This window comes from Triticum aestivum, chromosome 7B (genome assembly GCF_018294505.1).
Source record: "Triticum aestivum cultivar Chinese Spring chromosome 7B, IWGSC CS RefSeq v2.1, whole genome shotgun sequence".
Classification (NCBI taxonomy): domain Eukaryota; kingdom Viridiplantae; phylum Streptophyta; class Magnoliopsida; order Poales; family Poaceae; genus Triticum; species Triticum aestivum.
Window position 1 is genome coordinate 755,051,478 of NC_057813.1, and position 72,089 is coordinate 755,123,566.

A 72,089-nucleotide genomic window follows, 5' to 3' on the forward strand; every position below is an offset into this window, starting at 1 on the left:
AACTTTCATCTTTGACGAGAGGCTTCCCTTACTCGTATCTTTGTATCTGCACCTCCAAGAAATCATAATGTGCATCGTCAGGCAAGTAATCTGCAGGATTGCCATAACTGGGCACCATCCTCGGATCGACGATGTCGCTAGCAGGCACCTTGAGCGGGGGGCACGATTGCTTCGCTTGTTCGCCGAGCTGGGCAATTTGTTTCCCAGCTCGTCGTTCTTTCATCCTTTGATCACTTTTAGTACTTCCCGACCTCTCCGCTTCGACAAATGCCTTTCCAATAATATGCTCATAGTTGCCTTTCGGCGGAGACTTGGGTGGTTTTGTTAGGGCAACCAGAGTGCGCTTCGCTTTCACCGGATCTACCTTCTCCTCTGGAGGTGGATGTCTTTTTGCTTTCAACCCTTGAAACCAGTCATCCACTTCGGTCTGCGCGATCTTCGCATTTTCCTCCTCGCTCCTCTAGTACGGTAACTTCTCTGGAGTCTTCAGAGAAGGACCGAATCTGTATCTCCTCCCGCCTTTGGCTGTACTGCTAGACGCCGGCAGAGCAGACGGAGCGGATGTCTTCTTTCCTTGCTTATGAGGCGGAGGAGAACGACTACGACGCGCCGGAGTAGCCGGAGCGGCGGCCGGTCTCTTCCGCCCTTGCTGACGAGGCGGAGAAGGAGGAGGCTGGCTGCTCGGACGCGCCAGCGCAGGTGGAGAAGGAAGCGGAGTGCCGCCGCGCGCCGGAGAAGGAGCCGGCCGAGTGCCCTGATCGTCACTCGCCGGAGGAGGAGGCGGTGGAGGAGGCGGAGTGCCCTGACTCGCCGGAGGAGGAGGAGGAGGCGGAGGCGTCCAGTTCGGAAGATTGATGAGATCCTTCCGCCATAGGCATGGAGTCTTTAGAGCAGAACCCAGCCGATACTCCCCTTCACCGGTAGGGTGGTCAAGCCGGAGGTCCTCAAATTCCTCCGTTATTTCATCTACCATCACCTTAGCATATCCTTCTGGAATCGGCCGGCAGTGAAAAGTTGAGTCGGCTTTAGTAGGATAAACAGAGCCAACAGCCGCCTTGACCTTCAAATTGCTCTATTCCGCCATAAGGTGGCAATTTTGAGACTCCGTGATAGCATCCACGGGATAGCTGGCAGGAGCCGTCAAGGCATGCTCCGGCTGAAGCAGCTCGGTGGAAGCCATGCTGCTTCTCCGCTGAGATGGCGGGGTAGCTTCGGGGGAAGCTTCGGCAGGTCGTTTGCTGTGATCTGCTTCTCGTTCCTCTAGCCCCATTACCCTTTCATGCAGCGCCTGCAGTTGGCTCTGCTCCAGTTTCTTCCTTCTCCTGGGTTTTGTAACCCCCTGCGTCTGGAAATCCAGCCTTCCACGAAACGGAGACTGGCGTGCCTCGTGTCCGTCCAGGGTGCTCAGGATTCCCGAGGGCCATTGTGAGCTCGTCCTTCTCCCTGTCTGGAACGAACGTCCCTTGCTGCGCTGCTTCGATATATTGCTGAAGCCTCTTGACTGGTATGTCCAATTGTTCGTCCGTCCAAATGCACATCCCTGTTATAGGGTCCAAGGTTCCGCCGGCCACGAAGAACCAAGTCCGGCAACGGTCTGGCCAGTTCATTGTCTCTGGTTCGATCCCTTTATCAAGCAGATAATTCTCAGCCTTGGCCCACTTAGGCCGGCCTACGAGGTAGCCACCTGACCCCGTGCGATGGTGAAGCTTCTTCTTCGCAGCATTTCTCTTGTTTGTCGCTGACATCTTTTTACTCTTTTCCGATGTCTTGTGGGCCACAAATACGGGCCAGTCATCTCTGATCTTCTCATATTTGCCCTTGAATTCTGGTGTCTCATTTTTATCGACATACCTATTGAGGTCTTTCTTCCAATTCCTGAATAGGTCTGCCATCTTCTTCAGAGCAAAAGACTTGATTAATGGCTCTATAACTGGCTTCTCCGGATCATCCTCTGGTGGTTGGGTGAAATTTGACTTCAGCTCAGTCCAAAGATCATTTTTCTGCATATCATTGACATAAGACACCTCAGGGTCTTCGTTCTTAGGCTCATACCATTGGTGGATGCTGATCGGGATCTTGTCCCTAACCAGAACCCCACACTGAGCAACAAATGCCTTCTTTGTCCGGTAGGGTTCAACCAGTTGTCCGTCGCATGCGATTTCTATGATCTCAAACTTTTCATCCGAGCTCAACTTTTTCTTCGGGCCTCGTCTCTTTACCGAAGTTGTGCTCGATCCGGAGGGCTAGAAAAAAGAACAAAGACGAGAGTTAATTAATATGTGTACATACCAAAACAATGAATGCATCAATTAGCTAGTCAGCACAAGCTTAACTAATATATATACCTGGCCGGACTCGGTTTGGTGATCACTGGAGCCGTCCTCACGGTCTACTTCTTCACCCTCTCCTTCTTGCACCGGCATTGGGTCATCGGAGCCATGTAAATAATAGCCAGCTGCTTCTTCACCCTCTCCTTCTAGACCATCGTTGTCGTTGAGAAACATCAACGAGCAGACGGCATCACTTCCTTGTGCGATTATGTCCCTCAACAATGCTTTTTGTGCTTCGTCTCGTGGCTGGGTGTCCATAGTTTCTACAAATATTTACAACATGGCAATTATTATTCAAACATGACAGATATGGATATATTAGTGGCAAACGTAGAACTAGCTAGCTAATCACAATAAGGAATCATATTAATTAGTGGCCTCGACGCTGCTTCTCTAGGGTTTCGGGTGGCCTCGACAACGCTTCAAGGGTTAGGGGGTGGCCTCGAGAACGCTTCAAGGAGGGGGTGGCCACATGTATCTCACACCGACGATACTTGCTATTTAATTAGGGTTTCCTCTACCGGTCGGCGACCCTCGACGACCCTCGTTCCCGATAAAAAAAAGAGGAAGAAGAAGAAAAAAAAAGAGGAGAAGAAAGAATAGAGGAGAAGAACTCCTCTATTCTTTCTTCTCCTCTTTTTTTTTTCTTCTTCCTCTTCTTTTTTTTATCAAGGGGTCGAGGATCGCCGAGGGGTCGAGGGTCAAGGGGTCGAGGATCACCGAGCGGTCGAGGGTCAAGGGGTCGAGGATCGCCAAGGGGTCGGGAGGTTGCCTAGTGTCAAAGGATTCAACAAAACCATGTCTTCATCATTAGGAGAAAGTAACAGGTGCATGATGGTACGAAGCTCTCCAAAGTTATTTTGGAACGGAGTCCCAGATAGGATAATTCGCTTTTTGGTACAAAGTTCAGCAAGAACCTTCCGAATATCGTTATTTGGAAGGCGTTTGTTGAAATTCATACAAAAAGGCAAATTATCCTATCCGGGACTCCATTCCAGAATAACTTTGGAGGACTTCGTACCATCATGCCCTGGTTACTTCCGGCTAATGATGAAGCCATGGATTTCTTCACTACTTTGACACTAGGAAACCTCTCTCGACCCCTCGAACCCTCGATGACCCTGGAACCCTCGACCCCTAGACGACCATGGTACCCTCGACCCTCGATCCCTCGACCCTATAGAACCCTCGAACCCTCGACCCTGAAACCCTCGACCCTTGACCCCTTAACGACCCTCGACCCTCTGCCCTAGTTCCCGACCCTCGACCCCTCGGCGATCCTCGACACCCTCGTTCCTGATAAAAATTAAGAAGAAGAAGAAGAAGAAAAAAGAGGAGGAGAAGAAAGGAATAGCTAGAGGAGAAGATCGAAGAAAAAAAAAGAAAAAAAGAGGAGAAGAAGAAGGGAATAGTGGAGAAGAAGAGAAAATAGAATATTCTATTTTCTCTTCCTCTCCACTATTCCTTTCTTCTTCTCCTCTCTTTTTCTTCTATTTTCTTCTTCTTACTTATTTCTCCTCTTCTTTTCCTCTCATCTTCTTCTTTCTTTCCTCTTCTTATACTTTCTTCTTTCCTATCCTTCTTTTTCTAAAATTGTAACTTTTGCATATATAAAACTTTTCTAAAATTGTAACTTTCTATATATGAACAAAAAACTTTCTATGAAGCAAAAAAACATCACATACATCAGATACACATATACATTATAGCCACATACACATATACATCACATATGAATAAAAAAAATAAACTAATAAAAAAAAACATATTGCAACATATGAACAAAAACATATAGCCACATACATACACATACATTATATATATATATGAAAAAAAAATTAAACAAAAAAAAACAGGGGCGTGGTGGCAGCGGTGGCGCCGGCGGGGCAGGGCAGGGCAGGGTAGGGGCGCGGGCAGGGCAGGGCAGGTGCTCACAGGGGGGCGGCGGGGCACGGCGGGCGGCGGTGGGGCGCGGGGAGCGGCGCCGGCGTCGGGGTAGATTGTGTCGAGGGCGGCGATGGCGCCGGGGCGGGGCGGGACGGCGTCGGGGCGTGGCGCAGGGGCGCGGCCGGCAACGGCGTGGGCTCGAGGGCGGCTGACGGCGTCGGCGTGGGCTCGGGGGCACGGGCGACGGCGACGGCGGCGGGGCAGCCTGGCGGCGTCGAGGAGGTCTGCGACGTCGTCGGGGGGCAAATGCGCGATGAAACTGAAAATTTTCACAAGTGTTGCTCATATACACTGAGCATTGGTCCCAGTTCGTGGCACAAACCGGGACTAATACCTTCCTTTAGTCCCGGTTGGTGCCACCAACCGGGACCAAAGGCCAATTTTCAGCAGCCCAAAGGGCGGGAAGCGGCGGCCTTTGGTCCCGGTTGGTGGCACCAACCGGGACTAAAGGGGGGCATTAGTCCCTGTTGGTGCCACGAACCGGTACCAATGCCCCCTTTAGTCCTGGTTGGTGCCACCAACCGGGACCAAAGGCCTTGTGCTCCCCCGCTCCCAAAGTTTAGTCCCACCTTGCTAGTTGAGAGGGAGCCACACCTGTTTATAAGGTGCGGTGCGCCTTCCCTCTCGAGCTCCTCTCTAAAGCAGGCTTTCAGGCCTAACCGTCCAATCTGTGCTGTGGGCCTACTGGGCCTCCCGCGGGACTGAATCTTGGCCCATGGTAGGGTTTCTAGTCGTATTCAGGCCGTGGGGGCCCAGTAGGTGGCACTTTTTTGTTTTTTGCTTTATTTTTTATTTAGTTTTTGCTTTTAGTTTTAGAAAAATTATAAACTTTCTGTTAGTGCCATTAGTTTTCAAATTTGAAAACACTTTTTTTGTTTTCTTTGTTGCTTTATTCATTTTATTTTGTTTCTACTTACGACAAAATACTTATTGTTGCTATTTTTTATTTTTTTTTCCAGTTTTTTTGTTTTGTTTTCTTCATTATTTATTTTCTTTTGGTTTTTTGCTTTATTTTTTAATTCCTTTTGCTTTTAGTTTTAGAAAAAATATAAACTTTCTGTTAGTGCCATTAGTTTTCAAATTTGAAAACACTTTTTTTGTTTTCTTTGTTGTTTATTTATTTTATTTTGTTTCTACTTACAACAAAACACTTATTGTTGCTATTTTTATTTTTTTTCAAGTTTTTTTGTTTTGTTTTCTGCATTATTTATTTTCTTTTGGTTTTTTGCTTTATTTTTTAGTTCTTTTTGCTTTTAGTTTTGGAAAAAATATAAACTTTTTGTTAGTGCCATTAGTTTTCAAATTTGAAAACACTTTTTTTGTTTTCTTTGTTGCTTTATTTATTTTATTTTGTTTCTACTTACAACAAAATACTTATTGTTGCTATTTTTATTTTTTTCAAGTTTTTTTGTTTTGTTTTCTGCATTATTTATTTTCTTTTGGTTTTTTGCTTTATTTTTTAATTCTTTTTGCTTTTAGGTCAGCAAAATTATAAACTTTCTGTTTGTGTCATTAGTTTTCAAATTTGAATTCTTTGAAATTTGTGTGAATCACAAGTTTGTGAGCTCAACAAGGCGTAGAGGGACGGGCTTATAAACCGGTGTGAGCGCCCTTCGATTGGCGAGGTTTTCAAATTCATAGTTTTCAAACGAACTCTGAAAAAGTTGGCATAGCATGTGCCTGTACAAAACGGACAATGGTGTCATACTCGTCTGTTACACAGTTGGCATGGTATCATCATAATAGTTGCGGGAGAAAGTCTTCACTTTTTCTTCGCTTGTGTCGTTTGCTTACTGCGCCGTAACCATGGATAATCTTCATCGTTTATCAAGATGCTTGGGTCAGCCTTGACTTTGAAGGGGGGATTTCATGAAACTTTTTATACTCTTCAGACATGTCTGTCTTGCCCTCCACTCCCAGGATGTCCCTTTTTCCTGAAAGAACTATGTGGCGCTTTGGCTCATTGTATGATGTATTCGCTTCCTTATCTTTTCTTTTCCTCGGTCTGGTAGACATGTCCTTCACATAGATAACCTGTGCCACATCATTGGCTAGGACGAACGGTTCGTCAGTGTACCCAAGATTTTTCAGATCCACTGTTTTCATTCCGTACTGTGGGTCTACCTGTCCCCCGCCTCCTGATAGATTGACCCACTTGCACTTAAACAAAGGGACCTTAAAATCTAGTCTGTAGTCAAGTTCCCATATGTCTACTATGTAACAATAATATGTGTCCTTTCCCTTGTCGCTTGCTGCATCAAAGTGGACACCGCTGTTTTGGTTGGTGCTCTTTTCATCTTGGTCAATCGTGTAAAATGTATTCCCATTTATCTCGTATCCTTTCCAAATCATTACAGTCGAAGATGGTCCCCTGGACAACAAGTACAGCTCATCACAAACAGTGCTGTCACCTCTGAGACGTGTTTCCAACCAACTGCTGAAAGTCCTGATGTGTTCACATGTAATCCAGTCGTCGCACTGCTCCGGGTGTTTGGAGTGCAGACTGTTCTTGTGTTCATCGATATACGGGGTCACCAAGATAGAGTTCTATAGAACTGTGTAGTGTGCTTGAGACCAAGAATATCCATCCCTGCATATTATTGAGTCCCTTCCAAGCGTGCCTTTTCCAGTCAGTCTCCCCTCATACCGCGATTTAGGGAGACCTATCTTCTTAAGGCTAGGAATGAAGTTAACACAAAACCCGATGACATCCTCCCATGGAGATGCTTCCTTCTGGCCTAGCGCGGTTACGAACATATTTCTTTAGGACTCCCATGAAACTCTCAAAGGGGTACATATTGTGTAGAAATACGGGCCCCAGAATAACAATCTCGTCGACTAGATGAACTAGGACGTGCGTCATGATATTGAAGAAGGATGGTGGGAACACCAGCTCGAAACTGACAAGACATTGCGCCACATCACTCCTTAGCGTTGGTACGATTTCTGGATCGATCACCTTCTGAGATATTGCATTAAGGAAAGCACATAGCTTCACAATGGCTAATCGGACGTTTTCCGGTAGAAGCCCCCTCAATGCAACCGGAAGCAGTTGCGTCATAATCACGTGGCAGTCATGAGACTTTAGGTTCTGAAACTTTTTCTCTGGCATATTTATTATTCCCTTTATATTCGACGAGAAGCCAGTCGGGACCTTCATACTGAGCAGGCATTGAAAGAATATTTCTTTCTCTTCTTTCGTAAGAGCGTAGCTGGCAGGACCTTCATACTGCTTCGGAGGCATTGCCCTCTTTTTCGTGCAAGCGTTGCAGGTCCTCTCGTGCCTCAGGTGTATCTTTTGTCTTCCCATACACGCCCAATAAGCCTAGCAGGTTCACGCAAAGGTTCTTCGTCACGTGCATCACGTCGATCGAAGAGCGGACCTCTAGGTCTTTCCAGTAGGGTAGGTCCCAAAATATAGATTTCTTCTTCCACATGGGTGCGTGATTCTCAGCGTCATTCGGAACAGCTAGTCCGCCGGGACCCTTTCCAAAGATTACGTGTAAATCATTGACCATAGCAAGTATGTGATCACCGGTACGCATGGCGGGCTTCTTCCGGCGATCTGCCTCGCCTTTGAAATGCTTGCCTTTCTTTTGACATTGATGGTTGGTCAGAAGAAATCGACAATGGCCCAGGTACACATTCTTCCTGCAGCTTCCCAGGTATATACTATCGGTGTCAAGTAAATAGTGCGTGCATGCGTGGTATCCCTTGTTTGTCTGTCCTGAAAGGTTACTGAGAGCGGGCCAATCGTTGATGGTCACGAACTGCAACGCCTTTAGGTCAAATTCCTCCTTTTTGTGCTCATCCCACCTACGTACACCGTTTCCATTCCACAGCTGTAAAAGTTCTTCAACTAATGGCCTTAGGTACACATCAATGTCGTTGCCGGGTTGCTTAGGGCCTTGGATGAGAACTGGCATCATAATGAACTTCCGCTTCATGCACATCCAAGGAGGAAGGTTATACATACATAGAGTCACGGGCCAGGTGCTGTGATTGCTGCTCTGCTCCCCGAAAGGATTAATGCCATCCGCGCTTAAAGCAAACTATACGTTCCTTGGGTCCTTTGCAAACTCACCCCAGTACTCTCTCTCGATTTTTCTCCACTGCGACCCGTCAGCGGGTGCTCTCAACTTCTCGTCTTTCTTACGGTCCTCACTGTGCCATCGCATCAACTTGGCATGCTCTCCGTTTCTGAACAGACGTTTCAACCGTGGTATTATAGGAGCATACCACATCACCTTCGCAGGAACCCTCTTCCTGGGAGGCTCGCCGTCAACATCACCAGGGTCATCTCGTCTGATCTTATACCGTAATGCACCGCATACCGGGCATGCGTTCAGATCCTTGTAGGCACAGCGGTAGAGGATGCAGTCATTAGGGCATGCATGTATCTTCTCCACCTTCAATCCTAGAGGGCATACGACCTTCTTTGCTCCGTATGTACTGTCGGGCAATTCGTTATCCTTTGGAAGCTTCTTCTTCATTATTTTCAGTAGCTTCTCAAATCCTTTATTAGGCACAGCATTCTCTGCCTTCCACTGCAGCAATTCGAGTACGGTACCGAGCTTTGTGTTGCCATCTTCGCAATTGGGGTACAACCCTTTTTTGTGATCCTCTAACATGCGATCGAACTTCAGCTTCTCCTTTTGACTTTCGCATTGTGTCCTTGCATCGACAATGACCCGGGAGAGATCATCATCATCGGGCACATCGTCTGGTTCCTCTTGATCTTCAGCAGCTTCACCCGTTGCAGCACCATCGTGCACATCGTCTGGTGCATCTTGATGTTCAGTAGCATCACCATATTCAGGGGGCACATAGTTGTCATCGTACTCTTCTTCCTCGCCGTCTTCCATCATAACCCCTATTTCTCCGTGCCTCGTCCAAACATTATAGTGTGGCATGAAACCCTTGTAAAGCAGGTGGGTGTGAAGGATTTTCCGGTCAGAGTAAGACTTCGTATTCCCTCATATAGGGCATGGACAACACATAAAACTATTCTACTTGTTTGCCTCAGCCACTTCGAGAAAATCATGCACGCCCTTAATGTACTCGGAGGTGTGTCTGTCACCGTACATCCATTGCCGGTTCATCTGCGTGCATTATATATAATTAAGTGTGTCAAAAATCATTACAGAACATCATGAATAGATAATTAAGTGACCAAATTAATAGAAGTTCATCATCACATAAAAACCAAAGTACATACATAGTTCTCATCTAACAACATAAAGCTCTGCAGAGCATCTAAATTAATTAAACCATACATTGAAATTATGTAAAACATTTCAATGCGAAAACAAATGCGATCATAATCGCAACCAAGGTAACAACTGATCCAATGGCATAATGATACCAAGCCTCGGTATGAATGGCATATTTTCTAATCTTTCTCATCTTCAAGCGCATTGCATCCATCTTGATCTTGTGATCATCGACGACATCCGCAACATGCAACTCCAATATCATCTTCTCCTCCTCAAGTTTTTTTATTTTTTCCTTCAAGAAATTGTTTTCTTCTTCAACTAAATTTAACCTCTCGACAATAGGGTCGGTTGGAATTTCTGGTTCAACAACCTCCTAGATAAATAAAATCTATGTCACGTTGGTCGGCATAATTTTCATAAACAATAAATGAACCAATAGTTATGAAAAGATAATATATACCACATCCGAATCATAGACAGGACGAGGGCCGACGGGGGCGGATACCAAAACCATCGCACTATATAAGTTGCAATAATAAAAGTAAGAAAATAATACAAGTATTTATCTAATCATACAAGTAAGAATATTTTTCCTTTCAGAAAAAAGATAAGAACAAGAGGCTCACCACGGTGGTGCCGGCGATGAGATCGGCGCGGGTGATCGACGGCGGTGAAGACGGGGACGGGGCGTGACGGACCGCTAAACCTAGATAAATATTGAGGAAAATGGAGCTTGGCGGTCGAGCTTGGAGAGGAGAAACCTTAAGTAGTGTGGCTCGGGCATTCCATCGAACACCTTGTGTGCATAGGAGGTGAGCTAGAGCACCACCAAGCCCTCTCCCCGTCGGCCAGAAAAAACAGAGCAGTGTGCTCTGCTCTTGCGCGAGGAGGTATATATAGGCACCATCATTGGTCCCGGTTGGTGGCATGAACCGGGAGTAAAGGGAAGCCTTTGGTCCCGGTTCATGCCACCAACCGCGACCAATAGTGATGGGCCAGGAGCCAGGCCCATTGGTCCCGGTTCGTCCCACCAACCAGGACCAAAAGGTCGGGACAAACCGGGACCAATGGCCCACGTGGCCCGGCCGGCCACTGGGCTCACGAACCGGGACAAATACCTCCATTTGTCCCGGTTCGTGGCAGAACCGGGACTAATAGGTTGAACCGGCCTGGGCCATTGCCCCCTTTTCTACTAGTGCTAGGGCAGTTGCCATGTACACTGCAAAACACATGGCAACTAGCAGTTTGGGTGTGGGAGAGGAGATGGACGTGTGGGCGAGATGGCAAATGCCCACACATCAGCCCTTGTGCGCGATTGGGCGAACTGCTAAACGCCCACACACCGACCCCTCCGTGTGGTGAAACGAACGTGTGGGTGACTGGATGAATGCCCACACACCAGCCTAGTCCTACGTGGCACCATAAACATGCCAAGATTCATGCACCCGCAAACGGACGCGGATCCACGCGTGTGGGCGAGACGTACGAAGAAACGGAACGCATTTTCTCAACAACAAAAAAACGGAACGCAGACGTAAAAATCAGACGTACTAAAAAAGGTAACACGCGTGCTTGCAACGCACGTATCGTGCATGGATTATAGTACAGGACAACAATTTGACTTGACCGACGGTGCAATTAATCGACAAAACCCGATTCTCGGTAGCTATTTCTTCTATCTATTTAAAGAGAAGGGAAAGAGAAGAGAAAAGAAGAGAAAATACATAGCCATTGATTGATTTCATTGTTACCCGTAGCTAGGTAGCTAACGCCATGGGGTTCCTTACATACCTGGAAGCGAGCGATGCAGCAAACGAAGCATCAAAGGCCGGCGCCAGGTGCGACGAGAGGCTCGTCATGCATCGCGTCACCGACGGCGGGTGCTTGGACGACTTTAGCAAGGCGAGGAAAGTGTGCCGCGGCAGCTACAGTCCCGAAGCGTCCGAGCGCGACATTCGGCGAGGTGACGCCAAGCGCGTCGTGGACGTGGAGGCTTGCGTCAAGGCCACAGCGGCGCTGCGCGAGTGCTTCGCCAGCAACCCCAAGCTTTTCAAGCACCAGTACCTCCGCCGCATCGACGAGGGCCTCGACCAGGACACCAAGCCGTCGGGGCGGCAGATTTATGAAGATAAACAAGCCATCTTCAGGTGGTGGACTGACCTGAGGAGAAGCTAAGCCAAGCTATCCTATGCATGCATGCATCGCCTATATATACTCTTGGACACATAGATGGGTTAGATCGATTATTATATTAGCATACTACTTGCTGGGATATGATAGGCACAAGCTATTTCGGTGTTAAATTATCTTTTCCGTTTAGTTGTTGAGTTTTTGGGTATAGACGAATTAGATTAGATATATATAATATTAGCGATGAAGTTAGTATCGATATAATAGGCAAAAGTTAGTTCTGTGTTTCATTATGTTTCTCGCTATATGCATGATACTTATACTTAGTTCATTGTTTCCTCACCACTAGTAAAAAATCTTTCGGCCAACAGCATAAGCGAGCGGTTCATCAAACCAGTCGCTATGCATATGCATTGCAACTGAGGGCGATAGATCTTATAGAGTATAGACATTGTCAACTAAACGTTGGGGTTATGTATGTGTTGAACTATGTTTTTCTTTCAATGTATGTGCACGATATTCATTGTTCCCTGACAATTAGTACAAAATCTTCCGGCCAAAACAGCATAACAGAGGCGGTTCAACAAACCCTTTGGTGTGCATATGCATCGCAAGTGATGCTGACAGACTTACACAAATACTCCTAGACTAGGGCAGTTAAACGTTGGAGTTTAATTTTATGTGCATGTATGCATGACTTACACTACTCCCTCCGGTTTTAACTGTTGGACAGTGTATTTTTGGGCAGACGAACTATAAAATTGGATATCATACACTGAAATTATCTTTGTCATTTGTGTTTTTCTAAAGATAACTATAAGTATATGGAGGGAACATTCACTCGCTAGACGTTACACACGACGTCCTTGTGGCCTTTCAGTCACAAAATAAGCTGCAGGCATGTATTGATATAGAAAAAGTGGCAAGAGTAAAAATGTTTTGTACACTATCTTTCCACGACCCCGACATGCCACTCCTCCCATGATGGAGCGTTTGTGTGGTCACCCGAGTGAGGTTCATCTTACCATGTCTTGTCAACTAACTAATGACATTAGGGCATGTACATTAGTTTAAACACCTGCAGTCTGTAAAAGTCCTCTACATCATCTATAGACAGCAGGGTAAACACCATGTACAATAGCCTGTATTTTTGCTATACCCGAAAATTAGGAACCGAAGTGAAAAACATCCCACGTTCGCCAATCCATTCGGTTCGTGGGGCATGGAAAAGACGGTTTCGACGGGAAACAGAAAAACTATAGAAGCCTCGGCGTACAACGGGGAAAAGGATGTTGATGAGAGCATCTCCAGCCGTTCGGCCCCCCAAGGGTGTTTTTCCAGGGGAAATAGCGCCTCTTGGGGTGTCGCCGTCGGATTTTTTGGCATGGGGGAGAGAGGGGGGGGGGTGCCGATTCCTAGCTGCGAACGCATCGGCAGAAACGTTAAAAAAACGCCCAAACTCGGCGAAATTCAGTCAATTTGGAAGAAATATAGGCGATTTCATTGATATTTTGGTGAATTGAAAAAATACATAAAAACAGAAAATACTACGCCTAGTTCATGCCGAGGAGGTTGTAGAAGACGGTGTAGTCATCACCGCCGCCGTCGTCGTTGCCGTCACGCGGCGGGCCGTCCTTCGGGGCGGCCTGGCTGCTGCTATGCTTGGATCGTTGCTGCGGGGTGCAATGCTCGCGGGTGTACGTAGAACAACTACACTCACTTTGGGTTGTGCTGTATATTTCTACAAGTGTGGCTAATCGCACACTAACTCACTACTGTAAAACTCGTGGTCACCATGCTAATATTGGAGCATAGACAAACATTAGCACATACAGTACATGACTTGGTGATCATGGCAAATTAGATCTTTTCTGAGTTTTGCCAGTACCATGGCTAATTAGCCATCCATGGTCGATTAGCCATGTAAACAACGTTTGCCATGACTTTTTAAATTCTAACATGGAAAATTTATATAGAAGACATATGGCAAATTTACAGTTTTTCACACACATTTTCATTATTTTAGTACTACATGTATATAATAGCCGTGGCAACTTCAATGTGTCTTTTGCCATGAGACCTTGTGTCTTTTGTTAGATAGCCCTTCACTACACTGCAAATTACGAACATGGCAATTTCATAAAGCGGCACTGCAAATTTTGGCAAACCACATGGCATAAGTGTTTATAGCTTTTGCCATGTCACCAACATAACTATCGTCATGTGACCAATACAACTTTTGCCATGCCACAATCACATTTTTTGCCAGGACAAAATTTTTGAACTTTTTTGCTGTGGCAAAAAGCTAAAGCTGTTGCCATGCAAACCTACATGATTTTTTGTAAAATCATTTTTGTCATGATTTTGTTCTCATTGGCACATGGCAAATTCATAACATTTTTTTCTAATAAAGATGACAAATTTAGGACTTTCAAAACTTTTCTATTTCCAAAACATGTCAAATTGTTTTTTAGTAATGCTCTTATGGAAACTATAAGATTTTTGTGTCAGATACATGGAAACTTTTAAATTTCTTTCTTACGGTCACATGTCACAAAAATTTATTTTTGGTTACATGGAAATTTTTAAAAAAATTGAAGCACACAAAGTTTGGGTGAATAGAACCATTGTAAGTTCTTTTTTATTTTATAATTTCTTTTTTTTGTTATTAGTTTTTGAATATTTTTTAGTGTAACACTTGGCAACTGGGTTGTGCCTGGCCTTTTTTCGGTTTCGGCTGGCTGGATCGGTGCCGGATGGGCCAGCAGAAATACTCGCTAGGGACTGGTTTGTAACCTCTCAAAAAAAAAAAAGGTCCATATTTAGGGGCATTCGTTGCACGGCAAGTCTCGGATGTGCAGGCACGTACGTTTTTTTTCTTGAGAATCTGCAGGTACATACGTATATATACGGTACCACATAAGTAACATCCGATTGATCGAGGTAAGATTAAACCTAAAACATAACATACCGCCGGCGGTTCATGGGGATCGAGTGCGACTTCAACGTGGTCTGGCACCACGTGGAGAACGGCGGGTGCCGCCAGAAGTTCATCAAAGCGACGAACGAGTGCGACCCCTTGGACAACGACGATGGACGTCCAGGCGTCGAGGCGTGCATCAAGGCGACCGCGGCGCTGCGCAAGTGCTTCGGCCGCAACCGCCGGTGGTTCAAGCACCAGTACATCAACCGCATGGACTACCTTCTTGACGAGGACGTCAAGCATAATTTTAAATAGCCGGCTATAGCTTCGCTATATTCCGCTATAGCCTTTTCAGTAGGATGCCGCTAAATGGTCGCCTTCATAAAAACTCGTTGTAGCCTGCTATACCTTCGCTATAGCCTGCTATAGTTTCGGTATAGCTGATTTGAAGGCTTGCCGCTAATTTCCATAGCTTGCTATTTAAAACATCGTAAAGCCGTCGCCAGAGGAGGTGCAGGAGGAGGAAAGTAGCCGGTACAGGTGGTGGACCCGCGTGAGGAGAAGCTAGCTAGCTTGTAGTAATTGCATGCTGGTTTGATAGTACTTGCATCGGATAGGATGGATCCATCGTTGATACCAGCAGAGTAGATAGTTCATATAATATAATCGGAGGCTTTAATTCGTCTATTTAGTTTTTGTATGATCCATATTTTAGTGTAGGGCGTGCTGGATAGGCTGTAACCCTGTTGTTGCTGCTCCACCCTGAAGCTTGTTTTGATCTCATGAATTATGAAGCGCTTTGTCTTTGTCTGGTATAGACAGTATTATACTATATGCAACCTTTAGTACTACTAGTAGCCAATGATGGGTACGAGTAGCTATTTAAAGTGACATACACAAGGATCGATCGATTTAGTAGTTACGCTTAGCGATGGAGCTCTTGACCACAACGATAGCACTCGATGCATCAGGCGAAGCATCACAGTGCCCCGAATACCTCAAGAAGACGTCGTCGTGTATTACGTGACCAGCGGTCTGTGGTTCGTCGACTTTAAGAAGGCGATGAACAGTGACGTGCCCGCTACAGTCCCCAAGCGTCAGAACGCGACATTCGGTGAGGCGTGCGGCGCTGCGTGAGTGCTTCACCGGCGACCCCGCGGTGTTCAAGCACCACCTGCGCATAGATTAGAGCATCTCCAACCGTTGGCCCCTCAGGAGGGACTAAAAATCGCCCCCTGAGAGGCACCGGCGCTAACCTGCGCGCTGGGGGCATGATGCCCCCCAGTCGCCGCGCCCATGTTTTTTTGAAAAATGTAAACACGGCTCAAAAACGGCGCAAATTCGTTGCAAACGTCGGCGAGTTCGTTCAAACTTAAACATATTTTACAAAAAAAAGAAAAAAACTACTAGGGGCCGCCACTCGCCGTCTCCATCGCCGCTCCTCGCGGTCCGCCTCGCCGCTCCTCGCAGTTCTACATGCCGAGTAGGCTGTAGAACCGCGTGTAGTCGCCGCCGCCGCCGTCGTCGTCGTCGTCGTCGTCGTCATCGTCATTGTCGTCGTCGTCGCCTCCTCCGCCGCCGCCGTCCCTGCTGCATCCCTCCCCCGGTTGGCGCGCCGGGTTGGACGGTCCGGGGGCGGCCTCCTCGTCGTCGGCGAGAGGAGGAAAAGGGAGAAGTGGGCGCGTCGGAGGTGTAGTGTGCGTGCGTATCTCCGGCGCGCTGGTCCTCGGCTTATATAGGCGGAAGCGCCGCGCGGTAGGCTGGTCGGCGCGTTACGCGTGGCGGGAGACGTGGCGGCCGAGGGGACGCGCGTCGCCCGGACTTCACTGCGCCGCCCGTGAGGCATCAATGGAGGCTGACCGGCGCGGCAGCGCGCGCAGCTTTGGCATTGATTTGCCGCGGGAAACGAGGCGATGAGGACGACGAAGCGGCGAGAGGGGAGCCGAGTCGCTGACGCGGCTGGCCCACGGCGCTTTCGCGCCATAAAAGATTCGCCCGGCGCCCCCGAGCGAACCCCAGCGCGCCGGGTTCGGGTTGGGTCCACCGGCGCCAATTTCGGCCCGAGCCGGCGAAAAATGGGCCCCTGGGGGCGCGACTGGGCCAATTTTTTGGCGCCGGCGACCGAAAAGTCGCCTGGGGGGCCTTATTGGGGGCGCTGCTGGAGATGCTCTTAAAGCCTCGACCAGGACATGAAGCGTTGCCGCATGGTATTTAGGGAGATGAACAAGCCATATTCAGGGTTTTTTTAAGAAAAGGAGGATGACCCCCGACCTCTGCATCTGGGCGATGCATACGGCCATTTTATTAATTATTTTCACAAAATCAATACAACGGTAAGGCTAAAGCCGCCGTCTAAGCAACAAACTTTCGCTACAGCTATCCAGTTGATGAAGGGGCACAGATAGCCTGGACCGAATACCAAATAGACATCGCTGCCAAGCCTAACATCTAAGACCTGAGACCCCAACCTAGCCACTTGCCTGGTCTGGGGCACACACTGGTCCGGCGTGCTCTCAGAGGACGCCGTCGCCAACTGCCACCGCTCCATCTTCAGAATTGTACTGATGCATCAACCTTACTCGTTCCAGCTATCGTCGACGCCACTACGACGCCCAACGGCACCTCCTCCCTGCGCGCAAACAACTGAACACGTCGCGTTCGCCACTGATACACCTCAGCGCCATGCTGCCAAGTATCACCAGCAGACACAACTTGAAGTCCATGGAGGATCTGTCGTGCGTAGCACCTGCCGACAAGGCATGACCAAGCGTAGCACCTGTCGGTCAGGCATGACTTGACATCTCCACCGAAGCTCCGTGCAAGACGAAGCCGCTCCACCTCCTGCCTCTGACTTTCAGCGCTGCTCCACAAACAATGCTCCCAAGAGATAAACGACACCGCAGTGCCGTCATCGTCCAATCTGGAACACCAGATCCTAGGGTTTCCCCCGGAGCACCACGAGTGGGTCGACAGTAGTTACACGACGGTGCCTTCATCAAGGTAACGACGTAGAACGCCGCCATCGCCTACCGTCGGCTCGATTTTCACCGACAACCATGTCTCCCCAACTCGCAGCCGGGACTAGATGATGGATCTCGAGATCCAACCACCAAGCTTCTGGCTTGGCCACCGCCGATGAAGAAGATGACCACCACCACTGGCTACACCAGCCAGAACAGATCTGCCATGGGTGCCGCCAAGCAGTCCGCCAGACCCTCGACGCCCCCGCCGATCTAAAGCCTGATGACATGCCGCCGAAGACCGCATCGCGCCGCCGCCCGATCCTGGCCAGCCGCCGCAGCAGCCGCCCGTGGCTCGAGGCAGGGCTGACCGCCGCCGCCGTCGAAGCCAACGCCGTCGCTTCTAGATCGGCCGCACCTCCACGCATGTTGGGGTCCCGCCACCCCTGAGACGCGGGAGGGAGGAAGAGCCCCCGTCACCGCCATCGGCCTCCGGGCGCAAGCCAGCGGCGTCCTTCGGCGGCGGCGGGAGGAGGGGATGAGGATGGGCTAGAGATGAACAAGCCATATTCAAGTGGTCGACCGGCATGAGGAGGAGCAAAGCTATGTTATGCATGCCCTATGCTCGTATAAACGGCTTAGATCGATTATTTTCGACGAAGACAGTATACTGGATATAATAAGCACAAGTTATGTCTGTGTTGACTAATCATTCTCTTTTAGTTCTGGAGTTTCCCTATATGTGCACGATATTCATTGTTTCCACTTTGTTCCCTTCCGTGACAACTAGTACAAAATCTTTCGGTCACAACATACTTAGTTCATTGTTCTCACTTCGTTCGTATTCCCCACAACTAGTGCAAAATCTTTCGGTGAAAACATACTTAGTCCATTGTTCTCACTTCATTCCTGTTCCCCTACTACTAGTACAAAATCTTTCGGCGCATCACAAGTGATTGTGATAGATCTTATACAAATACTCCTGAGTAATGCTACATCAGCGGAGGGTTTATTACGGAAGTTCACAGACTGGTTGACGTGGACCACTAGAATTAAAGATCACAGGAGGAAGGGACCGCAACCCCTGAAAATTAGGGGGCAGAGAACTTAATTTTGCAAATTTTTGTAGGTAGCTTTAAAACTTAACTTAGAAGGGAGCCCTGTAAAACGTCCATAGTTGTCCGTGAGTCTAGCATTATTCAATACTCCTAGACCAGGACAACTAAACATTGGGTTTTATTTTCGTGCTTGTATGCACGCATGACATATACTATTCCCTCCGGATAATCTAGTATGCATTGTATTTTAGGACGGCTAAAAAATATAAAATTGGATATCATACACTGAATTTGTCTTAACTATGAGTTTTCTCTCTTTAACTGTTTAACACTTTTCTTCTTACTAATAAAAGATAACTTTCAGTATATAGAGGGAACGTTCACTCACTAGACGTTAGACTCAACATACTTGTGGCCTTTCCACTGCATGCATCTGTTTGGTATAAAAGAGGTTTTTGCTAAAGCACATGTAAATGTGCGCTGAATAGACCCATAGAAAAAATAGCAAGAGGGAAATTCTTTTGCACACAAAACCATCCGCTCAATTCACGATTTGTTTTCATAGATTGTGTTTAACATTGAGGTCTTCTCAACTACTCTCTCCGTACAGAAATATAAGAGCGTTTAGACCACTACTTTAGTGATCTAAACACTCTTATATATCTTTACAGAGGGAGTAGATATCACCTGGGTATCTTCAGACAAACTATTTTGGACAAAAAAGTTGCCACCCGATGATAAATGAATGCTGAAATTGCCATTTTGTCGGTAGCAAAGTGGCCACTTGGGTACAATACCATGGCCATTCCATTACTCACTAGGTGGCTTCATGTAAGGTGGATTTTTCTTCCCGTTGAAACATAGACATATCTTCTCTGATATAGAGCTCTCATTGAGATAAATTAAGCCGTGAGGATGAATCCTAAATCGAATATAATGTCTGGGAGTTAACACAATTTCAAGTTTTGAAAGTAACTTTTGTTGAATTGATGTCATTGGTTTTTTTCTGGTTCTCACATACATGCATGGTTGCATGTCAGTTGTTGCGCTGGGACTCCCATTGAGGGAACGCCGGCCGCTGCTTCCAGGCTCTAGATGCCTTGTCCCGCACAAAACTCTGCGGCTAGAGACTAGAGCTCCTAGGCACAGCTTTGCTCGGCTGTGCCCTTTGGAGGCGGCGATGGAGGAGGGAGAGGTGGATGGAGTGACCAGGCTGGCAGCAGCTTTGTTTTCACTCCCGGTTGCACACGGGGGCGACAGGGAGGGGATAGCTGGGGCGAACACCTTTCCATAGAACAAAGCCTATTTTCAAGATATTGTATGTTTTTGTGTCCTGCTCCAACTGTATTGTGTATTGCCTATAGTTACAAATACATGACACGGTAGAATGTGTGCAGCCCCCCCCCCCCCCCCCCACCAACTTGAAGTCACAATAAAAGTTCATTTTTATTTCCTCCAAAGAAAGAGAAGGCGACTAGCTGCTGCCCTCCGACGGTTCCCCTCAGCCGGCGACTTCGGTAATCGGTGGTGAGGTGGGTCGCCAAATCCACGCGTGTGGATCATTTTTAGACTCTCATAGTTTAGATTTTTTGGTTGTTCATCGTCGTGGCTTCTTCTGCGGCAATGGTGGTACTGAATAAAGATTCTTTATATCCTACTCCGATGAGGCGATTGGTCCTATGGATGGGGATGGATTTGAAAACTAGTCTGTTCAAGCAAGGATGGCGTGGCCGCGAAGGCATCCTCATGGTGGACATGTGTCCTCGGGCTCCACCATTGCAGCGGTGTTTGCTCCTGCGCCGACATGGAGCTTGGGAGCTAGTCCAGGAACGGATGTAGAATGTGGTCTGCATAGGCGGCATCTGGAAGATGGTGTATCGTGTGCTAGGTTCGTGGTTCATGGATGACAAGTATGATTTTCTCCACTGACGACTTAGTCGTGTGGGGGTGCCAGATCTGGAGTTTGATGGTGTGTCCAGGGCTTTGTCCGTGTCTGATTTGTTCAACGGTAATGGTTTCGCCTTTGGCGAGCCACCTAGGAGGTCCGCAAAGCCACATAGTAGCGATGGAGCCGCGTCAAACTCGGTGTGAAGGTGATCCACTATTAAATTATTTTTGGTGGCTGATGTAGTGGTGCCAGAGGCAGGTGATAGACGTCTGCGTCAAGCTCAGAGGATTCTTTCATCTTGTTTGTAATATTACCTCTTGGTTGGTGTTCCTTTGTGCAAAGGCTGGCGTTCTGTTATCTTTTACGTTTTGTCAGGTCGGTAAGTATTAGACTTGTACTATGATCTTTATGATGTAAATGACACACGTATACCATGAAAAAAAATCTTTTAAGTCACAATACGGGCTCAAAATATTAAGATTGGGTTGATCAGAAAAATATTTGTTGTGAAAGATATTTTGCTCAGAATTTAGTTTTGTAAAATTTGTCCAGCACATTAAGGTAGTTGTTATGAAAGTTGTTACCAAAACGACATGCACCGTAGGTAACGAAAAGATTGACACGTATGGCAAACTAATTAATCAATGCCGACCATTCCTTGAGCGGAAAAGTCTATCGCACATAGTACATACGTAGACGGTAGACATAAACGTCTCGCCAGCGGTACGTCTTCAGCAAAACGTTCGATCGATCGGGAGCTACATACGCACGTTCATTAACCCTAGCAGACCGCCGGCCGACCGCAGACATGGGGGCAGTCGCGTCCTCCCTAAAGTTCCTCGGCGAAGTCTTTGAGGTCATCGACCATGCGGACAAAGGCGGCTGCGGAGACCAGTTCATTGCGGCGATAACCGAGTGCTACCCCAGGGAGATCGAGGGGCGCCGGGACGACGCGGGCCGCGCCAGGCGCGTCGTTGACAAAGAGGCGTGCGCCAGGGCGGAGGCGGCGCTGCGCAAGTGCGTCGCCGGCTGCAGCAACCGCGAGTGGTTCGACCACCAGTTCATCGCCCGCATGGAGCACCTCGCCCGCAAGGACCTCAGCCTCGAAGAGGGTTTCAAGAAGACGTCGCCAGAGCATGAGGATTCAGGACAAGGCAGATGTGCTTGATTAATCCGTGTAGTCCCAGCTACGCATGGATGCTTCAACTATACAGATTAGATTGTTAATGGCGGGCAGAGCTAGGAAATTTTGTTTCGCAATTTAGATCTCTTTCTTTAGTTTGTTGTTGAGTTTCTACTTGCAATAACTGTCGCCGGTGGTTGTGATCAACAAATCAAGAACCGTTGGTCGATTAGCCCCAGCCAGAGAGGACAAGGCCGTCCGGACGTATGCGCAGTCGAATAACAGGTCGTGAATCTACGAGTAAATTGCAAAAAACCAGGACGCGGCTAATCTGCACCACATTTGTGGACCCTAAATCAAAAAACCAACATGTTTCTTTTTTTTTTTGCATAAACCCGCCGGTATTGCGTTGACAGTTTGCAAAAAACACTAATGAGTCAATAAGAGCTGTTTGACGCAAAAACTGACGAGTGGGTACCACCGGTCAGGCTGACGTGGTACCAAATTCTCCCACCGTTTGTTTAGCCGGTGAAATGACAGGTAGGCCCCACCTGTCATCTTCTTTGCTTCTGTCTCCTCTTATGCATTTTATCAAGCAGTTTGTGGGCGTACAGCCAGCCGCCGCCATTGTGCCCAAGCCCCGACACGGCTGTTGCGTGCGCCATGGCCGTCGCCCAGGTTACCCACGCCGAGCTGCAGCACGCCATGCCCTGACGCCGCCTGACGCGCGTCGAGTCAAACGCCCGAGCTGCGCCCCGCCATGGCCGTCGCCGACGTCGCACACGCCCGAGCTGCAACCTCCCAATGACAGTTGTCGTGCCCTCCCACAGCACACGCGCTGCTGCCGTCCCGAGCTGGAGCATGCTGCTCGCGCGCGCCAAATGCACTGGAGAGTGCTCGTCGCGCGCACGCACGAAGCTCCAGGCTCGCGCAAACAGCTGCCGTCGTCACCGCTGCGGCCAACGGCCATCCCCGTGATAGCCACCTTGTTCAGAAGCCCCGCCTACTCGCGCTTGACCTCGTCGTAGAATTAATGGCCGCGGGAAGCCCACAAGCTGACGCTCACATCCTTTCTTTCCCGACCATGTCCGTCGGCCACCGGCCCAGATCTCCGGCCATGGCAAACCCCGCATCCTCCCGGCGACTCCCTCGCTTCCCTGCGGCGCCTATGAAGATGCGCGCGACCACGCTCCGGATTCGCACCCCGGGTTTCCCCTCATCTTCCATCTGTCTCCACGTGAGCCCGTGCTCTGTCTGTCAGTCGCCGCTGCATGGACGACGCCCCCGTGCCCCTCCCTACCTAGCCTCCATGCCCAAGGTGAGCTCCAGTGCTATTTCCCCTTCTCGCCGAGCCCCTAGCGCCGAACACCGTCGCGCACCGCTGCTGCTCGTCGGCGAGCTCGGTGGTGCTCTGGCCGCCCGAGGATCTCGCCGTAGTGGTGCTGCAGCCGCCCCGAACGCCGTGGCCTCCACCTCGCGGTGTCCAAGCAAGTGGACGCGAGCGCAGGAGGGTGGCCGACGGAGTCGCCCGCCACCAAAGGAGACCACGCCGGGGTACATCTCGCCGGATTTGTTGCGTCGATGGGAAGAAGATCTAGCTGACAGGGCGCACGTCCAACTAACGTTTTGAGCAAACGGCGTTAATTTGTGTTGCAATCATCACATAAAGCGGGCCCTCCTTGTCAGATTCGGTGTCAGAGAGAGCTTAGTCGTGCGATCAGTGTTTTTTGAAAAAAAATACTGAATACCGGATGTTTTTTGAAAAAAAAACGAAACGTGGTGGTTTTCTGAATTAGGGTCCACAAATGTGGTGGTTTTTTACAATTTGATATACTACCATAAGATAGCTAGTGTTGTTGATTTCATCGAGGCGTAGCTAATTAAGCTTGACCCCAATCTGATAGGATTCTTTCATCGTTTAAAAGCACCATATAGTTAACCATAAGATTACATTTATACATTATAAATAACTGCTACACATGTCCATGCGTTGCAATGAGAAAAAACCCTGGACTGTAAGTTTTCTTGGTGTGTCGGTGATGAGCGCCAACGGGTTGAGCGAGACGAGATTCTGGCCAGTAGCACAGGATTTGTCGGACAACCTAGTGTGTAGTCCATATATGATTCCGCGCTTGGCGAGCATGACGACTCAATCAAGAGTAAGAAGGAGACCACGGTGATCTCGCCACTCACTTTGACCGGCTCCACTCTTCAAGTTCATTGGTCAATGCTATCATCGATTGTGGGTAACCCGTGAGAACCTCAGCCATCTCATTTAGTCTTTCACCACATACCACAACGTCAAAATTTAAGTATTGTGGAGATATGGGGCCACGAAAGCTTTTCCTGACAACATGGCAGTATGGTGCTCACGGAGAGAGACGTGGGGGGGGGGGGGGGGGGGGGGAGTACCGGTGCATAAGATTACATAATGGCGCACCACTGGTAATGCCACTTAGTAATGGCGCACCACATAGGAGTGCGCCAATAGTAACAATTTTTTTTCAAGTTTTTTTATTTTTTTTATTTTTTTCTTAATCTCGGGTCACTATGGCGTAATCTCAGGTCAAATCGCACTCCGTGGTCAAACTTCCCAAAAGGTCACCCATCCTCACACTACTCCAGCCCAAGCACGCTTAACTTTAGAGTTCTATCCAACCCCTGCACGAGCTCACTTAACAGGCACTTGTTAATATATCTAGCATATCAATCCTATTAAACCTTGTTGATGTTTAGTACTTTGTTCATGTTCACGAGTGTGATGAAATTTTGAAAAAATATTTCAAACTTCTGTTCATATTACGTATCATATTTTTAAAAAAAATCCCGAAAAAAATTCGAAACTATTTTTTTCTGTTACTAGTGGCGCACCTAGCAAACGATGCGCCACTAGTAAGTTTGAATTTTTTTGAATTTTTTTGCCTCCGGATCTTAAAAGCCCTGTAACATTTTTTCTGTTAGGTTTTTGAGGATTTTGAAAATGTTTAATGGGGTTCCCCCAGTGAAATTTGGATGTAACTTTTCAAGTAGATGGTTTTTCATATAAAAAACTTTTTAATCCGAGTTTGTATGCAAAAGTTATGCCCATTTTACAAATTTCAGAGAGATTTTACAAATAAAGTCGAAATTCATATTTGTAAATTTTCCCAACAACTAGACCACATATCTCATGGAAAACTTATTTTCTTATATTTTTTTAACATTTTCATCATTTTCTTTTATTTTTTTAACTGAAAAGACGGTCCAGGTGGGGTGCATTCGGGGGAATTTTGGGTCAAAATTAGTAATGGTGCACCGTTGGTGTGGTGCGCCATTACTAGTTAAACTAGAAATGGCGCACCACACCCACGGTGCGCCATTACTAACTTTGAAAAAATAAAAAAATAGGAAAAAATTATTAGTAATGGCGCACCACACCCACGGTGCGCCATTACTAACTTTGAAAAAAAAAAATATGTTAGTAGTGGCGTACTGAGTATGTGGTGCGCCATTACTAGTTTTGTAAAAAAATTTATTACTAATGGCGCATCGTGTATGTGGCGCGGTATTAGTATTATATAGTGCGCCATTGCTACATACTAATGGCGCACCACACATGTGATACGACATTACCGTTCATTTCATTTATAGCCGTTTTTCTAGTAGTGTGTAAACTTCATAATGGGGTGATGTGAGGAGAGGGGGCACACGCACGCGCGCGCACACACATAGACTACCGGTTGGATGCTATTCACGTGGGATGAGGCGGTGATGCATGGCACATGCATGCATGGATAAGCATGCCAACGAGGCTGCCGGAAAGCACCACGACGAAGTCTTCTCCTCTCGTGTTCCTGTGTCCGCTCGCGACCAGCGGTCATGGCCGCTTGAGCGCGCACACCGGACTCTGCTCCGGCTGCCGTCGCCTAGCTATGCCGCTCGGGCCCCATGCTGCATCCCTCCATCATCACCATCATTGCATACGCAACACCCCTCCTCCCTTCCCAAATTAGACCGAGCTCCTTCTCGAGGCCATGACTGCAAGCAATGCAACACGGGTACTTTGTGCAACAAGGCATCTGTGGCAAAAAATTGCAACACGAGCTCTGTTGCAAAATATATTCTTAAAAATAGTATGTGACCTCTATTGCAAAAAAGCTAAAATATATTCTGCAAGAAGACCTTTGTTATAATTTTTTTTGCAACACAACATTTGTTCAAATATTTCCGTAACAAGACTTGTGTTGGAGATGGATTCTCGCAACACGACTTCTGTTGCAAAAGTGACGAGACGCTTAACCACAAGATTACGTCAGATTGTACGTCTCGTAGACCGGCGGATCTTTTAGAAAGATCCCCGGCCGACGCGTAGCACGCCTTTTTTTAACGGAAATGTGAAACGTTAACGCCCACACGTGTGGGCATTGACCATCTCGACCACACGCATCCATCACCGTCCAGTACTATATGCACGAACCTTGGCACAATTTCGCTGATTTTTTGTGCCACATAGGACAAGGCGTGTGTGTGGTGTGTGACATAGTTCCCCACACATCTGTTTTACCACACGTAGGGGCCGGTGCGTGAGCGTTTAGCAGTTCACCCACACACCAGTTTTCAGTCACGCACAAGGACTGGTGTGTGGGCATTTACCATCTCGCCCACACGCCCGTCCCCTCTCCCACACCCAAGCTGCTAGTTGCCATGTGTTTTTGCAGCGCACATGGCAACTGCCCCTAGTGTGCTTTATAAGCAGGTGGCAACTCTGTTTTTTTACCCGAGTTGCCATGTGTTTTTACAGGGTACATGGCAGCTGCCTAGTGTGCACGTAAGCAGATGACAACTCTCTTTTACCGAGTTGCCATGTGTTTTTGCATGGTACATGGCAACTGCCCCAACGTGCACGTACATGGCAACTGCACTTACGTGCACGTAAGCAGATGGCAACTCTTTCCTTTTACATGGCAACTGCCCTAGCATGCTTATGAGCACATGGCAACTCTCTCAACTGCCTAGTGTTTGTATGTGGCAACTCCTAAAGTTATGAAATCATGGTAACTACATTAGATCAGACCATACATGGCAACTGATGTTGAGCAACCATGGCAACTGCAGTTGTCCGACATGGCAACCGTAGTTCAGCGACATGGCAACTGCAGTTAAACGAACATGAACGAGGGTCTGAACCATGGCAACTGCGGGCGTGCGGTGGGCGTCACGCGTCGCGTGCGGGGCCAGAAGGGTACGAGGCCTGACATACGGGCGTGTGGGCGTCATCAACTTCGCCCACACGCACGCGTGTGAGAGGGTTCGGGAGGGGAAAAAATATGTGTGGGCATTAGTTGTTTTGCCCACACGTAGGTGTGTGGGCTGGTTGCTGTCCATACCACACGAGGCGTGTGGCACAACTACCCGATACACCACACGTGTGGCAGTTATCGGAACCCTTTTTTAATCTGGTTAATGCATAGTTAGCTAGCCCATTTTCTGGCCTATAATTTCCTTTTTAATCTGCCCGTAGATATAGCCTAGCACAAGTTACGGGATGTATGAGATAGGGAAACAAAGAAGGAAGTCATGGGATCGATGCAGGTTGCAACGTATACTTACGTAACGTGACATGCATGGATACTATATTTGACGGTGCGATCGATACGGAGCGTGATCGAAGCTGATACGTACGGTGACGGCTTTGGAATATCAACAAACCTAAGCCGATCCTCGGTAGCTATTTAAAGCAACATAGCGACTGATCGATTGCGTTGCTAATTAACCCTAGCTAGCTTAGCTAAGGTCAATAGGTCATGGGGATGTGGAAGTCATTGGTCGAATCGTTGTTCCATAAAACAGCCGAAGAAACAGCGTATCGTATGACTCCGCTTGTACTACCAAGGAGCGCTGCCGTCTCCGACGAGAAGGCCGTCGTGCATCACGTCACCAACGGCGGATGCTTCGACGACTTCGCCAAGTCGATGGGCGAGTGCCACCCGAGCCCCCCCGACGTCGATCGTGCAGCGGGGCGAGCACGTCGTCGTCAACGCTAAGGCCTGTCTCGAGGCCACGGCGGCGCTGCGCAAGTGCTTCGCCCGCAACCCGGCCATGTTCAAGCACATGTACCTCCGCGTCATGGACGAGTGCCTCGATCAGGATCTCAAGCCGTCGCCCGAGCAGGTAAACGAAGAAGAACGCGACGGGTTCAGGTGGTGGACTGGCATGACCAGAAGCTGAACTATGCTAATTCTATGCATGCATGGCTACTCATCATCATCGATCTTGTGTCCTCTTGCAGTCCTCCTATACTAGATTATTACACCGATTAGCTAGCGGTGGATGTAGTATATATTGGATATAAAATACACACAGCTTAGTTTGGGATTGAATTTCCTCCTTTTGCCTTTAAGTTCTAGATAGAGATTTTTTTTTGCGTGGTAGTTACTGAGTTTGTGCTATAGCGAGTCTACTCACTGTTGTCGCGAAGTAGCTAGCATTCGATGAACTCTTGATCTAGTCCCTCCGCGGCAGGTTTGTACAGGCAATCAGGCCACCACTTGGCGTGCCACTACTCGCGGCGCCTAATTGCAATAAACCAGGATTGTAGCGATGGTTAAATTTTGTAGTTCTGGTGCATGCTTACAATTAGGTCGGTAGGAGAAGTTGATGACCAGCCACCACGGCACGAAGTCGTTAACCAGTACTACCTCCGCTCCTTAATATAAATCTTTCAAGAGACAGGGCCGGTCTTGAGATTTTAGGGGCCCGGAGCGAAATTTTGGCCCCACAATATAAACCCTAGTATGCAAACCAATATTATATTACTACAAAGGGAGACGGTGGATAGATTCTTAGCCTGGAGGAGAGTGGGTGGAGGCATCACCGCAAGAGGAGCTGCCCGCCTCAATTGGTCGTTGAGGGACATGTGATCATAAGTTGCCGGCAAATATGTCGTGCCACTACCTATCCAACCTGGATGAGATACCTCATTGAGAACTGTCCCAAGCTCGAGGCCGACATAGAACGGCAGTAATTTACGCTCCAACCCCTGTCTCAGACAAATGCAAAAAAGGCATTTCCAAAATTGATGTCCGGGACATCTGTTCCACATGGATGCGACCAAAATCCTGGTTGACCCCATCTAACCAAAAACGAAATTGATATGTGCCCGGTGTGCAGCCGATACAGAATCTACACAGTGAGTTCCAAACGGGCTGATGGGAACCGTCGGCTGAATATCGTGTGAAAAACGTCGGCTTCCTATCAATGCTCAACCAAAAAAGGCCGAATGAACAAACTAGATGAGGACCAGGCATCATGATTGATGATGAAAAAAATCTAGAAATTAAGTCTTTGCCTACTTTAACTTACCTTTATTTCTCGAACAATGTGTGCTTGGAGAATCCAATATACCCCCTACGAACAGCCACTAACCCATATCCCAAACAAATTGCTTTGTTTTTCAGATTAAAAAGTTGCTTTGCTTCCGGAACAAATTATATCTCTTCTAATCTTTCACCGCCGGAGATAAAAATTCAACAAAGGCATCACGCACTCAGTATACCCCAACAAACATGGAGGAAAACAAGTTTTAAGATTGACCTACAGGGCTACGCCGCGACCTCGAATCTGGTCATCGCAGACCAAGCGGCCAGCGATATTAGTGATCGTAGGCATGTAGCAATGTGGATGTGGGGTTGGAGGTCGCTGATCAGGCGTCTACAGATGACCAGAGACAAAACCAAACAATACTGCATATACAAGAGATCAAGAATGGAAGGGGATCTCTGAGTTTATTTATTTATTGATCTGGAATAGAAGGGGATCTCTGATACTATCGCCGTCCTGGTTTATTGGTCCCCGTTGTATTTCGTGCCAAATTTTGACCATAGATTGAGCTAACAAAATGTTCATGTATGTCACCAAAAATTATATCAATGAAAACTATATTCACATACGAATCCAAGGTTATAATTTTTGTTGACATATAATAACATTTTGTTAGTTAAATCTTTGGTCAATATTTGACACAAACTACAAAGAGGACCTACAAACCAGGACGGAGGTAGTATGTGATATGGGTATCTCGTTGAGCACCCGGTATACTTCATCAGTACGGTGCTGCGGGACGCAAGGGCGCGGTACCCAATGCCTCAAAAACTGCTCCTCGCACTGTTGGTAGCCTCGCGCAAGCTGCGGCACTACTTTCAAGGCCATCCCATCAAGGTCGTCTCGGCCTACCCCCTGGAAAGGGTACTCAGGAGCCCCAATTCAGCAGGGAGGGTTGCCGAATGGAACATCGAACTGCAAGCATTCCAGTTGGAATTCAGCACTACCAGGGTCATTAAAGGGGTTGCGCTCGCAGATTTCGTGGCTGAATGGATAGAGGCGCCAGGGCTCAAAATGGGCGAGGACCGGTCGCTCTCCCCGGGGAGCGAAGCGCCGGACGGTTGGGTGATGTACTTCGACGGAGCATTCGCGTGGCAGGGCGCAGGGGCTGGTGCAGTGCTCATATCCCTCACTCAGGACAAGCTTTACTATGCCGTGCAGCTCTGTTTCTAGCATGGGGAGAAGGTTTCCAACAACATAGCAGAGTACGAGGGCCTGATAGCGGGCTTGAGGGCAGCCATCGCCTCGGGAGTAAAATGAATCACCGCCAAGGGCGACTCGCAACTCCTCGTCAACTTCTCCAACAAAGTGTACGCTCCAAAGGATGAGCACATGGAAGCGTACCTCGCGAAGGTCTGCAAGATGGAGAAACAGTTTTGGGGGTTGGAGTTGCAGCATGTGCCTCGCGGTACCAATCAAGAGGCTGACGACATCGCCAAGAGGGCATCCATGCGGCTGTCTCAGGAGCCTGGCGTCTTTGAGGAGCGACTCTTCAAACCCTCGGCGACACCGTCGTTATCAAGCACAGCGCAGCCTAGGGAGAAACTCCCTCGGCCACCTGCCTCGGGAGCCCCAACCTGCGGCCCGGCCTTAGGAGCATGCCTGCTCCTGGCGTTAGAGCCTCAGGAAGGATGCTGGTGGCAGAATTCAAGGACTACTTGGCGCAAGGGACTCTGCCGGAGAAGGAGGAGGACGTGGAGCGCGTGGCACGGCAGGCCACGACCTACATCATCAAGGATGGGGAGCTCTACCGGAGGCGACCAAATGACGTGTCCCTGCGTTGCATCCCCAGAGAGCAAGGGAAGGAGCTGTTGGCGGACATACACGGTGGAGACTGTGGGCACCACTCATCCTCGCGAACCCTCGTTGGCAAAGTGTTTCGCAGCGGGTTCTACTGGCCCACGGCGCTCAGCGACGCCGTTCAGCTGGTGAAGGCTTGTGAAGCCTCCCAATTCCACGCCAAGCAGATCCATCAGTCGACGGGGACACTACAGACCATACCCCTCTCATGGTCGTTCACAGTTTGGGGGCTGGACATTTTGGGCCCGTTCCCTCGGGCGCCAGGGGGCCACCGCTACCTGTACATCATCGTGGACAAGTTCACCAAGTGGGCCGAGGTGGAAGCTGTCCGCACCATACCCGGGAGCTCAGCAGTCAAGTTCATCAAGGGCCTTGTGAGCCGATTTGGGGTGCCTAACCACATTATCACCGACAAAGATTCGCAGTTCATCAGCAATCTCTTCAAAACATACTGTGCTAACCTTGGAACGCAGATCTGCTACGCCTCGGTGGCACACCTCCGGAGCAACGGCCAGGCCGAGCGAGCCAACGCGGAGGTCCTGAGGGGCCTCAAACCAGGACCTTCAAGAAGAAGCTGGAGGCCAGCAGCAAGGGCTGGTACGACGAGCTCCAATCCACGTTGTGGTCTATCCGCACGACCGTGACCAAGCCAACTGGAGAGACCCCGTTCTTCCTGGTCTACGGAGCTGAGGCCGTTCTCCCTCACGAGGTCAGGCGTCGTACGCACGGGTCCTGGCGTTCGACGAGGCGTAGCAGGACACCATGCGGGGGACGAATCTCGTGTTGGGGGAGGAACGCCGCCGAGAAGCCGTTCTACCAGCGGTAAGGTACCAACAGGCGTTGCGGCGATACCACTGCCGCAACATCCGTCCCAGGACTCTTGAGGTAGGGGACCTCGTGCTCGGACGGGTTCTCTCCAGGGAGGGGCTGCAGAAGCTCTCTCCCATGTGGGAGGGCCCATTCAAGGTTGTTCATGTTTCCAGGCCCGGCTCCGCGCGCTTGGAGACCCAGGAGGGGGTGCCCGTCCAGAACGCGTGGAACATTCAACATTTCCGAAGATTTTACCCTTGAGCAAGGCCCGGTGCCTGTGAAGAAGGTGAATGCCCGTGAAGTTGTTGTGTTTTGGAAAAGGCCCGGTGCCTGTGAAGAAGGCGAATGCCTGTGAAGTTGCTGTGTTTTTGAAAAGGTCCGGTGCCTGTGAAGAAGGCGAATGCTTGTGAAGTTGCTGCGTTTTGGAAAAGGGCCGGTGCCTGTGAAGAAGGCGAATGCCTGTGAACCTCGCCGCCCGTGACACTCTCACCTAATAATGAGTGGGGCTGTACACACCCCGGAGTCTCCGGAGTGCCGCCCCGGGCCTCGGGGGCTCCCGCCCACGCCCAGTGGCAGCACTTAACTCCACGTTGGTGAGAAGACATCGAAGACTAGATTAGGTGCCGGAAGCGGCTTTTTCATTTGCTTTCTGCAGTTGGTTTGTTCGCTCCTATTTGAAGTTTTATTGAAGCTATTACCGTCTCTAGCTCGTGTCCTTTTTGTCCTTTTCACTCGTTCGTCTCGTTTTCTCCCGCAAGTCTCGTGAGGGAGGTACGCGGGCACCCTCGCGAGTGTTTTTCTGCCCCGGTGGTTTGAAACTTCCCTATCCAAATCCGTTGTGGGAGCACACCTCCCAGTCCGTGCCACATGGGCGTCGCGACACGACCACAAGACCTGGGTTGGTCGTCCCCGCTGCCAAGGCTGGAAACTACCCCCACTGACTAACCCTTGCAGGACATAAGACGCACGATGAGGCCCCAGCCTGAGGATGCGAAGGCCACGACGAGCTTCCCCGAGCTAAGTAGTTTCCACACATGAGCACGTGGACTGAAAGCATAGTGCAGAAATAGCAGGAACAACGCGATAATTAAATAGCAACAGTTCAACACGCCCCCGTGGGGCCCCAGACTACCTTCTTTTTGTGCAGGTAAGAAAGAAAAGCAAAATGGGTGCGACTTGCCCGGCCCCGACTCACGGCAAGGGCCCGTACTGCCTCCGGAGCTCAGCTGGACTCCATCTCCCGCTTCACCGGGGCGCAGCGGCGGACCGACCCACTGCCTTCTCCCAGGCGGGCGCGACGGCGCGGGGGCTGGTCACGACCACCGCTGGAGGAGCTGTTGTCTGAAGGAGAGTCACCAAAGCTTGGCGGGCCTCGGGCACCGCTGCCCACGCGCCTGCCACCACCTTCATCCTGATCAACGCCGGGGCTGGACGCACGGCCGCGGTCATCATCTTCGGGGCAGCACCCAGCGCGGCGACCGTCTTCCCCGAACAACCTCACGTAGAGGGTGGCATCACCGTCAAACTTGAAGTGCAGGGTGCTCCGTCAGTTCAGACCGCGCACACGGGCGAACGTTTGCCAGCCGCGGGTCAAGGCCACCTCCCCAGCGGCGGAGACCTCCAACGCGGCCCAGGAGGCCTTGCTGCAGCACCCATCAGCCTGAAGCCATAGGCCGCCTGGAGCACCAGCCGGAAGTTCACCTGCAAAGAAGCGGGGGAACTGGAGCCAGGTGCTGGTCGGGTCCTCTGACCACATGGCAAACTCCAGCAGCACCTCCGCCGAGCGGGAACACGACCTGGGGGGTCGCACAGCTGCAGCGTACTTCCCATCGGCAGCCGGCCGCCCACCGCCATGCAGAGGACTGCCTCCTCGACCACGGGAAGCCGCCGCGGAGGCCGTAGGATACTTGCGGGGGCGGCCCCGGCCACGCTTGGTTGGGGAAGAACCAGGCCCTTCCTGACGAGCTTTTCCCTTCTCCACGGCCGAGAACCTCTTCGGCGGGGCCATGGGGATGGCGAGGGCGAGGAAGAAGAAGAAGGAGAGTAGCAGGAAGGGATGGACTGCAAGGGCTCGCGCTGTTCTGTACATATAGCCGGAGGAGGCCAACCGTCGGCCTCCACGATCACAGGTAATGATGACCCGTTTTTGCATGCAGGGACTTGTCAAGTCGTGCGGTTGCCGAGGCGTCATGGGGAAGCGGGGACACCCACGTCCAATCAACCGCCATGCGGCGCCCAAGGCCGCAGGCTATTGGGGCCCGCGGCGCTTCACACTTGCCCCTTCGCTTCTCTGCCAAGCCAAGTCCAGGCGCGCCTTGGGCCCGGGGGCTACTGTCGGCGTTCTGGGAACGGGGGTACCCAGACTTACCTGCCTGCGGCCTACGGCGTGGCTCAAGGAGTGGCCCAGTACGGCCCATCTTCATCGACACATGCTCAAGACCCTCACGAGGGGCCAAGCCTCGCGGGGCGGATGACAGGAAGCTTTCTCAGGCACAGCCTCGTCAGGCTGGCTCGCGAGGAGGCGGAGAGATCAAGGCGGGGTACCTCACGAGGTACCCATGCCGCAAGCCATGACGATCGAAGCCAGGCGGGCATCGGCCTGCGCAGAGTCCTTGTTTCCTCTTTGGTGCAAAGGGGGTAAGCTCAGGCCAAGGCATCAAGCAAAGGTTACCATTCCGGTGCAACAAGATCAAGACCAGCAGAACGGCAGGATGGAGGTCATCGTGGAGCCCAAGTCGGCGTCATCATCAGAGCCTTTGGCAGACGAGGACCAACTTTAGTCAGGATAAGTGTACTAGATGTTCCCCTTCAAAATGGCCATTTGTTGGCGCCCTTCCCGCTCAATATTTGGGAAGAGGACTAGGGCCTCGCTCTATAAATAGGGCTAGCCACCACGGTAGAAAGGGATCCGGACTGAATCCTTCCCAAGAGGCATCACCTCCACAAGAACTCCTCCCCTCGCGAGGCAGTTTTTCCTTTGTATTGTTCATCAGCACGCCACAAACTAGAGTAGGATATTACACCACAATGATGGCCCGAACTAGTATAAACCTCGTGTCCTTATACGGAGCTGGGGACCGCGCAGGAGAGTGAACCGGGTCATGCATGGGTGGTGGCCCCGATCCGTCGCGGTCTTGCGTGGAGGATGCGCCGGGGGTTCCGCATGCCCGGCAACCCTGGAACGTCGTTGTCTTGCATGGAGGGTGCACCGGGGTTCCGCAAGCCCGGCAACCCCGGCACGTCGTCGCCGTCCTCGCGGAAGTCGTCGCCGGTGAGTAGTGCACCGGGGCTACACATGAACGGCAGCCCCGACACATCGTCGTCTTCAACGAGATGAGATGGAGCCGACGGCCAACCTCGACTCCGGCCGTCCGGCCGCAGCTCCAATCACCGCCATCGAGAGAAAAGAGATGGGATGTGAGGGGTAGACTAGTTATGGTTCTCACCTTTAGAGAAGATGATCGGCATGATGTGATCTCCGTTAGCGGCTCCGGTGAGCCAAGTCCGGCTGCGTACGGAGTCTCGGCCGCCTGCACGAGCTCCCCGTATGGCCGCGCGCTCGTCGGGAGTCCCGACCTGGACTCCTCCTCGTCTGGATGGATGTGTGCTCCGTGTGATGGATCGATCTCCCGGGTGCTTCGCGCGTGGGTTCTCGGCTAGATCCCTGAGCTCTCCTGATGGATGTGTGCGTGAGTCTCTCTGTTAGAGTTGTGTTAAATACTATTGTACAAGTTAGGTTACAGTTGGATTTGGAGTCGTATGGTGTGTAGGCAGGATATGGAGTCGTGTCCAAGTAGGACACTTGTATCCTAGGCCTCTCTTATATAGCGCGGGGAGACACACGATGTAGCCTATGCCAACGTAATAGCACGGATACGCGGGGGAGCCGGCGGCATGTGCTGGCGCCCCGGCGGCCGGTGTGCGGTATTGTAGCGGTGTCATGGGAAGGAGCGCCCGTAGTCATTGCCCCGGGGATGTAGCCATATCGGTGAACCTCGTTAACAAATCTCGGTGTCGTGCTAGTGTGATTGCTTGGTCCCCGGTAGATCGACGGAGTGCCTCGGATTTATTTTAACAAGTGATATCATGAGCAAAGTTCGAGAATGTTGCGGCTGTTGATCTAGAGGATGAAATTGATGTCAAAATTGCAAGGAGCCGACGAAGATTTATGATCGCGGAAGCTAGCGATCGGATGGAGCATCTTCGGCAGAAGCTTCATCGGTGATCTGCGGCTGGTTAGGACGATGACTTATCGGGTGTGTTGCAAATTGATGGCACGGGAATCGAAGCAATCGGAATCAACTTGTGTGGCGGCGGCGGCGTGTTCTGTGCAATGGCTTGGCCAGATCGGATTATCCAATCGAGACGTGTGCAAGCGGCGGCGGCGTAAGGCTGGTCACAATGGGCAAGAACATAAGCTAGTAACTTACACACTTGCCTAGACTATATTACTATCTTCATAGTGGGTAGGAACATCTATGTAGTGTCATGCAACGCTGTATTTATTAGGTTATAGACTCATTGTTTCTTGGAGTGTGTGATGTTCCGGTAACTTAGCTAGTTAGCGCAAGCACCTCTTTCTTCATTAAATATGTGCCACATAAGCAAAGTTGTATTGAAGTGTGTGATGTTACTCCTAAGTTCCTCCCCACTGTGACCAGCCTAAATGTGGAACAGCGGTGCTGCAAGGCGAACGCCACGCGGAGCTGGTGCGACGCGGTGACGCATGTGGAGAGGCCTGCTGGCCCGTGGCCCAGATGGGGATTTGCGGGGGCAGCCCAGGAAGCAGGCGGGCCTGGCTGATCCGGTGCGTAAGGCTAAAAGCAGACAGAGGCTGCTGGCTGCGTGCGCGTTGCTGTAGAAGGCAAAGGGCATGGATGCAACGAGATTTTGTTTGTGAAAAATAATGCACGTGCGTAAGGCAGGAGGAAATCAATCAGCGAACGAAACTAATCATATGGATATTTTTCATCTGGTAGCAGTGACGTTGGCTGAGAAAACAAATCAACTTCAAGAATTGGAGTTTGTGCCAAGAGAAGCACCACCACGTATGGACCAAAGGATATTGTCTCGTGGTTGGATTTTACGGTAGGAGTGGAGTAGCTCGGTCGGCATAACAGTGATGTTTGACGGTGTTGCAAAAGCCCATACAGCTAAGATGGAAATTATATGATGGATAACAATTCGCGGGAGATGATTTAAGAGCCTGAGAGCGTCAAGTTATGCACGGAGAAGTGCGTGTTGGAGCTAATCTTGACATGTGTGCACTTGCATGTGTGCGTATCATGTTAGTGGTCTAGAGATTGGCTGGATCATTGAGTTTGTTAGCTTCTAGAGTGAATCACGAAGTTAGTTAGTTGAGATATGGCTGAGTGAGTCGGTCAAGTTTGTTAGTACGTGCATGTAGCCAGGGGCGGAGCTCCCGGTAGGGCGAGGTTGGGCGCTCGCCCTACCTTGATTTTTGGCGATTCCGTTTTACCTATACGTACATACAGCCTGATCGAGCGCTAAAAAATAAAACCGCTTAAAAATCACCGTGAAACCTTTTTGGGCCGCGATAGAAGTTGGCACCCACCTGGACAACTTATTGGGCCGTACCAACCATGCCATGCTCCCTGGTGGACACGAACCCTACCGGAGCGGCGCACGTTCGCAGCAGCCAGAGCGGTGAGCGCGCATGTGAGGCCAAATACCAGCAGAGTGCACGGGGACATGGTCGCCTATTCGCATTTCCGGCGGCAAGCAAGAGCGCGCTGCGCGCGCGAGGCATGCGGCCAGAAGGAGATGACGAATAGGAAGGAAAAAGGCTAGCAAAGGCAAAGGATAGGGGTAATCTTGTTTCAAAATTTTATAGTGTCATTTTTTTCAGATAATGATTTGATAATCTACAACTACAGTGCTGTGATTAGTGGCATTTTTTTGGTGATGAATAAAGCTTATTGCTTCAATTGTTTTCTTTATAAACCTGACCGAATGGATGTTAAATTTGGTTATGAAGTTTACTTCAAACTGAGGTATGACAATTGAGGAAAAAAAATGTAGTCACGGTGTAGTCATTTTGGTTTTGCATCAAAAAAAGAATTTATGCTCAAGAGTTCGCCCCACCTCAAAAAAAATTCGTCCTCCGCCATTGCATGTAGCTGATGGAGGTTGCATGCAGCCGCATTGGTGGAGTAGTTGGCCACGTCCTGGACGTGGGCGTTGGAAGCGGATCAGGGTGTTTGGCCTGGCCGTGTTAACTGGTGTATTTACACTTTGCGTGTGAAGTAATAGAAAGCTAAGGCCGTGAGGGCTGAGAAAAAGATGTAGCCACGGCTGACCAAGAGGAAGGTGTCTCTTGGCAAAGCTATTGCCTCCTTCTTCCTTGGTCCATGCGTGTGTGTGTGTGTTTCCTAAGAGTTTCTTCCATGGTGTGTGTTTGAGAGAAACCACAAGAGAGAGAGAGAGAGAGAGAGAGAGAGAGAGAGAGAGAGAGAGAGAGCTGTGAGACGCAGCTCGAGGTAGAAGGAGAAGCGGCGTCGCGGGAAGGCGGTGCCAACAGTGCGGGCAGTCACGACGCAAGGTGGAGCATGGTTGCAGTCGGATTTTTTTCGGCTGGGTTGGACTGGACAGTCTGATGGATCGACGGGGATGTAGGCATATCGGTGAACCTCGTTAACAAATCTCGGTGTCGTGCTTGTGTGATTGCTTGGTCCTTAGATCGACGGAGCGCCTCGGATTTATTCTAACAAGTGGTATCATGAGCTAGGTTGCTTGGAGCGCAGGTTTGTTGATCTAGAGGTATGGGACAATTGCGGTACAGATTAATTCATCGGATTGGATGGTGATCATCAGCGGAATCGAAGAGCTGCGGGCGGTGTGTATCGGCGAGATCGGTTGCCGTGGGAAACAGCCGTGGAAAGCAGCCGGATCGACAGAGGCGTTGAGATCGGAATCGATTCAGTCCATGAAATTGATGGTGTGCAGCAGCAGAAGTCCTTGAAGCGAGCAGACTGGCAGCTGGCGGCGCGTGGCACGCAGGCACGGAATCTCCGCGAGATCGAAAGCGTGCGGCAGCGGCCTACGTAACACGTTGCAGCAAGGGCGTGCAAGCAACGCGCTAGGCAGGTGGCCCGGCCGGTGCAAACGCGTGTGGCTGATGGTTGGTGCGTCGGGTTTGGGGCAGCGTGCGTGGTGGCCAGTGCTGAACAAGGCAGAGCCCTGCGCGTGAGCAAGTCTCTGTGCGTGGGCGAGGCAAGGCTGGGGCCTGATGAGGGCCCAGGCGGAACCGGCAGGAGGAGTCCACGGTTGGCTGAAACCCTAGGTGCAGCGCGTTGCATGCAGGCCAAAAGCTAGTTAGATTTGTTAAAGGAAAAAAGGCGTCAGGTGTCTGTGTGTATATTTCCATCAGATGCAAAGAAAAAGCAGGGAAGGAGAAGCTTTGGGGCTGCACGTGAGCAAGGATGAACCGGGATTTTTTGATCTTGTGCGCACGAGAAGGCTACTAGAGGGATTCTCCAATTGGCTCTATTTGCTTGGTACATGTACATGTATGTACGGGATGGTAGAATTGCACGGTACATAAAATAAAGGCGCGGCAAGGGTGACGCGCGTACAAGGCTTGTGAAGTCTGGAGTGTGTCGCGAGGGACCATGCATATACAGGGCGTCAAGGCAATGCACAGATGTGCGAGGCGGATACGATGCAGGGTGGAGCATAATTGCAATCGGATAACTTCGACTGGGTCAGACTGAACTGTCTGACGGATCGACGGGGATGTTGGTCAAAGCAGAAGACGGCGTTGATTTCAGCGACGACGACATAAGAGCGTGATGCTGATGGTGGCCAAATTTTGGGGGCGTGGAAACGCGCGGTGCAGGCTTGAGGGCTTGTGCGGCTTCGACAGACTATGGCGCAGGGTTGATTCAAGACGGTGCACATGAGAGAGCTTGAAGTCGACAGGGCGCGAGGGTAGCATGGCCAGCTACATGGAGTCATGTTGAAGATGGAGCTGGAGTCTGATGGACGACTTCACTCTGTGCTGATGGAGGGGCTACGGCGTAAATGCATGGAGAGTCGAAGCCTATTTCAGCGGGATAGCGAGAGACATGTGGATCGGACTGGGGCCCAATGGTCTGATGGAGGCGTGATACTCGGCATCGGTCGGTGATGATCGATGGTTCTCTGCAGTGGGGGTTGAGTGGTGTGGGTTCGCAACCTTGGAAGACTCGACTAGGACAGCAGAGGCTCCACGCGGTGATAGCGGCGAGGCGTGCGATAAGCACGGGACACAACGACAGGCCAAGGCACTGGTGGTCAGACATATGGTCAGATAAATTGTGCAGGGGGTGCTGAAGTAGTGTTGACGAGTACCAGATTCAAGTTGGTGACTGGGCCTATCGGTGCTAGTTGATGGACAGGAGTTGACCATGGAGAATCTGAGAAAGTGGCGGAAAGTCTAAAATTGTCAAAACAGAGAAAGTACATGGCCGTATATTCTGTGGTGCTCGATGCACATGGCAAAGTGTGGATGACAAGACAGAAGGAGGCGGAGTGCTATAGCTGTGGGAGATGCCAGAGACTATCCGGAAAGGGGGTGAGACAACTGTGAATTTGACTCAGAGTGACACAGGGCGACGGTGAAATTCCTTCAAGTTTCAGACAGACGGTCAAGAAAGAGCGGTGATGTTGAGTTCAGGTAACTCTCATATGTGGTATCCAATATGTGAGTTGCTCATTTTTCACGCAAACAGTGGTCAGTGTGTGATTGTGTTGAACGGATTCTCCGGAAGTTGGGAGCACAAAGTAGAGTATTGAGAAACTTAATTTTGCTCGAGTGTTGACTTGAAGAAGATGAGAAGGGACTACAGTTGCAGGGGGAGTCACATGGAGTCTGGGAGTAGCAGCGGTGCTCATGGCGTATCTCAAGTCCAATGTACATGGAGGTTCGACGCACAGACAAATTCAAGGTGGTGGAGAATATTCGCCAAGGTGGAGTTTGTTAGAGTTGTGTCGAATATTATTATACAAGTTAGGTTACAGTTGGATTTGGAGTCGTATGGTGTGTAGACAGGATATGGCGTCGTGTCCAAGTAGGACACTTGTATCCTAGGCCTTTCTTATATAGCGCGGGTAGACACACGATGTAACCTATGCCAACATAATAGCACGGGTACGCGGGGGAGCCAGCGACGTGTGCCGGCGCCCGGGCGGCCGGTGTGCGGTATTGAAGCGGTGTCATGGGAAGGAGCGCCCGTAGTCATGCCCTGGGAATTGTGATTGTTTGGTTTTTGATAGATCGACGGAGTGCCTCGGATTTATTCTAGCACTCTCCCTGATGTCCCTGATGGATGTGTGCGTGAGTTGCCAAGGGCGGGGGCCTTGTGCCTTTCTTTGTGCCTGAGTCCCTCCGTGATGGATGGATGTGGTAGGTATTTATAGAGGGATGGAGACGGGTAGGGCACCGCACAAGCCGCCGTCACCGTTCCGATATTCTTGTAGGCGATAAGGATGGGACGCAGCTTAAGATCAACGCCCGATCAGCCCCTCGCCCAAGTAGATAGGCTTCCAGGTCAATTGCGACAGCTTAAGCTGTCTGCGTTAGGTCTGGAAGCCGTTTGACTTTTTATCTCTTGCGCCTCTCGAGTCTCCAGTCGGTACAAAAATTCTCGACCGAGGCTCTCGAGAGCTTTATGTTTGTGTTGATTTTTTTTCAAAGTAATACGTGTCTCATTCATATCATAAAGATTAAAGTACAAGTTATGTAAGGACCGACATGACAAAACTGAAAAGATAGCAGAACATCTCTGAGCTTGACACCAACGCCCATCACCTGCCTCCGGCACCACGACAGCAGCCACCGAAGAAAAGAATGATGGATCATCTCCTTATCCGAGTTCGACGCGGCTCCATCGCTGATATGCAGCTTTGCGGACCTCCAAGGTGGCTCACCAAAAGTGAAGCCCTTACCGTTGAACGAATCAGACCGGGGCAACACCCCGGACACGCCATCGAACTCCAGATCTGGCACCCCACCCCGACTAAGACGTCGTGGAAGGAAACCATACCTGCCATCCACGAACCAAAAACCCAGCACATGTTCTGTCTTCCAGATGTCGTCGATGCAGACCACAATCTGCATCCGCTCCTGGACTACCTCCCAAACTCCACGCCGACGCTGGAGCAAACGCAGTCGCAACGGCGGAGCCCGAGGACACAGGTCCACCACGAGGATGCCGCCGCCGCCACGCCATCCTTACTTGAACAGACTGGTTTCCAAATCCATCCCCAACCATAGGACCAATGGCCTTGTCAAGGAAGGATCCGAAGAATATTTATTCAGCGCTGTCATCCATACGTATTTGTACACGTACACACGGCACGCTTGCCAGCGGAGTCGGGGTATTCGGGTACGTACATGTATGCGATCGAGCGAATACATGTATTCCAGCTCTGTACGACCCGGCCGGTATACATACGCATGTTGACCGTACCCAATCAAATGCACGTATGTGTTAGTACGTGGCTTTCTTTGATATATCTGTACGTGCATTGGTCATGCATGGGTCATGCAAGCACATGCACTAAAGGCATGCACGTAAGTGATCATCTAAACGCACATACAAAGAGCTTGTGCACTTTCAAAATTCATTCATTTCTAAGAATACACTTTCTTGCTAAATCACTTACAAAAGCACGTCGAACAAAAGGATATACAGTTCTATGATGACTATCTTCAAATACTGTTCTGTGAAGACTGTCTTTGTATAATGTTGTAGTATAATATTTGAAGACTGTGTTTGTATACAATTCTACGTACAACATTATAGAGTTCCATGGACTGCTGTTGCAGTGATATTATAATTTAGTGTAATGTTACTGCGTATAAAATAATTACATATGCAAGCTGCGGGTTTAGTTTGATGAAGTGCAAGTTTTCTTTTGAAAATACTGTTGACGCTCAAAAGTGGCACGATTATAAAGATTAGCTTGAAGCTATGCCAAGATTAATTCAAACATATTATTGAAAGTCACCATGAGATGGCTCTCTTAGAGAAGATCAAGATGGATATGAAGATGGCCTAAAACAGAGCTCGGATGCAAAAGTTATGACAAGCTCAGAGATGCTCATGTTGACATCAGATTAAATAATGGCTTAAAATCCAATTAAGATGGCAGCAAAAGGAAAAAGTTTCAACATAAAGTTGTGCGTCTAGTCCAAGTGGTTGATTTTGATACAAGAAACGTCTCAATCGGAGTTTATATGCAAAAGTTATAGCCAAAAACGCGCGGCTGCATCAGGATGGCCGGACACTCCGGGAATGATCATCCGGATTTTGGGTTTCTCCGAGGATGGCCGGACACTCCGGGGATGTTTGTCTGGGTTTGAATTTTTCTGCCGCAGACTACGGAAAACAGCCGAAAACTCTCTCAAGATGGCCTTTGATCAAACAATGTTCAACATGAAAGTTGTTCGTCTCGTCGAAACCGTCAAGATTGCTTTTGGGCTCATTTCCATCCGTGCTCGTTTACTACCTCAAACATGGCCCGCAACGTCGAGCCAGTTTAAACCGAACAGTTTTGGAAAGTTCGGGCAAAACCAATCCAAATTTGACTAGGGTTTTGGACGTGAATCCAAGCCTTTTCCTAGCATGGGAAGTCCAGCCGCCTCTTATATACTTAAGGGGTGACGGCCAATTGAACAACACACAATCGATCAAATCTACCTACATCTTTTACCTTTACTTTTACCTTCTCCCTTGTTCTTCTTCTTCCTCGTTCTTCGTTGTTCTTCTTCATTGCAGGGCGACGAACCTCGAGGCCCTAGGGGCGGTCATGCCGATCTAGGGCAGCCCGTAGCCGCCACACGCCCTGACGGGGTCCCTCCCAGGCGTGTGGGGTTTCGGGTCAACAAAAGAGCCTGCTTGATTGTCTTGCGTACCGCACTTCCGGCGGGTCTCCTTCGACGTGAGCTGCGGTGCATCACCCCCAGCGTCGCGGGTACACGGCGACGTGTTCGTGTGCGAACACACTTTTTGGCGACTCCGCTGGGGACGAAGCTTTGAACGGTCTCCGGCCCATTCTTGCTACGAAGAGATCGTCATCTAGGGTTTGCAATCTACAAAGGTAATATGAACACCCAATTCCCCTTTGTAGATGCAAATAATTCATATGTTGTTGCTAGGTCGCCTAATGAGCATAATGCATCGGCTAGCCATAGTTTTATCAATCATTGCCGATGGATGGGAGAATTGGCCATGCTACTGATACGTCCATTTTGCATCATGCTTCTATATCAATATTTATTGCATTATGGGCTGTTATTACACATTATATATCAATATTTATGGCTATTCTCTCTTATTTTACAAGGTTTACCATAAAGAGGGGGAATGCCGGCAGCTGGAATTCTGGCTGGAAAAGGAGCAAACATTGGAAACCTATTCTGCACAACTCCAAAAGTCCCGAAACTCCATGAAACCACTTTTTGATTTATTAAGAATTTATGAGCGAAAGAAATAGGCCAGGGGGCCCACACCCTATCTAGGAGACAGCCCCCCCCTATAGGGCGTGCCCCCTATCTCCTGGGCCCCCTGGTGGGCCTCCGGCGTCCATCTTCTGCTATATCATCACTTTTACCCTGGAAAAAATCGTTGGCAAGCTTACGGGCCGAAACTTCGCCGCCACGAGGCGGAACCTTGGCGGAATCAATCTAGGGCTCTGGCGGAGCTGTTCTGCTAGGGACACTTCCCTCCGGGAGGGGGAAATCATCACCAACGTCATCACCAACGATCCTCTCATCGGGAGGGTGTCAATCTCCATCAACATCTTCACCAGCACCATCTCCTCTCAAACCCTAGTTCATCTCTTGTATCCAATCTTGTATCAAAAACCACAAATTGGTACCTGTGGGTTGCTAGTAGTGTTGATTACTCCTTGTAGTTGATACTTATTGGTTTACTTGGTGGAAGATCATATGTTCAGATCCTTAATGCATATTATTCCACCTCTGATTTATGAACATGATTATGCTTTGTGAGTAGTTACTTTAGTTCCTGAGACATGGGTGAAGTCTTGCTATTAGTAGTCATGTGAATTTGGTATTCATTCGATATTTTGATGAGATGTATGTTGTCTTTCCTCTAGTGGTGTTATGTGAACGTCGACTACATGACACTTCACATTATTTGGGCCTAAAGGAAGGCATAGGGAAGTAATAAGTAGATGATGGGTTGCTAGAGTGACATAAGTTTAAACCCTAGTTTATGCGTTGCTTCGTTAGGGGTTCATATGGGCCCATATGTTTAATGTTGTGGTTAGGTTTACCTTAATACTCCTTTTTGTAGTTGCGGACGCTTGCAATAGGGGTTAATCATAAGTGGGATGCTTGTCTAAGTTAGGGAAGTACCCAAGTGCCGGTCCACCCACATATCAAATTATCAAAGTATCGAACGTGAATCATATGAGCGTGATGAAAACTAGCTTGACGATAATTCCCAATGTGTCCTCGGGAGCTCCTTTGTTATTATTAGAATTTGTCCAGGCTTATTCTTTGCTACATAAAGGATTGGGCCACCTTGCTGCACCTTATTTACTTTTTTTACTTGTTACTCGTTACTATTTATCTTATCACAAAACTATCTATCACCTACTATTTCAGTGCTTGCAGAGAAAACCTTACTGAAAACCGCTTATCATTTCCTTCTGCTCCTTGTTGGGTTCGACACTCTTACTTATCGAAAGGACTACGATAGATCCCCTACACTTGTGGGTCATCAAGACTCTTTTCTGGCGCCGTTGCCGGGGAGTGTAGCGCTTTTGGTGAGTGGAACTTGGTAAGGAAACATTTATTTAGTGTGCTGAATTTTTTTGTTACTTGTCACTATGGAAACTAATCCTTTGAGGGGCTTGTTTGGGGGTATCTTCACCCCAACCATAAGAGCAAAGAGATTCTCCTCAACCTACTGAACCTTATGAAAATATTCACTTTGAGATTCCTTCGGGTATGATAGAAAAACTGCTAGCTAATCCTTTTGCAGGAGACGGAACTTTGCATCCCGACTTACACTTTATCTTTGTGGATGAAGTTTGTGGATTATTTAAGCTTGCAGGTATCCCCGATGATGTTGTTAAAAGGAAGGTCTTCCATTTATCTTTGAAGGGAGATGCAATTACATGGTATAGGCTATGTGATGATACGAGATTTTGGAATTATAAGCGACTGAAGTTGGAATTTCACCAGAAGTTCTAGCCTATGCATCTTGTTCATCGTGATCGTAATTATATATATAATTTCTGGCCTCGCGAAGGAGAAAGCATCGCTCAAGCTTGGGGGAGGCTTAAATCCATGTTATATTCATGCCCCAATCATGACTCTCTCGGGAAATGATTATTCAGAATTTTTATGCTCGGCTTTCTCTTGATAATCGCAACCTGCTCGATACTTCCTATACTGGTTCCTATATGCTGAAGACTATTGATTTCAAATGGGACTTATTGGAAATAATTAAATGCAACTCTGAAGATTGGGGTTCCGACGATGGTAAGGAGTCAGGTATGACACCTAAGTTCGATTTTGTTAAATCTTTTATGGATACCGATGCTTTCCGTGGATTTAGCTCTAAGTATGGACTTGACTCTGAGATAGTAGCTACTTTTTGTGAAACTTTTGCTACTCACGTTGATCTCCCTAAAGAGAAGTGGTTTAAATATAATCCTCCTGTTGAAGTGAAAGTAGTTGCACCTATTACAGTCGAAGAAAAGACTATTACATATAGTGATCCTATTATTCCTACTGCTTATGTCGAAAAACCTCCTTTTACTGTTAGCATAAAAGATCATGTTAAAGCTTCAACTGTTGTTCGTAAGAGTAATACTAGGACTTATACACCTCTTGAGCAAATTAATGTTGAACCTAGTATTGCTATGATTAAAGATCTCTGGGATGAAGACTTAGATGGGCATGTTACCTCTTTCGTGGGTGAAACTGCTAATATTGCTAGACCCGATACTAAGACACGTAGACCTGTTGTAGGCACGCCTGTTATTTCTGTTAAAATAGGAGATCATTGTTATCATGGCTTATGTGATATGGGTGCTAGTGCTAATGCAATACCTTATGATCTTTATAAAGAAATTATGCACGATATTGCACCTGTTGGATTAGAAGACATTGATGTTACTATTAAGCTTGCTAATAGGGACACCATTAAACCTATTGGGATTGTTAGAGATGTTGAAGTCTTGTGTGGAAAGATTAAATACCCTGTTGATTTCCTTGTTCTTGCTTCCCCACAAGATAATTTTTGTCCCATTATTTTTGGTAGACCCTTTTTGAATACTGCTAGTGCTAAGATTAATTGTGAAAGGAATATTGTCACTGTTGGCATAGATGGTATGTCTCATGAGTTTAATTTCGCTAAGTTTAGTAGACAACCTCGTGAAAGGGAACCACCTAGTAAGGATGAAATTATTGGTCTTGCTTCCATTGCTGTTCCCCCAACTGATCCATTAGAACAATATTTGTTAGACCATGAAAATGATATGTTTATGAAGGAAAGGGAAGAAATAGACGAAGTGTTCCTTAAACAAGAACCTATGCTAAAACATAACCTTCCCGTTGAAATTCTTGGGGATCCCCCTCCACCCAAGGGTGATCCCGTGTTCGAACTCAAACCCTTACCTGATAATTTCAAGTATGCTTATGTTAATGAAAAAGAAATATATCCTGTTATTATTAGTGCTAACCTTCGAGAGAAAGAAGAAGAAAGATTATTGAAAACTCTGAAGAAGCACCGAGCTGCTATTGGATATACTCTGGATGATCTTAAGGGCATTAGTCCCACATTATGTCAACACAAAATTTCAGTGGAGAAAGATGCCAAACCAGTTAGAGATCCTCAAAGACGATTAAACCCCAAAATGAAGGAAGTGGTAAGAAAGGAGATTCTAAAACTCCTTGAGGCAGGTATTATTTATCCCGTTGCTGATAGTGAATGGGTAAGCCCTGTCCATTGTGTCCCCAAAAAGGGAGGTATCACCGTTGTTCCTAATGATAAAGATGAATTGATCCCGCACAGAATTATTATAGGTTATAGGATGGTAATTGATTTTCGTAACTTAAACAAAGCTACTAAGAAAGATCATTACCCTTTACCTTTTATTGATCAAATGCTAGAAAGGCTATCCAAACACACACATTTTTGCTTTCTAGCTGGTTATTCTGGCTTCTCTCAAATACCTGTGTCCGCGCGGGATCAATTTAAAACTACTTTTACTTGCCCTTTTGGTACTTTTGCTTATAGACGTATGCCTTTTGGTTTATGTAATGCACCTGCTACCTTTCAAAGAAGCATGATGGCTATATTTTCTAATTTTTGTGAAAAGATTTGTGAGGTATTCATGGATGACTTCTCCGTCTACGGATCCTCTTTTGACGATTGTTTGAGCAACCTTGATCGAGTTTTGCAGAGATGCGAAGGCACCAGTCTCATCTTGAATTGGGAAATGTGTCACTTTACGGTTAATGAAGGCATTGTTTTGGGGCACAAGATCTCCGAGAGAGGTATTGAAGTTGATAAAGCTAAAGTTGACGCTATTGAAAAAATGCCATGTCCCAAGGACATAAAAGGTATAAGAAGTTTTCTTGGTCATGCCGGGTTTTATAGGAGGTTCATTAAGGACTTCTCTAAAATCTCTAGGCCTCTGACTAATTTATTACAAAAAGATATTCCTTTTGTCTTTGATGATGATTGTGTAGAAGCATTTGAAATGCTTAAGAAAGCTTTGATCACTGCACCTATCGTTCAACCACCTGATTGGAACTTACCTTTTGAAATTATGTGCGATGCTAGTGATTATGTTGTAGGTGTTGTTTTAGGGCAAAGAGTCATAAGAAATTGAATGTTATCCAGTATGCTAGTAAGATCTTGATACTGCCCAAAGAAATTATGCTACTACTGAAAAAGAGTTCTTAGCAGTTGTGTTTGCATGTGATAAGTTTAGACCTTATATTGTTGATTCCAAAGTTACTATTCACACTGATCATGCTGCTATTAAATATCTTATGGAAAAGAAAGATGCTAAGCCTAGACTCATTAGATGGGTTCTCTTGCTCCAAAAATTTGACTTGCATATTACTGATAGAAAGGGAGCTGAGAACCCCATTGCAGACAACTTGTCTAGGTTAGAGAATGTTCTTGATGACCCACTGCCTATTAATGATAGTTTTCCTGATGAACAATTAGCGGTTGTCAATGCTTCTTGTACTGCTCCTTGGTATGCTGATTATGCTAATTACATTGTTGCTAAATACATACCGCCTAGTTTCACATACCAGCAAAAGAAAAAGTTCTTTTATGATTTAAGACATTACTTTTGGGATGATCCACACCTTTATAAAGGAGTAGGTGGTATTACTAGATGTTGTGTGCCTGAGCATGAACAGAAACAAATCCTATGCAAGTGTCACTCTGAATCTTATGGAGGACACCACGCTGGAGATAGAACTGCACACAAGGTACTACAATCTGGTTTTTATTGGCCTACTCTCTTCAAAGATGCTCGTAAGTTTGTCTTATCTTGTGATAAATGTCAAAGAATAGGTAACATTAGTAGACGTCAAGAAATGCCCATGAATTATTCTCTTGTTATTGAACCGTTTGATGTTTGGGCTTTGATTATATGGGACCTTTTCCTGCCTCCAATGGTTATACACATATTTTAGTATCTGTTGATTACATTACTAAATGGGTAGAAGCTATTCCAACTAGTAGTGCTGATCATAACACTTCTATTAAAATGCTTAAAGAAGTTATTTTTCCGAGGTTTGGAGTCCCTAGATATCTTATGACTGATGGTGGTTCACACTTTATTCATGGTGCTTTCCGTAAGATGCTTGCTAAGTATGATATCAATCATAGAATCGCATCTCCTTATCACCCGCAGTCTAGTGGTCAAGTAGAGTTGAGCAATAGAGAGCTCAAATTAATTTTGCAAAAGACAGTGAATAGATCTAGAAAGAATTGGTCCAAGAAACTTGATGATGCATTATGGGCCTATAGAACTGCATACAAAAATCCTATGGGTATGTCTCCATATAAGATGGTTTATGGAAAAGCATGTCATTTACCACTTGAACTTGAACATAAAGCATATTGGGGTATTAAAGAGCTCAATTATGACTTCAAACTTGCCGGTGAGAAGAGGTTGTTTGATATTAGCTCACTTGATGAATGGAGAACCCAAGCATATGAGAATGCCAAGCTCTTCAAAGAAAAAGTCAAACGCTGGCATGATAAGAGGATACAAAAGCGTGAGTTTAACGTAGGAGATTATGTGTTATTATTCAACTCTCGTTTAACATTTTTTGAAGGAAAACTTCTCTCAAAATGGGAAGGTCCCTACGTTATCGCGGAGGTCTATCGTTCTGGTGCTATAAAAATTAACAACTTCGAAGGCACAAATCCGAGGGTGGTTAATGGTCAAAGAATCAAGCAATATATTTCAGGTAATCCTATCAATATTGAAATTAATATTATTGAAACCATAACCCCAGAGGAGTACATAAGAGACACTTTCTAGAACGTTCCAGACTCCGAAATGGCATAGGTATGTGGTACGGTAAGTATATCGACTCCAAAACAACTCTAATGGCAATTTTTATCAGTTTTGGATTATTTAAGAATTTTAGGAAGAAAGAAGTAGTCCGAAAGGGACATGAAGCTCCCACGAGAGAGGAGGGCGCCCCCCCTGTAGGGCGCGCCCCCCTGTCTCATGGGCACCTCGTGTGCCTCCCGGACTCCGTTTTCTTGTATGTTATGTATTTTGGTCGGTAAAAGTTCATTATATATACTCCCGAAGGTTTTGACCACCGTATCACGCAAATATCCTCTGTTTTCGTTTCGAGCTGTTCCTGTTGCAGATTTGGAACAAGATGTCGTCCCAAGATTCGGAGGGAGAGAGCTACATGGCTGATTATATTGCAAATCCAAAAGTATATGGGGATGTGGAACATTATGGCTGGACCACAGAGGAAGAAGAAGACTATGATCCAAAGAGGAAGGAGGAGACAAGCTCCGATGAAGAGGACGATCCACTACCTCAACCTGGTGATATGCATGTGGAGTTCAAGAAGTTAAGCCTCACTAAGGTCCAATCTATCCCACCACATTTTTTGCAGGACAGCAAGGCAGCACTATGCAAAAAGACAATGAAACTTGAGCTCGAGAATGAAGATCCGAGGGAGGAAAACTTTAGCCTCAGACGCAAGCTAGAGAAGAAAAATGCAACAATTCCCACTCCACCATCTCCGAAGAAATAATTACATGGGTATGCGCACTCCCCTTGGCAATCGCCAAGCTTGGGGGAGGTGCCCCGGTATCGTATCACCATCACACTCCTATCTTTACCGCTTTATTTAGTTCGATCCTTTTAGTAGTATCTTTATTTAGTAGATTGAAGTTTTGATATCAAGTAGTTTTGAGTTTTGCTTTGTGATCTCTTTGTGTAAGCGAGTCCGTGTGCTATCTATAATAAAGATTAGTGTTGAGTCAAGGGCTTTGCTTTGTTGCTATGATCTTGAGAAAGTAGAAAGAACAAAAGAGTTCATATTGATCTTATGGATAGTGATAACTTCACAAATAGAAAGTATGAGGCATAAAAATTGTTGAGAGTTGATGAACGTAGCCTTGGTCATCGTTGCAATTAATAGGAAGTTATAATGAAAGAGGGGTTCACATATAGATATATTATCTTGGACATATTTTATGATTGTGAAGCACTCATTAAGTATGACATGCTAAAAGAGTTGATGTTGGACAAGAAAGACAATGTAATGGTTTATGTTTTCCGACATCTTAGTTAAAGTATATTGTCATTCCTTCCAAACATGTTGGGCTTGCCTTTCCCCCTCTTGCTAGCCAAAATTCCTTGCACCAAGTAGAGATACTACTTGTGCTTCCAAATATCCTCAAACCTAGTTTTGCCATGAGAGTCCATCATACCTACCTATGGATTGAGTAAGATCCTTCAAGTAACTTGTCATCGGTGCAAGCAATAAAAATTGCTCCCTAAATATGTATGACTTATTAGTGCAGAGAAAATAAGCTTTGTACGAACTTTTTGTGGAAGTAATAAAAGCGACGGATTGCATAATAAAGGTCCACATACAAGGGGCAATATAAATTGACGTTCTTTTGCATTAAGAGTTCGTGCATCAACCCTAAACGCGCATGACAACCTCTGCTTCCCTCTGCGAAGGGCCTATCTTTTACTTTATGCTTGAGTCAAGGTGATCCTCACCTTCCCACTTTTTCATTTTATCCTTTGGCGAGCTCCTCGTGTTTGAAAGATCATGATATATATATCCAATTGGATGTAAGTTGGCATAGGCTATTGTTGTTGACATCACCTAAAGGTGAATACGTTGGGAGGCAACACAATAAGCCCCTGTCTTTCTCAGTGTCCGGCTGAAACTCTATAACCACAAGTATTGAGTGAGTGTTAACAATTATAGGAGATTATGAGATAGTTGAGTATGTGAGCTTACTGAAAAGCTCTATTATTGACTCTTTCTGATGTTACGATAAATTGCAATTGCTTCAATGACTGAGATTATAGTTTGTTAGTTCCCAATGAAGTTTTTGAACCATACTTGACATTGTGAATTGCTTATTACTTGAACATAGGAAATCATATGAGAAAATCCATATATGTTGTTGTTATTAGAATGATCATGATGCCCTCATGTCCGTATTTTATTTTTATCGACACCTCTATCTCTAAACATGTGGACATATTTTTCGATTTCGGTCTCCGCTTGAGGACAAGCGAGGTCTAAGCTTGGGGGAGTTGATACGTCCATTTTGCATCATGCTTTTATACCAATATTTATTGCATTATGGGCTGTTATTACTCATTGTATATCAATATTTATGACTATTCTCTCTTATTTTACAAGGTTTACCATGAAGAGGGGGAATGCCGGCAGCTGGAATTCTGGCTGGAAAAGGAGCAAACATTGGAAACCTATTCTGCACAACTCCAAAAGTCCTGAAACTCCACGAAACCACCTTTTGGATTTGTTAAGAATTTATGAGCGAAAGAAATAGGCCAGGGGGGCCACACCCTGTCCAGGAGACAGGGGGCGCCCCCCCTTATAGGGCGCGCCCCCTATCTCCTGGGCCCCCTGGTGGGCCTCCGGCGTCCATCTTCTGCTATATCATCACTTTTACCCTGGAAAAAATCGTGGGCAAGCTTACGGGATGAAACTCTGCCATCATGAGGCGGAACCTTGGCGGATTCAATCTAGGGCTCTGGCGGAGCTGTTCTGCTGGGGACACTTCCCTCCGGGAGGGGGAAATCATCACCAACGTCATCACCAACGATCCTCTCATCGGGAGGGGGTCAATCTCCATCAACATCTTCACCGGCACCATCTCCTCTCAAACCCTAGTTCATCTCTTGTATCCAATCTTGTATCCAAAACCACAAATTGGTACTTGTGGGTTGCTAGTAGTGTTGATTACTCCTTGTAGTTGATACTTATTGGTTTACTTGGTGGAAGATCATATGTTCAGATCCTTAATGCATATTATTACACCTCTGATTATGAACATGATTATGCTTTGTGAGTAGTAACTTTAGTTCCTGAGGACATGGGTGAAGTCTTGCTATTAGTAGTCATGTGAATTTGGTATTCATTCAATATTTTGATGAGATGTATGTTGTCTTTCCTCTAGTGGTGTTATGTGACCGTCGACTACATGACACTTACCATTATTTGGCCCTAGAGGAAGGCATAGGAAAGTACTAAGTAGATGATGGGTTGCTAGAGTGACAGAAGCTTAAACCCTAGTTTATGCGTTGCTTCGTTAGGGGTTCATATGGGCCCATATGTTTAATGATGTGGTTAGGTTTACCTTAATACTCCTTTTTGTAGTTGCGGACGCTTGCAATAGGGGTTAATCATAAGTGGGATGCTTGTCCAAGTTAGGGCAGTACCCAAGTGCCGGTCCACCCACATATCAAATTATCAAAGTATTGAACGCGAATCATATGAGCGTGATGAAAACTAGCTTGAGGATAATTCCCAATGTGTCCTCAGGAGCTCCTTTATTATTATTAGAATTTGTCCAGGCTTATCCTTTGCTACATAAAGGATTGGGCCACCTTGCTGCACCTTATTTACTTTGTTTACTTGTTACTCGTTACTCTTTATCTTATCACAAAACTATTTATCACCTACTATTTCAGTGCTTGCAGAGAAAACCTTACTGAAAACCGCTTATTATTTCTTTCTGCTCCTCGTTGGGTTCGACACTCTTACTTATCGAAAGGACTACGATAGATCCCCTACACGTGTGGGTCATTAGCTACTACTAGATATTCGGCTAGTTACTCTCAACCATCATAAGCTACACCTCATGTTAGTAATTTTCGGCACCGTATACAACTGGAGATGCTCATAATTCGGCTCTGCACCTTCATGGTCATAGCCGAATAAGTGAAAAAAATTCAGGAGTTCACATGCCATCATCTAATATTGTAGCATATGATGCATCCTCTACGCAATTGCATAATTTCGGCAAAACCTCATTGCCGAAAGAATCTGAATGTATTGCGGAGCAATCCCTTCCAGAAGCGGTTGTGGTTGCATTAAAAAAGAGCTTGGCACAAAACAAGAGTATTGGTGCTCTTTGCCTTGAACAATATGAAAAGGGTTTGTTTCTTGATTATGCTTCAATAAAGGCTAGAGTTTTGCAGGAAGATGAAACTTCATCAATTGGTAGTATTGGTGAGAGAGCATATGGTTATACAGAAGTGCATACACCTCCACCTAGTACCGCAGCATATTATACACCCCCTACACAATTGCAAAATTTCGGTAACACTAACACTTCATTGCCGAAAGGTCCTAAAAGCATTGGGGGGCAAACTAATGTAGAGCGGTCTGAAATTGAGAGGGGAGTTAAAGCTTTGCGCGATAGGGTGCAAGTACTTCGCCAAGAGAGAATTGATAGGGAATTAGCTCAAAGAAAAGAAGCTTTGCCAATTGATATAACCGGTGAAAAGAATGATGATTCAGAAACTAAAAGTGCTTCGGTTGAAAAAGCCGAATCAAGTACTATATATTCCGTATACATCAAATCGAAAGAGGCAAATATTGTTGAGAAAGGGCATGGAAAGTATAGCAAGACAGCCATACTTGATTTTTCTGAAGTTAATGGAACCTACTTCCTGCCCTATGAGTGTCGTGCCATAGAAATTGACGAGCTTCCAGAACAAGAACAAGTAGCCGAAGAAAGCGACAGACAAGGATCTTCAAAGTAATGATGCACGGAATCAAGAAAAAGATGATGATAAGGCGTTGGAGAGTCATCCAAAGACGAAGCTAGATATTGTTCAAGTCACACCACCATCATGCTCTCCCAACGTATTTGAAGAGGTATGCATAGCGAGTAATTTACCTACTTTCAGATTTGGTCGCAACTTTATTATTGATGCATCTATAAGAAATATTCTCATAAGTAATTTTGAAAGGCCAATGAAGAAGGGTAATTTACTTGTTGGAAATAAAATTGTTATGGAACATATCGGTCAAACCATTGCGCCATTTACAAAGACCGAAAATGACTTATCGTTACAGCCAAAGCTTTCCCCATCGCTTTATCTAAAGTTCATATCTAGTTGGGTAGCTTTACTTATTTCTTACTTGGCTTACACTTGGTCTCAATTGAGACATGTATGTTCTGACTATTTTTGGTTCAAAAATTTAAAGCCAAGGTTAAAATCTTCTGAGCAAACCGATGCAAGTATAGTTTCTTATCCAATGACATCGGTAAGAGAATGCAAAATAAAATTCATAGCCGAATGGGGAGATACAAAATCTGAATCATTCGTTTGCTTAACTCCAAAGCCATTCTCACAGCAAGATCGGCTAGAAAATAAAAAGTTTGCCTTCAATTCAAGCTTGTGTGATCAAATATTTGATTTGTTGCTGAAAAATAATTACATAAGAATTCTTGATCACCATGACAGTCATCAATTCAAGGACGAATGTATTGTAGGTCGCATCATTCATTCAAACATAATTTTGAGGATTGCAATATGTTTCGTCAAATAGTTAAATCGACCATTGATAAAGGACGATTGAAATTTGTTGAGACACCAAGAGATGACCAGTCTATTCCGATTGGTCCCAATGGCAGAAAGTTTTTGCATCGGCTGCTTCAAGCCGATCCATTTAAAGAGAAAGTAAAAACTGCAGGTGATGGGATCAAGCTTTCATGTAAAGAAGTTGTTGAAGAGCATAATGAACATAATTTTGAGGGCAAAAATTTCATCGAAGCTATAATGGAGACGCCAAGGACTTGGGGGCAGCAAGCATATCCAATGATCGATGAAAACAAACCAAAAGAAAACAAAGGCCGAAATAAGCGCAAGTGTAAGCGATCAAAAATCACCTTCGCTGAACTATTGGATAAATATCAAAATAAGAGAGAAGATAAGAATGCTTATTGGACAAATCATGCAAAGAAACCAAGATCACCCCCAAGGCGCAAATATGAGGATTGATATTGGCAAAGTGATAATTTTAATGCAAGATATTCATATCCTTATTTTGGGCCGCCAATGCCAATGTCGTGGATGCCTCCCTATGCTCATGTTGATTCATATCCATAATGGGACAGGTATGATACAAGGGCACATTCTCCATCTTATTTTAGACCATCTCACCAATATTATGCAGCTCCGAGAAGATCAACATTTGAACATTCACATATTAAATACCGTTTCAATCATAAGGAATCGGTCCAGAGCTCAAGGAAGAAGAAAGAGGTGGTAAAGCAAATTTACCGTGTGAAAAGAGATGGTCGTAAGTGTGCTACTTCAGATTTGATCTCAAATAACAAAGAGCCAATTAAAGTGTTGACATTGGCTACAAAAGGCAAAGAAGTGAAACAATCAATTGATAAAAATCAGAGTGCCAAATCTGAAGAAAAGAAGTTGAGGGTGCACAAGGCCTAAAAAGAGTTGCCATTGGTTGAAACAAAATCACAGTCGAGGTGCTCACTCGACTTATCATATTTGCAAAAGAAGGAATTACAAAATCTTAGTGCACAAGAGCCGAGAAAGAAGAACATGGCACGGGTTCCCAAGAAGATCAATCAAAACAAAAATGATGTGGATGTTTCTATTGCAACAAGTACAATAAAAGTGAAGAAGGGTAAGAATGAAAGCAACAAACAATTAAGCCGAAGGTGCACATCAAACATCAAAATCTTCGGTTAGCACATCATCCATTTTCTTCAACCATGTCGTTGATGCCTTTGCCATGGAATTCATCCCTAGGTATGATCAATTACCCTCCATGGATTCATTTTGGTCCATGGATGCAACATAATTTTCTATATCATGAGAGGGTATTACCAAATCACTATATATTTGGTTAATTTCATTTTTGTTGCAAATACAAAGGGCCGAAATATTTTATTGCTGTTTTATTTGTTTATTTCGGCTATACATGCTTTAGTGGATGAATTCTACATGGACCTCATGGTAATGGCCGATACTTAACTATCATGGCCGGTGTGGAATTCTAACATCGTCCTTAGTTCAATTGGAGACCGAGACAAGGTACATGTTAAGTGATATTAGCCTTGTCTCTCTAGTACTATGGAGATTATGTTTTGATGGTTCAATTCGTAGCAATGGCCAAAGTGTTGGTGTTGTTTATATAACTCCTGATGGTACTATTTTTGAAGCCTCATGCCGCTTAGAATATTTTTATGCATGATTAATCAAAGCCAAATATGCATTGCTATTCGGATTGAATCTTTTACTTGCTATAGGTGCTATACATATTGAGGCTTTCGGTGATTCGTTATGAGTAGTGCAACAAGTATCCAAGGTTTATCAATGTTTTGATGAATCACTTATAGTTTATATTGGGGTATGTCTAGATGCAAAATTTTACCTCGAGTTGCTTTAAAATTGTTCATATATTTAGACATGACAATTTGAAAGAGTTGGCACAGCAAGCATTCGGCTACTATGTTAATCATGATGTATTGCATTTCTCTCAATAGCCGATGCTTCGTCTTGCCAACATAGGTAAGGCCGAACCGAAGTCCGCAGCTTCGGCCACTAATGAAATTCTTATGCAGGCGAAAGTAAGGATTGGAGAAAGTTTATTCTTGATTATCTACAAAATCCTAGCAAAAGGGTGAACAATATGGTTCGAAGGATGACATTGAGATACATGTTTATGGAACTTTATCATCAGATTGTTAATGAAGTTGAGAAGGTTTCGCCCAAGTTTGCATCAAACGTTCAAAAATGATAATGGCCGATATATAATTATCACCCTAAGCATATAAATGGCCGATGGAGTGTTGACATCGTCCTTAGAACCAACACGGTACAAATTATTTTTCGGCACTCTAGCTTTGCCGAAAAACAGGGGGGGCATGTGTAGACGCTCAAAAGTGGCACGATTATAAAGAGTAGCTTGAAGCTATGTCAAGATTAATTCAAACATATTATTGAAAGTCACCATGAGATGGCTCTCTTAGAGAAGATCAAGATGGATATGAAGATGGCCTAAAACAGAGCTCGGATGCAAAAGTTATGACAAGCTCAGAGATGCTCATGTTGACATCAGATTAAAGAATGGCTTGAAACCCAATTAAAATGGCAGCAAATGGAAACTGTTTCAACATGAAAGATGTGCGTCACGTCGAAGCAGTTGATTTTGATACAAGAAACGTCTCAATCGGAGTTCGTATGCAAAAGTTATAGCCGAAAACGAGCGGCTGCATCAGGATGGCCGGATACTCCGGGAATGATCATCCGGGTTTTGTGTTTCTCCGAAGATGGCCGGACACTCCGGGGATGTTTGTCCGGGTTTTGGATTTTTCTGCCGCAGACTTCGGAAAACAGCCGAAAACTCCCTCAAGATGGTCTCTGATAAAAAAACGTTCAACATAAAAGTTGTTCGTCTCGTCGAAATCGTGAAGATTGCTTTTGGACTCCCATCCGTGGTCGTTTACTACCTCAAACATGGCCCGCAAGGTGCAGCCAGTTTAAACCGAACAGTTTTGGAAAGTTCGGACAAAACCAATCCGAATTTGACTAGGGTTTTGGACGTGAATCCAAGACATTTCCTTGCACGGGAAGTCCAGACGCCTCTTATATACTTAAGGGGCGACGGCTAATTGAAAAACACACAATCAATCAAATCTACCTACATCTTTTACCTTTACTTTTACCTTCTCCCTTGTTCTTCTTCTTCCTCGTTCTTCGTTGTTCTTATTCATTGCAGGGCGACGAACCTCGAGGCCCTAGGGGCGGTCATGCCGATCTAAGGCAGCCCATAGCCGCCGCGCGCCCTGACGAGGTCCCTCCCGGACGTGTGGGGTTTCGGTTCTACAAAAGAGCCCGCCGGATTGTCTTGTGTACCGCGCTTCTGGCGGGTCTTCTTCGACGAGAACTGCGGTGCATCACCCCCGTCGTCGAGGGTACACAGCGGTGTCTAGGGTTTTGTGTGTTGTTCAATCGTCCGTCACCCCTTAAGTATATAAGAGGCGGTTGGACTTCCCATGCAAGGAAAAGGCTTGGATTCACGTACAAAACCCTAGTAAAATTCAGATTGGTTTTGTCCGAACTTTCCAAAACTGTTCGGTTTAAACTGGATGGACCTTGCAGGCCATGTTTAAGGTAGTAAACGACCACTGATGGAAACAAGCCCAAAAGCAATCTTGACGGTTTCAACGAGACGGACAACTTTCATGTTGAACGTTTTTTGATCAGAGGCCATCTCGAGGGAGTTTTCGGCTGTTTTCCGAAGTCTGCGGCAGAAAAATCCAAAACCCGGACAAACATCCCCGGAGTGTCCGGCCATCCTTGGAGAAACCCAAAACCCGGATGATCATTCCCGGAGTGTCCGGCCAAGCAGAGCAAGCTAGTTCATATCCGATTATCCTTACCGCACTAACCATTGCTGGCGAGGTAACCTTGCCCTAACGTCATAGAGAAGACGTGCCGCAACTGCCTTTCTAAGACCTGGTACAAGTGATGACCTTGCTGATAAGGGTCGAATACGTCCTGATGCAGCCGTGCGTTTTTGGCTATAACTTTTGCATACGAACTTCGATTGAGACGTTTCTTATATCACAATCAACCGGTTCGACGAGACGCACAACTTTTATGTTGAAACTTTTTCCAGTTGCTGCTATCTTAATTGGGTTTCAAGCCATTCTTTAATCTGATGTCAACATGAGCATCTCTGAGCTTGTCATAACTTCTGCATCCGAGCTCTGTTTTAGGCCATCTTCATATCCATCTTGATCTTCTCTAAGAGAGCCATCTCATGGTGATTTTCAATAATATGTTTGAATTAATCTTGACATAGCTTCAAGCTACTCTTTATAATCGTGCCACGTTTGAGCGTCAACAAATACATTGGCAATGTGACATATATATGGGGTATTGTAGGATTATTATTTTGATAAGCCTGGTTTAACCGAAATTGAGTAGATCAATTAGTTTATCATGTCGGGTGGACTGGTTGAAAATGATTGATGTAGTCAGCCTGATTCCTTTCGTGATTGAGGTGGTGTATCGGGTTATATGTCTCCTATTTCAGGTTATGTTAGACTACATGTGTCCTGTTTCAGGTTATATTAAAATAATGGTGTTCTGTTTCAGTGTATATCAGACTATGTGTATCCTGTTTCAGGTTATATCAGACTATATGTCTCTTGTTTTAGGTTATATTATACTATATGTCTAATGTTTCATGTTATATCGGATTACTATTGATACTTATAATTTATTTCTGTTGCCACAACATATCTAATTACTATGTAACTCGTGGTTTATTTCTATTGACGTAGTAAATCTGATTTCCCTTCTTCCTAATATAAACAATCTGGGTATTCTTCCATTCTTTTAATTCTATGGAAGATGGGACCTGAACGGATAGTTCGGCCACCAAGAAATGCCCCACAATCTCAAGGGCAACATTCTGGGAGTGCCTCAGCATAAAAATCTAGGAAGGTGCATGGGATAAATAAGGCAAAGGGCTTGTGCTGTCTACTACACAACCTTCTTCTTGTAGATGTTGTTGGGCCTGCAAGTGCACAGTTTGTAGGATAGTAGCAAATTTTCCTCAAGTGGATGACCTAAGGTTTATCAATCTGTAGGAGGCGTAGGATGAAGATGGTCTCTCTCAAACAACCGTGCAACCAAATAACAAAGAGTCACTTGTGTCCCCAACACACCCAATACAATGGTAGATTGTATAGGTGCATTAGTTCGGCGAAGAGATGGTGATACAAGTGCAATATGGATGGTAGATAAAGATATTTGTAATCTGAAATTATAAAAAAAGCAAGGTAGCAAGCGGTAAAAGTGAGTGTAAACAGTATTGCAAAGGTAGGAAACAAGGCCTAGGGTTCATACTTTCACTAGTGCAAGTTCTCTCAACAATAATAACATAGATAGATCATATAACAATCCCTCAACATGCAACAAAGAGTCACTCCAAAGACACTAATAGTGGAGAACAAACGAAGAGATTATGGTAGGGTACGAAACCACCTCAAAGTTATCCTTTCTGTTCTATGTACTCAAGAGTTCGTAGTGAAATAACATGAAGCTATTCTTTCTGCTCAATCCATCATAGAGTTCATACTAGAATAACACCTTAAGACACAAATCAACAAAAACCCTAATGTCACCTAGATACTCCATTGTCACCTCAAGTATCTGTGGGCATGATTATACGATATGCATCACACAATCTCAGATTCATCTATTCAACTAACACAAAGTACTTCAAAGAGTGCCCCAAAGTTTCTACCGGAGAGTCAAGAATGTGTGCCAACCCCTATGCATAGGTTCATGGGCGAAACCCGCAAGTTGGTCACCAAAACATACATCAAGTGGCACATGATATCCCATTGTCACCACAGATAAGCACGGCAAGACATACATCAAGTGTTCTCATAAAAGACTCAATCCGATAAGATAACTTCAAAGGGAAACTCAATTCATCACGAAAGAGTAGAGGGGAAGAAACATCATAAGATCCAACTACAATAGCAAAGCTCGGGATACATCAAGATTGGTGCCATAGAGGGAACACGAGAGAGAACACGAGAGAGAGAGAGAGAGAGAGAGAGAGAGAGAGAGAGAGAGAGAGAGATCAAACACATAGCTACTGGTACATACCCTCAGCCTCGAGGGTGAACTACTCCCTCCTCGTCATGGAGAGCGTCGGGATGATGATGATGGCCACCGGTGTGAGATCCCCCCTCCGGCAGGGTGCCGGGAAGGGCTCCCGAGAGGTTTTTGGTGGCTACAGAGGCTTGCGGCGGCGAAACTCTCGATCTATCTTGATATTCGATGTTTTTAGGGTATGTAGGCTTATATAGGCAAAAGAAGTCGGTCGGGAGATGCTCGAGGGGCCCACGAGACAGGGGGCACGCCCAGTAGGGGGGGGGCATAGCCCCCTACCATAACATACTATGGGGGGGGGGGGGGGGGTTGTGGCCAAGTCCACTAATCCTAAATTAACTAGTTCTAAGTTGTTCATGGTTGGTAGAGTAAGGTATCCACTAGCAAGTCATTTATTATAAAATTTTATAAAATATAATAAGTATGAATCATTGCTGGCAAATAAAAAACTCTCCTTTAAACACCAACATTTAAATTATACATTACAGTACTCCCTCTGCTCCAAGAAAAGTGGCGTGCCTTTAGTTTAATTGTGACTTGACAGAAATTAATTTCTCTTCGGAAAAAGAAGTGATTTAGTTTAAATCATGACATTTTTCGCGTGTGGGGGTGTGAGCGGGGGGAGGAATATCTCGCAAGTCAAAGCAATTTGTAGAGTTTAGATTACTCCCTCCGTTTCAGTTTACAAGTCTTGCGCGCCTACCTAGGTGGTCAATTTTATCACCCTAATATAAACTATATAACACAAAAGTTATACTGTTTAAAAATAGAACATCTGAAGTTTATATTGATGTATTTTTTTGTAATATATGACTTATATTAGGATGGTCAAATTGACGACCTAAGGGTACGCGCACGTCCTGTAAACTAAGAGAGAGGGAGTACTATAATTTTTCTAGACGAATTTATTGCATTTTTACTCGAAACGATATACAGGAGGAAGACCCCGAGGACATCAGCCGAGGCGGGTTCGAGGTGCTGGCCGTGTGCCATCCCGATGATGACGTGGTGAACTCCGTCATTATCGCACAGAAGTTCAGGGGCGTGCATGCCGATGGACTTTGCAGTGGGCGTGATGCCGGTGGACAGTACGCACGCGGCACGGTGCCGGTGGTCAGCCCTCGGTGCAGGTTCGGTGAGATGGTAGCAATCGTACGCACGTGGTGATTTTCATATACTACTTATGCATTTCAAGTCACGTGTTATTTGTACCCAATAATGTACGTGTGGTCTTTACACGCGAATGTCTTGTAGACCGTTGTATGTGTACAGGAGAACGTTCGTTCGATTGTCAATTTGGTTGAGGAAATGAGATCCCGAGTACACGTGAGGCGTTTTCCCCCTGCCCTAGCCGCCGCCACAACCAGGCGACTAGGGAGGCGGATCTTCTTCCACCGATCTCCATCGGCCAGGACGTTGGCCCCCTCTCCCTCCGGCTGCTGATCCGGCAGCAGGAGGGAGGGGGGACCCCGTTCCTCCGCTCTGTAGTTAGGATTTGGAATTGTATGTCGTGGTGCGTCGTTGGGGTGGTGGAAGCGACGCCTGGGCGAATAAATCTGTCTCAACTTCACTCCCACACTGGCGGTGCTCATCATGGCGGCGTCTCGGAGTTAATGGCATCGTGTGTTTGTCGATCCTTCAGATCGACGGCGTTAGGGCTCATGGATGGTGTCGGCGAGGCGGCGGTGACTCCATGAGGTATGTCTCTCCTTCTGCTCTGTTCCCGTTGTTGCGGCGTTGTCTCCGACGTCATGATGGAGCGGGGAGGTTTTGTCGTTCAGGAGTACGCGCAGACGGTTGTCTACGCAAGTGACAGCTGAAAGATGGTGCATCTTGTGCTGGGTTTGTGGTTGAAGGCTGACAGTTCTGGTTTCCTCCGCCGGCGTCATAGTCGTGTGGGGTGTCAGTTCTGGAGTTCGATGGCGTGTCTAGGGACATGTTTCCCTAGTGTAATTCTTTCAACGGCAATGGTTTTGCTTCAAGCAAGCTACTATGGAGGTCCGTAAGCTGCTGATCAGCGATGGAGTCGCATCGAGCTCGGGTGAAGAGGTGATATGTCTTCTTTTCCTTTGTGGGGAGGGAGAGGGGCTGGTTTTTTTCATAGGATTATCCTATCTTTTTAGTCCTGTAATGTCTATGTTTACGTGGCTTGTTACTGAATCTTTATTTTATTAATGAGACACGTATTATCATGCAAAAAAAATGAGATCCCGAGTATTGTCGGTGAAAAAGACAAAATCTTACTGCCAAAATACTTTTGAAATTATTCATTAAGCATTGATTTTTTGTTCCTTTGTCTAAAATGCCACGGATGTCACTTATCTATAATACCTAAATAGTTCGTCCCCACCATCTCATTTCTCTTTACATGGAGCCATGCCACATCACTACACATGCCAATTCAGCTTTTCCAGCCAACCACGTCATGACATTTGTTTTCACATGCACCGCACATAAGATGAAATCACGTCATTCGTTGTTGTCATTAACTTCTATAAAGCACCTTGCGGTTGGCAAAGTCCGTGTACCAGCGTGGTAGTTATTGCTGCTGTAGTTGCTACTTTCCCACAACCCATCAGTTAATTGGGCTCCAGCATGCAGATTTGACCTTTTATCTCCTCACATAACTAGGTGCAAGTTGTCCCTTCCTCTTCTGAGATCACTAGGAGCATGCACACAAGGAAGGGGCGAGGCAGGCGACCATCGGGCTGCCGAGTTAAACGAGCGGCGGGCTACCTATTTATTCTCCTAGGCCATGAATCTGTGTGTTGGACAACCATCTCACGGACTATTTGGCTCCTCTCATGGCCGGTGTGAGTTCTGCTAATCAGGTACCTCATGTTGATAATCACCAAGAGGATCCCGTAGTTCACCGTGCGTAGCAATATATACCTTCATGGCATCCTTCTTTGAAGGCTCAATCAGTGGAATCACCATCTTTCTGGAGATTTAGCCTCCACGGGAAGACCACAATAGTGACGGACGCGATGCGAAGCGTGAGGTCCACCACCAAGAAGCCGGTATGGCGCCATCGGTCAACACCGGCTGGAACGTTGGCTATCCATTGCAAAATCTGTGACCACTGAGGTACCGACCATGGGATTTCTCTTCCATCTCAGTCCTACATATTTTATTCATTTTAAGATTTTATTTGCACTCCAGGATTAACATTATTACTTTGGTCACATTAGCCTTTTGCCATCTAACATATTCTATTTTTTCATCGTCTTTGTTTTTGCATCAATAGGTCGTTATGTGGCTGCAGTTTTTACGGGCAAGAGATTCCAACCGGCAGGCATAAAGCTCAACATTTGGGTCATAATATTTGTAACCATGTTGTATTTTTCTCCTCTCCTATTTTATTCCACTTCTTGCTTCCGACATTGGACAACTGCTCCTCTTTCATGATTTAGAGCAATTCATTTTTTTTCTTTCATATATGTATCTTTTGTTCCGGTTTTTTCAACATTTTTTGAGATATAGATCCATTGTTCCCAACAAGAGATAGACGGCAACCCATTTCCAAAGAATTAAATAAAAGAATAAGATCCCACCTTTTATTACGTGCTTTTTAAATTTACGGATCCTCTTGAGAAATCGCTACATTTTTGTTAGTACCATTCCAAGTTAATCATTGGATGATTTATATTAAAATTTAACAAGCCTTCTCTTCTCTTATAAATAATAGGATTGTCCATCGATGATATTTATATCATTTCTAGGAGTCTGTTCAGAAATTTATTCTATATATCGTGTGTATACAGAAAAAATGCTATTTACGGAACAAATTTCTATGTGTAATATTTCGTCAAATGTTGCTATAATTTTCTAATATGCACACTACATTTGGTAAGGTATAGTTTTATTTAATCTTGAAACCCCCCTCTAATTAATACACAGGATCCACTGGGGCAAAGCACGAGGAACTATGAAAATACACTTTTAGCTCTTATTCTCCATCACTCAAGTTCTACTCTTACTATTATTTCAGCAATTCTATAAAGATACAACTACATGTACCCGCAGCGACGCGCGGGGTATCATCTAGTACTCATAAAACTTCGCATCTCTTTTTTCTTTGCAAGGGTAAACTTCACGTCTGTAGAACGCTACACCATATTTGTAAGACAATCCGGGATGTTTGATTTTTTTACTTGTACCACACTGTCGTGTGCGCATACCCCTCTTTTTAACTTTTTTACTTGCAGGAAAAATTCTTTACAACCAATGTTTTCAGGACGTACTTTTTTAACAAAATTTCTTTTTGTAGTTTACAGTGTGTGCCAATGCTAAGAGTGGCAAATGAACTCAAATTGTAGTTCATAACATGGTGAAAATAAATACTCCGTCTTTTTTTTTTTGCGGGAAAGTAAATATTCCCTCCGTCTCAAAATGTAATGCGTTTTTTTGACACTACAGTGTATACAGTAAATCTAGGCGCTGAAATGGACGAGCTAACTCAGCGAGTTAGAATATAAAAGCTCTCCTGAACAAAAATAAAAAGGGCATCACATGGTACTCACTCACACATGACATCTTTGTGAAGGAAAAGGTGGAAGGTAAATGTTGGAAGCTGCGTCCAAATCACATCCAAATCTTTCCAAAATTAACCGAACTCGGGGTTAGGTAAGTCTGGAATATCAGTTCAGTTTTTAGGTCCCACATGCCACAAATGACCTGGGATGAAGATGAGGTCAAAAGAAAACTTTACCATTTCGACGAGACGAACAACTTTTGTGTTGAATGTCTTTTGATTCGAAGCAATCTTGAGGGCCGAATCTCTCATGCAAAACAGCCGATTGATGGTGCTACCCATCACACACGTGTCTGGTGGGCGCGCCATATTTTGCTTGCTGTCAGGGCTGCATTTCGAATGCTCTAACTTTTGCATATGAACTCGGATTAAAACGATTTTTATATCAAAATCGACCGTTTCGATGAGACGCACAACGATTCGTGTTGAAACATTTTCCATCGGAGACCATATTAATTGAGTTTCATGCCATTTTTTGCAAGGGGCGGTGCTACCCATCCGTGTTGTCTGCGTACATAGAGTCGTGGATTTGGAGGGTGGCCTAATGCCGACCGAGCAAGAGACATGGCGGCATCAGCTATGGAGGGCGTGGCGGAGTTTGTCTGCATCGTGGAAGGCAGGTGGTCTCCATTGTTAGACTAATATATGTTAGGTATCATGACATATCTCATAATTCCCTAAATCAAGGAGTATCTATATTATTGTAATCTCCCATTTATGATTAGTATTGTAAATCTGTCTATATATTAACATGCAATGAAAAAGCCCAAGTGTGGCAAACATTCCTAAGTCTTTCATGGTATCAGCCTAAGCATATCCTCCCGCTTCCGCTCTCCTCCAACCCTAGCGCCACCGGCCTCCATCTCGCGCCGCCGGCTACCACCTTCCTCCTGTCCCATGGCGCCCACCAAAACCCCTCCTCACCCCAACGCCGCCCTTTGGGCGCAGGCCACATCCATCCAGAGCATCCGCTTCCTCGTCCCTGTCGTCCTCGAGTTCAAGAGCGTCGTCTTCCCCAAGTGGAGGACCTTCTTCACCATCGCTGTCACCACCTACCCCCTCGAGGACCATCTCACCACTGAGACGGCCTCCACCGACCCCATGTGGCTCCGCCTCGATGTCATGGTGCTTCGCTGGCTCTATGGCTCCATGGCCGTGGACATCGTCGACCTCGTCATGCCTACCGACCCCGCCACAGCTACGGCGTACAAGGTCTGGACCTCCGTCCTCGTGCTCTTCAACGACACCCAAAAGAGCCGTGAGATTTATGTCGCCAAGGAGTTCCACAACATCAAGCAGGAGGATCGGTCCATCACCACTACAAGGCCGCCGGTGGTGCTCTTTCCATGCCAACGCCCTTCAACCCTTTGACCGGCACCATCCAGATGTGGCCCATGCAGTCCCGCTCCAATAGCACCGGCGACATCCTTGGACGGGCTCCGGGATCACGTGTCCACGCCTACATGGCCGCTCCTCCGGCTGCTCTAGGTGTGCCCTATGGCGGCTATGGTCCAGCCTCATACGATGCCGCTCCCTATGGTGTTGTGCTGCCCTACGCCACACCCACGACCCCGACACCATCATGGGACACCGCTGCTCTCGCTCAACACTTCACCAACATGACGCTGCAGCAGCCCGCCTCCGAGTGGGTCATGGACAGCGGCGCGACCGCCCATCTTTCCTCTAACACCGGTATCTTATCCTCTCTGTCTCCCCAACCTATATATCATGACGTTGTTGTCGGCGATGGTCCCACCACCCCGTCACCACATCCGGCCATTCTTCCCTTCCTTCTCTTTTTCCCAACACGCCATGTCTTAGTCACACCGCGTATTACCAAATATCTTATTTCTATTCGTCAATTCACTACTGATAACCATTCCATTGTCGCTTTTCATCCTTCTTGTTTCTCTATGAAGGGCCTTCATTCCCGGCGAGAGATCCGTTGGTGCAATAGTACGGGGGAGCTTTACACATCGCATGTGCTTCGCCTCCTCGCACCCTCGCCATGCTCACCGCCCCTCACGATGTTTGGCACCGTCGCCTTGGTCACTTAGGACATGACGCTTACCGTCGCCTCTCATAGCATATTTCTCTCCATTGTATTAGACAAATAAATCACACCACTTTATGTCATGCTTGTCAACTAGGACGTCATGTACGTTTGCCATTTTCTTCTTCTATTACTCGTACCACTCGTCCATTCAAATTAGTGCATTGTGAGCTTTGGACTTCACCAATTTTGAGTGTTTCTGGCAATAAATACTTTCTAGTCATTCTTGATGATTTCACACATTTTCTATGGACTGTTCCACTTGCCAAAAGTCTGATGCTTACGCCTCGCTCTTCGGTTTTCGCCGTTCACTCATACTCAGTTTGGCTTACCTCTCGTGTCCATACAACATGACAACGGTTGTGAGTTCGATAATAACAAACTCCACTCTCTTGCCGCCACGCACGATATTCATATTCGCTTCTCTTGCCCATACACATCCCAACAAAATGGTAAAGCTGAACACATTATTCGCACTACCAATGACATTGTGCGTTCTCTCTTATTTCAGGCTAGCTTACCACCTCGTTTTTGGGCCGAAGCACTTCATACCTGTAACGCCCTCGATGCGGCTATATCTCCCACGTGTCGAAGCACGACTTAGAGGCATAACCGCATTGAAAGCAATGTCGCAAGTGAGGTAATCTTCACACAACCCATGTAATACATAAGGGAAAGAGATACATAGCTGGCTTACAATCGCCACTTCACACAATTACATGAATAAAGCATTACATCATCCAGATACAATCAAGGTCCGACTACGGAACCAAAATAAAAGAAGAACCCCAAATGCGACAAAGGTCCCCGATCGACCCCAACTGGGCTCCACTACTGACCAACTAGAACGAAACAACACAACGGGAAAGATTTTCAACGAGCTCCTCCTGAGCTTGGTTGCGTCATCTGCGCGGATTCATCAGCACCTGCAAACTGGTTTTGGAAGTATCTGTGAGTCACGAGGACTCAGCAATCTCACACCCGCGAGATCAAGACTATTTAAGCTTATAGGAAGGATGGAGTAATGAGATGGAGCTGCAGCAAGCGACTAGCATATATGGTGGCTACAATCGCAAAAGGGAGCGAGAAGAGAAGCAAGGCACGGTCGTGAAGCTAGTAGCGATCAAGAAGTGATCCTATAGCGACCTACGTCAAGCATAACTCCAACACCGTGTTCACCTCCCGGACTCCGCCGAGAAGAGACCATCACGGTTACACACGCGGTTGATGCGTTTTAATTCGGATCTGGTGTCAAGTTATCTACAACCGGACATTAACAAATTCCCATCTGCCCATAACCGCGGGCACGGCTTTCGAAAGTTCAAATCCCTGCAGGGGTGTCCCAACTTAGCCCATCACAAGCTCTCACGGTCAACGAAGGAATAGAACTCCTCCCGAGACATTCCGATTAGACTCGGTATCCCGGTACAACAAGACATTTCGACAGGGTAAAACTAAACCAGCAACACCACCCGAATGTGCCGAGACATCCTGATAGGAGCTGCACATATCTCTTTCTCAGGGCACACTCAGATTGTCCTAGGTACGGGTAAGCCAGCCCAGAGTTGCCCCTGGTGGCCACCGGCAGCTGACAGGTTGGACCAACACTCAGAGGAGCACTGGCCCGGGGGGGGGGGGGTAAAATAATGATGACCCTTGAGTCCGCGAAACCCAAGGGAAAAAGAGGCTAGGTGGCGAATGGTAAAATCAATGTTGCGCATTGCTGGAGGAGTTTTACTCAAGGCGAACTGTCAAGGGGTTCCCATTATAGCCCAACCGCGTAAGGAACGCAAAATCCGGGAACATAACACCGATATGACGGAAACTAGAGCGGCAAGAGTGGAACAAAACACCAGGCATAAGGCCGAGCCTTTCACCCTTTACCAAGTATATAGATGCATTAATAAAATAAGATATATAGTGATATCCCAACAAGTAAATAAATGTTCCAACAATGAACGATATCTCCATGTTCCAACAAGGAACAAACTTCAATCTTCATCTGCAACTAACAACGCTATAAGAGGGACTGAGCAAAGCGGTAACATAGCCAATCAACGGTTTGCTAGGACATTGGTGGGTTAGAGGCTGAACATGGCAATTTGGGTGGTTGACAAGCAAGTGGTAGGCATCGTAGCAATGGCATAGCAAAAGAGCGAGCAAACTAGCATAGCAAAGATAGTAGTGATTTCGAGGGTATGATCATCTTGCCTGAAATCCCGCAAGGAAGAAGAACGAGTCCATAAAGAAGACAAACAGACGTAGACGAACGGGTCCTCACAACACGACATTATCGGAACCAACCCGAAGAAGCAACACCGGAAAAGAGAAAACAACATAGTAAACAACCCACACATCAACATGGCATGATGCACAAACGAGTATGATGCATGTCCGGTTTAATGAGGCAGGGCATGGCTAAATGCACAAACAATCCTACAGATTAGGTGGAGCTCAATATGCATCGGGATGCATATTGACAAAACACCACATCAATTATTTAGTTCCCTCTCGTTTATGTACCCCAACAATATTAAATGTTGATTAACATGGCAAGAGGTGAAGCACAACAAAACTACCTATCTAGGCAAGTTTAAATGAGGCCGGAAGCAACGAACAACAATTCCGGAAACTCCTCATGAGCATAAATTAGGTTTGGTACTGTTCTGCCCTAAACACAATTTTAGAGTTGTTTAATATGCAAATAAAGGTCACCATGATAAACTAGGCAAAATTCTACCCCATTTACATATAAAGTTTATTTAATTCAGAGCTACGGTTATTTAGTTATGAATTAAACCGTATTAGCATGGCACAGGGGCAAATTAATGCAAACAACATTTTAAACATTTTAAACATAGGTGAAAGTTGGATAGTATTAATCTACACAAAATTCTGAGCAAGTTTCATATATAAATCATTTTAATCCGATGCACCATTTGTGAGTTAGTAAATGCATGATCTAGGGGGACTAAACTGCAAAACTGGCTGACTCAGGATAATAGACAAAATCGCAACAGGAAAAAAAAACATGCATCGGGCCGAAACTGGGCAGCCCAACAGGCACAGGGGAGAAGGGGCGCTGGGATGTGGGTGGCTCACCCATGGGTCTGGCCCGGTAGCAGGAGCGGCCTGGCAGGGGGCACGCTGGCGCGCGGAGAGAGGGCAGGCCGAGGCGGCGCTGGGCCTTGGCGCCCGCGGCAGGAGGCGAGGCCGACGTTGCTGGGCCTTGGCGCGCTGCACTGGGCCGGAGGCGAGGCCCACGCGGAGGGTTAACGGTGTCGAGCGGGGATCTGGTTCCCGATCCATTGTGGCGACGGCGCACCGGGTTCCCGACGAGGGCGGAGGGCACGACGACGGCCGGAGAGCGACGGGGAGCGCCGGGGATGGATAGATCCGGGCGGTGGCTCACCGGATCCGGTGCGGAAATGGCAGGAGCGGCTCGGGACGACGAGCTTGACGCCTCGTCGCCGGCGAGCACCTGCGGGAGAGAGAGAGGCCGTGAGAGAGACCAGGGAGGGAGGAGCAGAAGGCGGGGCCGGCGCGAGCTCACCGCGACGGCGATGGTGCGTCGCGAGGCGCGACCGGGTGGCAGAGAAGACTCCGGGCAGGGATCCGGCGAAGCCTCGCCGGAGTTCCACGGCGGCGGCGCGACGCGATGGTGAAGGCAGCGTACGGGCTGCGCGGCGGCGGAGCAGGGCCGGATCCGGGCATGGCGGGTCCACGTGGCGGGGAA